This window comes from Pleurodeles waltl, chromosome 1_2 (genome assembly GCF_031143425.1).
Source record: "Pleurodeles waltl isolate 20211129_DDA chromosome 1_2, aPleWal1.hap1.20221129, whole genome shotgun sequence".
Classification (NCBI taxonomy): domain Eukaryota; kingdom Metazoa; phylum Chordata; class Amphibia; order Caudata; family Salamandridae; genus Pleurodeles; species Pleurodeles waltl.
In genome coordinates this window covers 101,707,584-101,779,672 of record NC_090437.1, presented here as the reverse complement: position 1 = coordinate 101,779,672, position 72,089 = coordinate 101,707,584, and positions in this window count along the sequence as shown.

Here is a 72,089-nt window from a genome sequence, read left to right as displayed (position 1 = left end):
CGTTGTTCTGCTTTTCTTAGTGTGCTATCCATATCTCACACATATTTGGTAGTTTTCATGTGCAGTGCCTGGGATTTTGGTGCTTTATCAGGATCTTTTTGCCGGCTGTGGACGGAGCTCACTTTAGAGCGTTCTTTCACGGCGCCATCTTGACCACGCCCCCCTACAGCATGCATTTAAACGTAAATAAATGTGCTGCACTTTTATTTCTTTTAACAGATGATATGTGTATGTATATTAGATACATATAACAAACTGGGGAGTTTCCAGATAGCCATGAAGTAAGATAGCTGCATTTCAAAAGAGTCTCTTGAGCCTGGCTATAGTTCTAAAGTAATAACAAGTGTCTTTTTGCAACAAGAAGATGATATTTGAGACCACTTTATCAAAGGAACATTTCAAAACAATCTACAGCGTCCACATGAAATCTTTGCTCTTATTAGATGTCCAGAAGTAATCTTTTCCTAAACTAATTTCAGATGCATTTATACTCAGTGGTGGACAATCTATGTAGTAGACAATGAATATTGTTTTAAGTTAGCGTCATTGTTAAAAGGTACAAACTAACACAGAAAGCCATCTAATGTCCTACCGTTATTTCTATTTTTGGGTGATAGTCAATCCTGCCAGCCATATCTTCAAGGCCAATAGCTCTGAAGAATGATATAGAAGTTAAAAAAATGTCCAGGTTTCCTAAATAAGTAGAAGCATCTGCAGAGTGCGCATTTGGATTATACTCCTCATGCTAATCCTGGTGTAGTTTAAAAGGTCAGGTGACCGTTGCATTGTCAAGCCATATTTGAAAATCCATGTAGGTTAATGACTGCCCTCCTTCCGGCGCCAAGTGCATGGGCAGTGAAGGGCCCCCAAACGGCACCCTGTCTCCGCCAGCCTTTGCATGGCGGTGGGACCACCATGCAAATGCCGGCAGAGAGGGGACTGTGCGGTCGGACCGTGGCCACAGTCGTAATATGGAGGCCGGACTGCTACTTTGGCAGCCGTCCAACCTCTCCCACGAGTCTGGCATGGGAATAGCAAATGGCCCCCTTTTAGTCTCCAACACTTACGCCAAATTGGTTAAAATGAAGTGGGCATACAGTAAAAGTCACCACTTTAGTTTCCAACACTTTCCTCCAATTGGTATAGACACACAACTAACTTAGTGAGTGGGACCAGACCTCACCAAATGCAGCGAAACAGTGCCTGAAGATGCTGCATTGTCACCAGAGGGGGTAGGCCAGCCAGGACTAACGCGATTGAAGTGGTAACTGGATCTCCTGCACCATGTGCCGTACATTTTAAGGTACTGTTTTCTCTACTGCACCCCAGTCTTTTAATTGTTGGCTGTGGTCCTTCTACTCAGTGCTAAACAGCTATTTGTCCACACTCTTTAGCTTTGTTCTTCAAGGGCATCTGGGTTGTCATTGCTTCTGGTTTTATTATTATTGCAAGGTTTCATGCGGTTTTATTTGATTGCCAAACTAGGCTTAGTTTATGTGCATTGTATAGGCTCCTCTTATTTTCTTTCTTTATTGGTCTTCACCCTCATTGGCTTTTTTCTTTCCTTTCTCGCTCTTTTTCTCTTCTTCCCCCCCTGCGTCAAGCGTAGCAGCCAGCGTCAGACAGGCTACTGGCAAGGGCAAAGCAACTGAGGCTGCTGTTGGCTTGCAGACCCACCACACAGCGACAAAAAAGCCCCAAAATTGAGTAAGATTGGCCTTCTAATAGAAGAAGTCGACTCCATTATTATCAACAACGACACCGCCCCCACCCCCCAAGGGGGCCACAGGGAAAGTGCTATGACAGGAAAAATCAAAACATGTTCCACATTCACATAACTGACATGTTTCAAAATAGAAATTCCAGACCATAATTGCCCAGACAAAGAAAATCCAATCTCTAAGGACACTTTATCGATTCCCAATACCGATTTACCTTCTCAATCAAGGACCAGGCATAATATCCCCTTAGAGCCTGCCATACTTTGAATGGACCGTTTCCAGCTTTTGCAAGCTCTTCCTTCTGGGTTGGGAAGTGCCGTCAACCCTGGGACCCCCTCTGAACCTACTACTGAGGAGGTGGCCACAGGGCTGGCAGAAGTAACCCGTTCCCTTTGCCAAGAACTTTCTAGGGTAGTGAGAGGAGGTGTGTGAACTCAAGGTCATTCATACACATTATGACTAGGATGAAGCACCTGTCAGAGGTGGTAATGGACCTGAAAAAGGGAGGGGTGTGTACTTGCGAGAGGAGAACCCAGAATGATGCAAAAATGTCCAGTCCTTCGCTAGTAGGACGGGACCCCAAAACAGAACAAGTTGTTAGCAGCCGCACAGGAAATAGGACCATATCACCAATGGATCAGGATTTTCCGCCCCTCCATCTTCTCTCCTGTCCAAAGTTACACAACCCAAATATATCAAAAGAAGATTTCCAAGGAGGTGTTGATCATCCACATTGTAGTAAAAATCCCTGTCTGTGTAAAAATTGTAGGGGCTTTTTTGACAATCCATTGGCTGTCATACCTGAGCATGCGCCCCAGGCAAACAGGAATTATGTTACCAATAAGCCTGTATTCAACACAGCAAGACTAAATCAGATCCATCTGATTAATGCCCCAAACTCTCTCCCTCATCCAGCTATGAAGGCAAGGACTCCCTAATTAATAAATCAATCTATTGAATTCGCCATGTTGAGCGGGTGCAAATCTGTAATACGAGAAGACATTATCCATGCCAGAAGATACAATGCACAAGCCATAGGCCTTAAGTTTATTGAATTGACATTTGCTGATAGGAACATAGCAGATATTTTGGTGTCCTAGGACACTAGGACATGCCCTCCAAATGGGCTCATCCATCCAATTTAAATACCCCCCAATGGGGTCCATCACAGGGGGCACTGTATTTAGCTTCCTTTCAACTCAGACATTTTTAAAAAGATACAAGCCTGCCCATGGGAAGTACAAAACTCAAAGGCAGTGCCAACCATGACTTGACCTGGCTGACTTGGATTGACTAGGGAGAGCTGACATTTCACCTCTCTCATCCAACTATGCAGAGTCCCCACAATCCCCCGTTACTAGCCTAGTCATTCCTGAAATGATTTGTATGGCACCAGGCACACTGAAAATTGAAGCAAAATCTCACCTAACAGTAGTCTTCTGTAATGTGGGAGGCATAAAATGAAAGTTACAACTACTTGATTGGATTCATTTTTTAGAAGAGCACAACATCTGTCTATTCCAAGAAACCTGGAGCTTAGAGCCCGTTTTTAAGACCGTCTGTGCTAACTACTGGACCCTGGATGAGACAAAGCATTGTGCTTATGGAGGTCTGCTCATATTGTTAAGATCCACTTTAGATTGTTCCCTACAAGAGCTATCAATTAATTCCCTGTATATTCTGGGAAGTCACATTTCTTTCAGGGGGAGATGCACATTTGATGAATATAATGTCTATGCTAGAGGGGTGAGAGGTGTTAAAAGGTCTGAAAGACCTGACATCCTGGAAAGTAATTGGGAAAACATTCCAAATGCCCATAAGGTTGTAATAGCAGGGAATCTCAATTCCACATTTGAGCCTTTAAATTGCAATGATATTGAAATATCTTTGGAGGAGGACAAGGTCTGGGGTAACCCACAACTTGAAGAACCACCCTATAGGAAGGTGGACACAAGCCGCTCTTCAGTTGAAGTCACTGACTTTGGAATATGGTCTTAGGGCCACTAATGGGTGAACAAAATCAGATAATAGAGGGGCTTTTACTTATAATAAGTCAAACCACGAGAGTCCCATTAATATTATGATAATTGATTTAAGATTGTGGGGTGAGGTGATCGACATGGAATTCCCCCGAAGATTTGAGAGTGATCACTACTCGCTTAGTCTTTATTTCTCCCCTTTGTGGGATAAGTCACTATTGGTCCTTCTGTCCTTCCGCTTTCCAGAAGGGCATCTTCTTCAAACCAATAACAAGCGAAACCTTAAACAGCACAAGGTTGTGGCCTGGCACAACATCCAGTCCCTTATCACTTCTGACCTCCCAAAAGCCATCTTAAATTTTGATTTTACACTGTTAAATAACAAACGGTGAGGAGGCAACTAACATTAGCACATGCCTCTCCAATAGACTTGCAAGTTAAACAAAAATGTTGTCCCCTCCCCCCGAATCCACAAGAACCCTAAAAAGAGCAACTAAGCTTTAAGTTGCTTCAACAAGCAGTTAGGGACAGCTATCAAATCTAAAAACCTGGAGCTCATAAAAGTGACATGGAAAGCTTATAAGGACACCCCGCACAAGGGAAAAAGGTACTGGGATGACTCCAGATGTTAGGACATGCTCAAATCATGTGATGGCAGAGACTGTTCTATGGTTTGGGGACTGGGGAAGGCGGGGAACAAACCAACAACTGCATAATCACGTACTTCAGACCGCCTGGTCTGAACATGTCCAAAGCTTATACTCTTCTACCCCATTGGACTCAGGCAACAGTTTAGAACATAACTACCAAGATATCTTACTATTTGATCTAAGAGGTGTTAAACTGGCCCTTGACACCATCACACAGGAAAATCTCAGGGGTCAGATGGCATTCCTGGTGACACCTTTCTTAGCGATAGGCCAAATTAGGCTATGTATATCATAGTGTTTTCAACTGCAGTCACAAAGGGTGCACCAATTCCTGACTCCTGGAAGGGGGGCGAGGTTGTCCCTATATTAAACAAGCATTTGCAATGCAACGGGTCTCGCATTTCTCTGAGTTAGAGCTATTAGCGGTTGTAAACTCCCAACCGGTCTTTTCTTGCCTCATTAAATGAAGAAAAAAAAAGAGCGCGATCGCGCTGCTACAGTTCACTCGTAGTGAAACCTATAGGCAAAAATGCAATTATCTATGTAACCGGCAAAATGTAACAGGGTCAATGTCATGCAAAGCGTTCGACTTCTGCCAAGCGAGATCGCGATGTGAAAAAAGAAGTCCACAAACCGGATGAAAAACAGCGAGCCTCGTATGTTTTCAGTACTTGGTCGCTGCACTCGAGGAGGGCTAACCACTGGAAAAGTCATGACGTATGCATGCCTTCCACTAATGAAAGCAAGCAGGTTTTAAAAGGCCTGCCCACGAATGCATGAAAGACACAGATGTGACATGGATGGGGCTCAGAACCCTTTTCTAACTACTACAGCATCTTGCAAGCGATACGCATGCGCAAGCGCATGCTAGCACATGTTCGACCCTAAAAAAGGAGATAAAATCTTGCCTGTTAGCTATAGGCCCCTAAGCCTAATACACTGTCCAAAAAGTGTTCTGCTGGATTCTTTTGGGATCTGTCCATGACTGGATTGACGAGAATAACATACTCTCGACGATGCAAGCAGGCTTCTTAAAGAAAACAAGCACCATAGACCAGGTCTTTCGATTTCTGTTGATGTGCTGACCGGCGGAGGTCATCTTTATGTGACATTCATCGATCTAAAATACGCCATTGATTTAGTTTATCGAAACAAGCTGTGGACGGTCCTAAAGTACATGGGCATGCCAGTGAACATCTTAAACGTTATAGTTTGGCTGCATGAGGAAAGTCACGCCCAAGTCTGTTGGGGGGGGGGGGAGGATGTGAAGGGGACTATGGCCAGCTCACAGACCCGGTTCCGATTAAGAAGGGAGTTAGGTAGAGGTGTGTCTTGGCCCTGACCTTGTTTTTGTTGTATTTAAACAGTGTTGTGCAGCTGCTGTCATCTTGCCAACACAATACTAGCATTGCAGGCCTGAGGACACCTATCCTACTCTTTGCCAATGACACCCTGCATGTCTCACAGACCCCGAGTGGCCTTCAGCACTTCCTACATGGGTTCAATGAATTCTGCTCATCATAAGCACTGGCAGTAAAAACTCTGAAACAAAGTTTCTGACCATCAATCATCTCAAATCTTTAAAAAGGGAAGAGGTTTCTAGGATGTTGTGAAATCGAGGGAGTAGAGGCCTTCAACTATTAAGCATTCGGTTCACACCCAAACGTTTGTGGAAACCACACATATACAGCAGCACTCGAACACAAGCAAGCTGTAGTCGCTATCGTAAAATAGCATTCTGTTTTTTTTTGTTTGTTTTTCTCCGTCTTTAACATGACGCCAAACTGCTCCTCAACAACAACAAGTACATTTGAGTTTGGGTTGCCTTCATTCAGTTGTAGCAATCATATGATATTGCTTCATTAAATCATGGCAGTCAAACAGGTATAGGGCGTTATCCTGTGCTAGGCAATCTTTTGTTCTGTCATAATGAGATGGTATCGGGAAGCTCTCCTTCTGTAGTTTCCCTCATATCTATATCTTAATATTACCTTCATGGCCCCCATACCTGATGGAACTTCTTTGGGCAACCTCTGGCCTTGTATTTGACCTATTCAGCTGCCATTTATAGATCCATTCCTATTTTCCATTCCACCAATTGTGGGTGATTCAGGGGCTCCTCAGTACGTAGCCATATCCCTTTTGGCCACCATGAGGTCAATGTTACTAAAAAGGAGTTTAGGGCATGGTATGTCCAATTCAGTTGGTATTCCCAGGATAACATATCTGGGCGCTAAAGGGATATCCACCCCCAACACAGTCCTTACTTCGTCTAGGATTCTAGCCCAGTACGATTTGAATGACTGAACATTTCCAGAGTGTGTGGAGAAAAGATTCCCCCACTCTCTACATTGCAGGAAGTTGGGAGACGCTGCTCTCCCAAAGTTGTTCAGGCAAACCCTCTCATAGTGCACTCTATATAGAATCTTGAATTGTACCAGCCTTAACTTGGTTTAATCGCCACTTACCTCAGGTGCATTAAAGATGCGGCACAGTCTGTGCTGTCGGCTTCTCATAAAAGTTTTATATAAGAGTTTTGTTGGTTAATTGCTATTTTACATTTTTAAGTTAATTTATGAGTAAGCTTTAGTTTTACTATAAGTTTTACTTACTTGTTTAGGTAGTTGTCGAGATGTATAATCCTTAAGGGCGTTGGTAGAGAATCCAGCAGAGTTTCCTCATCTTGCAGTGTTGGTCATTTTAGAAGTATTTTGTTGGTAAAATTAGTGTGCCTTCTATATTGTTAATTTAGTTGTTTGTTTTGTTTGTATTGGTTAAGGTGTTTGTAGTTTGATTTTATTGATTTAATTTGCTTTTAGTTTAAATTTGTTTTACCAGTTATGTCCTTCTATGGCAAATGCTAATTTATGTTTTATTTATACAATTTGATATATAGCCCGATAGCTTTGAATATAATTTTATTTATTTATGAATAATTAAGTTGCTGTATAAATGTTTGTACTTAATGGCAATATTTTTCATTATATTGTTTTGAATCTAGTTATATATTTTTTCTGGGGTGCGTTGTAAATATTTTGGTGATGTAATATGTTCATTTTTAATTTAAACAAGTATGGAATTGTTCCTGTTTATTTTAAATAATTGTTTTATATAAAAGTGTTTTATTTAATATTTATTAATGATATTGTAATTTTTTGACAATATTATTGTACCCCAGTATTCTGGGAATCGATATTTTTGGCATATATGTTCTTCATCATCTTCGATTATTGAAGAATAATTGTAAAAGAACTTAAAGCACAGTAAAATATAGTACATCAGATATAAATATCCTAAAATGAAATTTGGTGAAAGATTATTTGAATTGTGCCATCACAAAGCATTTTTTAAGAAAGCTCACACAAAAAACTCACAGCAACATCAGGCAACATAAAAAGAAAGATATAGGCTGGTCTATCTTGTCAAACCCTGAGATTTTAAAATAAGCAATAGATACCTCCATCTAAAAGGTCAAAATGTTTACAAAAAAGGGTAAAGTGCACCAGTGTCTGAGAGGAGATTACATCACATGGGCACACCAACATAGAGTTTGTGTCATACTGTCCTAAAGGGAAACAGATTGCATCTGATGAAGACCATTTGGAATCTAGTTAAGAGTGATCTTTCCCAGGACTTTTTTAACTTGGGAGCGATAGGTTTCTATACACACTGTCAGTTTCCCCAATTCCTTCACCTCTAGCAGCAGATGCAAACCTCAAGTTCTCCCCTTTATCCAGCAGATGTTGGGTCAAATATAGCTCTGGTCTTCCCAGTGTTTCAGCAGTACGTCCGATGTAACTAAACCAAGACATCTTGTGCCACAAATCACAAGCTAAACAATCCGTAATGATTTTAAGGTTAAATTCAGTATGTTTATGCCCTTAGACCGAAATCCAGAAGAGAAGTGGCACAAGCTTTATGCGGTCTTCCACAAAACATAAGCCCAGTTCCTCCTGTAGAAATAAATAGTGACTACCTGGTTCTAAACAGAGCAATTTCCTACAGAAACTATTCTCCTCTTGTTGTAAACTTGAGCAGTACCGATTGCCTCCCAAACTCCCCCCCCCCCCCCCCAACCCTCCCCCATCCACCTATATGGATATGGAAAAATTCATGATTGGTAAACATTTATGTTTATACAATTTCAATAAAGGCAGAATCCATTGACTACCAACTCTGGTTCCCAACTCAAATAGGGCTCCCACAAAGTGATTAAAATGGTAACATCATTTGTAGATTCAGGGTAACCAACTACCATAAGAATCAAAAGTTACATCTGGGTAAAATAAGTCACTATCTTGCTTAATATTTTGCCCCTTAATCAACATTGGTCCAATTTTGGTGTTGTTGCTTTCCGCACACCATATAATGGATATGTTCTAGATTTACTTCTGGGTTTAAATAATCCTTGAATTTGACAAAAGAGTCTATAAGACCTTGAAGATCATTCGGTGTGCGTGAAAGCAAGACCACAGCATTGGCATAAAGTACAGCTGGCACATATTTTGCCCTTAACTTCAGTAAGTCCTTCCCCTCTGTAGTTAAAAAAAAGAATGCAACCTATTATTAATATATATCAAAGAAAAAAAAATGGGGGCTAACACACATCTCTGACGGACAACCTGGGACAAATTAAAAAATTTATAGCATTCACCCTCTATACCACATCAAACTAAGGCACTGACCCCATCATGCAAAGTTTGGAGACAATCAACTAGTGAAAGGGGCATGCCTAACTTAGACAGAATGCATCACATTATAGAGCGATTTACCCAATCGAAGATGTTACTAAGATCCATAAAAGCAAGGAATGATGGGCCTTTTTTTAACAATTGTTTATCTCCCTATCAAAAGGTGTAAATTCAAGCACTCTTTGCTTCGCAAGGCCTTCCCTAAACCCATAATGCACAAAACTAAGTATGTTTTTTGATGGAGCCAATCCTCAGTCTTATGTAAAATAATGCATCTCACGATCTTAACCATTGACTCAAGCAGAAAAATTGGTCTGTAACATCAGGGATCCTACATATAACTTGCTTTTTTAATTTATTTTTTATTATGCCTTTACATTCTAAAACAATATATCCCCAACATACAACCACTGCCACACTTTGGTTCCCCCCCCCCCAATGGTAAAATATTTCCTCAGTTGCAGTTTTCTGTAACAGGAGTGGTCTGCAGCATTCCAGATACCAGGCAGTGCCGATTGAGGTGTCAGATCCAGAGGCAGTCCTGTCGCTGCCTCTAATGATTTCCCCACCTTTTCCCAGAGCTGTCATATAAAGTGGCAGCTCCACAGTATGTGGGCAAAGGACCTTCCAAACCACAGCCCCGAAGGCAGCACGCATCCTTCATCCAGTCAATTTTAAGTATCGGCGTTTGCGTGTAATATACCCAATGTAATACCCTCAGCTGGATCAGTCAAAAACTTGCTTTTATAGCCACCTTTTATAGGGAAATCCAGCACTTCTCTCCAGTCTTCCTCATCTAACTTCCTTAGGACCTGCGCCCATCTATCTTGTATCTTCAACAGAGGGGTCTGTGTATGTCTCATCACTGTACTAGAAGTCAGTGAAAACAATTTCTTCTCTACCCGCTCATCTAGTAGCCAGGTTCCCAGTGGATATTCATCCTGAGTTTCTTCTTCTAATGATACTTTCCCTGAGTGCATGAGACAGTGGACCATATTTAGCCAGTGTGCATCTGGCATCCGATATTCTTGTTGTAAATAGGAAAAGGGGACCACCCCATTGGCATCCCATACATTTGCCAGTGCAGACAGACCAATGGCATCCTAGCCTCTAAATCCCTTCAATGCCACTAATGCTTACAATTTGGTGCCCGTCTAAAGCTGTGTTTTAGGGGTTAGTCTGTGACCCCATCCCATTTCCCTTGTCAGTCTATTCCAGGTGTCTGCTACCGTCCTCGTTGCCGGACATGTTTTAGGGGGCCTATTACTTGTTTTGAGAACAAGTACTATACAGACCATTTGCCGTGAGGCATTTTCTGCAAGACTGCAGCATATGGCTGGGTCTAAACTAGGGTGGCATGGTAAGCAAAAAAAAATAATGATGGATTTAACTCAGATCTGTGACTAGGGGTTTAATGTTTGAAAAGTTTCAGCACTCTGTGCATCATCTTTTTTGTGTTGCTATCCCAAGAGGCCATGGTATGCCAAGACATGGGTCCCTTGTTTGCTGTACCACTCAATTCAAGCTAGCCTGTCTGAGCAGTGATACTCCAGACTGGTCCCAGAATGTTTGTTTCTGGTCCAGGGAGGACCTGACCTGGCCTGACCTGGCAGTTCAGGCTGGACTGTTCCTATGAGTAGCATTGTCAAGACTGATTTGCATATGGCTGTGTCCAAACTGGGGTGGCATGGTGAGCAAAAAACAATTGATTTAACCCAGATCTGTGAATGGGGGTGAGTGTTTGAAAGTTTCAGCACTCCGTCCATTATTTTATTGTGTTGCTGTATACAGGACGTTTGCCTTGAGGCAAGACATTTCTGGGAGACTGCAGCATTAAGGACATTGGTAGTAATAGGTGCCCACAGAAGAATATTCTCTTTGTAGATGTCCATTGATACCCCATCGGTGCCTTTTTAGATGGACTATCAATGATGGCCGCCTTAATCTCCTCACAGTCAAATCTAATCTCCAAGGGAACCATCCTAAACTTCTCAGAATTTTTCCCAAAGGAGTAGATCTACCTGAAGTGGTCCAGCCAGCATTCCAGACTAATTTTGGACTCTAGCCAGTCTGTCATAGTAGTACTAATGTTCCTTATACTTGCAGTGTTCCACAATCTTGTGATATTTTTATCCTTGCAGGTTTGAAGTGTTTCCCACATTTCTTTCCTGATTCCAAGTTTCCTGTTTCTGATGGACTGTTTATAGTCTGGCTGCTGCTACCAATTCCTTGTTCCTAGGCATAGTGTTAAGAGCTAAGCCAGCCTTCTGTTAGCAGCTCTACATATGCTATCAAACTAACCTGGCTAGGGACTCCATGCAAGTCTACGGCTACCCTTAATAAGGTTTCTAATCAAAATAATAAATTTTTCAAAAGCTGATAAAATCTCTTTTGGTAGGAGGTTATCTTCTAATAAGCAGTCAATAATTAAATTCCTGTTGGATTAATCAGAGTGATCAACAAGGAGGGGATATGGGCCGTTTGCCTGCTTATCTTAAGTCTGTTATTCTTTATCCAAGATCTGCCTCCCCTAAGAGCTTGTTAGGTCGGGTACTAACAGGTAGTCTGACTACTAGTTCTACAGGATTATGGTCACTATGCTTATTTTCACCTACCCCTCCAGAGACATCAGTACCTTTCGGCCCATAAGACCAGGCGATCATTGTTAAATAGAATATAACAAGAATCATTAAGCCCCTAACTCAAAGGCAATAAAGGTATCCTGTGTTGTGTTACGGAAAGACATTTTAGACAAATCCAACAATCTGAGACATTTCATTTCTTGTGATGGGGTTCATCATTTGTATGGCAATGTTTTCATGGTACTCTTTAGAATGTTGGCCATACAGATCTTCAGTAAGCATGGTGTTTTTTGGTAATTATAGATCATATAAGTAGATGACAGCTGTTAGGGTAGTGAGGATGATCAGGGCAAATGGTACACACAATTCCTTTCTTTTTTCCTTTAGCATGGTTCCTTTCCATCCTGATTGTTCCTCTTGAGCAGTTGGGCCCCTTTGTTCCCTAGTTTTCATCATCACGAGGTTGAGAGAGTTTGCCAGTATTTCGTGGCAGTGGACCCGATAGCAGACCATCATTGGTTGAGTCAAGAAGATGGAATTACTATAACGGGTGGACATAGGTTGTATCGAGTTTCAGAATCCTTGATGGACTGAGTGTTTGTCGGGTAGCATGAATTGATAACCATGTTGATCCAACAGCCGTTCACTAGAGTACTGTATTGTTACCATTTATGTATCTATTCCTTTAGTTGCTTGTTTTGGAAATCTGCTATTGGAGTAGAGTGGGGTGGATTGGAGTAAAGTGGGATGGAGTGGATGGGGCAGAGTGGGATGGAGTGGATGGGGCAGAGTGGATTGGAGTGGGGTTGATTGAATTGGGGTGGGTGTACTGGATAGGGTGAATTGGGGTGGAATGCAATAAGGTCGGGTGGATTGGAGTGGGATGAGATGGATTGAATGGGGTGAATTGGATTATAGTTGGGTGGAGAGGAATGGAGTGAGGTGGATTGGACTGGCTTGGAGTGGGGGATTGGACTAGAGTGGGATAAACTTGATTGGAATGGAGTGGGGTGGATTAGATTGGTGTGGAGTGTGGTGGATTGGAATGTGGGGTGGATTGGAGTGGGGTGGATTAAGGTGGTGTGGCTTGGGGTGGAGTGGGGTGGATTAAGGTGAACTAGATTGGACTGTGGTGGATTGGAGTGGGTTGATCAGGTTAGATTGGAGTGGGGTGGGTTTAATTGGAGTGGGGTGGGTTAGATAGGAATGTCGTGGTTTGGAGTGGGATGGGTTGGATTTGGGTGGGATGGGTTGGACTGGAGTAGGGTGGGTTGGATTGTGGTGAACTGGAGTGAAGTAAATTGGATCGAGTTAGTCTGTATTTGGGTGGATCAAATTGGTGTGGGGTGAAGTGGACTGAATTGGAGAGGAGCAGTCTGGAGTGGGCCAGATTGTTTTGCATTGTAGTGGGCCAGATTGGAGCAGGGCAGACTAATTTAGAATGGAGTGGGGAAGACAGTTTTGGATTGGAGTGGGAGAAATTGTTTTGGATTGGAGTGGGAGAAATTGTTTTGGATTGGAGTGGGAGAAATTGTTTTGGATTGGAGTGGGAGAAATTGTTTTGGATTGGAGTGGGAGAAATTGTTTTGGATTGGAGTGGGAGAAATTGTTTTGGATTGGAGTGGGAGAAATTGTTTTGGATTGGAGTGGGAGAAATTGTTTTGGATTGGATGGGAGAAATTGTTTTGGATTGGAGTGGGAGAAATTGTTTTGGATTGGTGTGGGAGAAATTGTTTTGGATTGGTGTGGGAGAAATTGTTTTGGATTGGTGTGGGAGAAATTGTTTTGGATTGGTGTGGGAGAAATTATTTTGGATTGGTGTGGGAGAAATTTTTGCATTGGTGTGGGAGAAATTTTTGCAGTGGTGTGGGAGAAATTTTTGCATTGGAGTGGGAGAAATTTTTGCATTGGAGTGGGGCAGATTGTTTTTGACTGTAATGGGGCAGAATGTTTTTGACTGTAATGGGGCAGAATGTTTTTGACTGTAATGGGGCAGAATGTTTTTGACTGTAATGGGGCAGAATGTTTTTGACGGTAATGGGGCAGAATGTTTTTGACGGTAATGGGGCAGAATGTTTTGGATCCGAGTGGGGTGGATTGGAGTGGGGCAGATTGTTTTGCATTGGAGTGGGGCAGATTGTTTTGCATTGGAGTGGGGCAGATTGTTTTGCATTGGAGTGGGGCAGATTGTTTTGCATTGGAGTGGGGCAGATTGTTTTGCATTGGAGTGGGGCAGATTGTTTTGCATTGGAGTGGAGCAGATTGTTTTGCAATGGAGTGGGGCAGAATGTTTTTGATTGTGATGGGGCAGAATGTTTTGGATCCTAGTGGGGCGGATTGTAGTGGGGTGATTATGGTTGATTGTAGTGGGGCAGATTGTTTTGGATTGAGGTGGGGCAGATTGTTTTGGATTGAGGTGGGGCAGATTGTTTTGGATTGAGGTGGGGCAGACTGTTTTGGATTGAGGTGGGGGTGTAGACTGTTTTGGAATGGAGTAGGCAGATTGGAGTGGGGTAGATAGGGGTGGAGTGGAGTGGGGTGGGGTGGATTGGAGTAGGGCAGGTTGTTTTAGATCTGGGTGGTGCAGATTTGAATGGGACGGATTGTTTTCGATTGGCGTGGGGCTGGTTGCAGTGGGGCAGATTGTTCTGGATTCAAGTGGGGCAGATTTGGGTGGGTTTGGGAGTATTGGAGTGTGGGGGACTAGAGTTTGGCTGATTGTAGTGGGGCAGATTGTTTTGGATTGGGTTAGGACAGATTTTTTAAGGTTGTTTTGGATTGGAGTGGGGCAGATTGTTTTGGATTGGAGAGGGGTGGATTGGAAAGATTAGAGTGTGGTGGACTGGAGTGGATTGGGGTGAGTGGTTTGGATTGGAGTGGGGCAGATTGGGGTGTACTGCACCACTATATGTTAAAGTATCATTTTGAAAATGAAACTTAAGAAAGAAGTAATGTTGCTTTACAATATTTAAAACAAGATAATCATCTTTTGAGAGTTGCGCCCACGAGTAAAAACAAAGCATGAGTGCAAAGTGAAAAAAGAAGACTTGGCAAAATAAAATAGGTTAACTATAGAAAATACAACTTTGCAATTTTGTTTGTCCTGGTGGGCATGTTTTTTCGAGTCACGCGCCTTCTGTTTGCAAGGCAGTAGAAGTTAAAATAAGAAAATAGTACCTCAATCATGTCAGGATCAGCACGCGGCCCTTAGTAGATTGACTCAATCAGTGTTTGGTTCCTGCTGTACACAGAGGAACGGAAATGATTCCAGGCATGCAGTGATGAATTACGAGGCTGTAAGGAAGAGTGCCACACAAGCCAACAAATGGTAAACCATGGGTTGGCTCCAAGCACTTTCCTAACTATGACAGCATCTTGCAAGCAATGCGCAGTCGCTAGCGCATGCTATCACAGGCTGAACCCCCTGTTTCTAAAATGTATTTTTGATTCTGTCTTTTCAAAATACAATATTCAGAAAAAAATGCAAATAGGCAAATTGTTTTGCTAAATCACTGTGAAATTTTAAGTACACTTTCTTTGAAGCACCATTTAGTAAAATGTATTGATGCACGCTAGTATTTTCCAAAAATATGCACAATAAAAATCAGTGTGACCAGTTTCAACAAGATTATGGGAAGCATGAAAATAAACAAGCATTGGAGGTCTGACATAGGTGGTCAGTCTTTTGGTTTTGTCAATGCGTGTCTTGTTTGACATGGCTTATGTAAAACTTTATTGTTGTTGTAACTGCTGGGCCCTCATAAGTGTGTAAAAAAAAATAAAACACATTGGCAAAAATAGTTTTGGTCTCAAAAAGCACACAAAACCACAGTAGTTCTTAGCACTCAACAAAACTAGTTAGTGTTCCCATATGCCCCTTGGGAAAGAGCAGATGGCTGTCACTCACAGTAAAGCCAGCTGACAAATGGATGGAGGGAGAGAAAATGTTAATAAAAACAAAAGGCCTTTGTTAAAGCACCCAACCTAATTATGGGCCCAATTCTGAAAGAAAGTCACAAAAGTGCACCCAGGGTAGATGTTTTTGCATTAGTGCAAATATACATATTTAATGAACTCACTAAAATTTACACAAGTAGATCAGGAAATTGTACTCCTAGAAAATATTTGTGAATTGTATTTTAGCATGAGCAAATATGCATGTTTAGATTTGCTCATGCGAAAATCTGTTGAGCATTTTACAAGTTCACTTTCCCTCAAACCACTTATTTTCAATCCCTGATGAATATATTAAGACATTTTAGTAGATGCTTCAGAGAAATGGTACATAAAATTTCACAGCAGTTTAGCAAAACATTTGTTTCCTAGTTGCATTTTATTGTGAACCTTTAACTTGAAAGCAAAAACTTAGCAATTTTGCTTTCAAGCTTCTGCAGATATTTGTATCTCAACAGAATGAATTCTGGGAGCTTTACATATAGCCTTATATTAATAAACTCTGCAAACGTTTACATGCTTTTATACTAGGACCACTGTCAGCAGTGAAGTCCGAGTTTACAACATTTCCTTATAGAGCTTTGCCTTATAATAAAGGCTTTGGAGTAATGAACCATAAATACAAGTTCGAGCTACATTAATGTATGGACACAAATATTCCATTAACTGCAGGGTGGTTGGACCTATTTGTCCCATGGACAAAATAATCATGAAAACTTGTTGCCTTTGACCCCAAACAATATGTCCTGTGAGTCTACGTATAGGAATTCCACATCCCTAAGCAAAACATTTCCACACATGTGAAAACAAAACAAATCTGGTCACCCAGATAATTCTGGATGCCAATGGTTTTACATATGTGGCAATCAAAGAAGATGACACTGTGCTTATTGCATATAAATCACATTATATTCCAATGCAGAAATGAGTTTTCCATCCACTGAAAAAATACTGGACTGTGGTTTCAGATGGCTGTCATTAAGAATGGCTGTCATTAAGAAAAGACCACAGGCTCAGGGAAAACGCATCATTGTTGTAAACCCAATTCTAGCCTTAACCCCTACGATGCCTTGGACGAGGTGATCTCGTCCAAGGCACCGGTTCCCCTTCCCCTTCCACCCCTGACCCCCCCCCACCTACCCACCCACCCCTGTGACGTCAGAGCGCATCGCGTGTTGACCATCACAGAGGGCCTCCTTCCATCACGCTGGAAGCTCAGCTTCCAGCGCGATCGAAAGAGAAATGCAAAGCATTTCTCTTTCGATCACGTGGGGGAAGCCCAGAGAGGCTTCAAAGGGAAGGAAAGGAATGTCCTTCCCTTTGAAGTCTCTCTGAGCGTTTCAAAAGCAGGATTGCCCTAGGGGGCAAATTATTTTAGGCCATTTCTGCCCCCCTTGGGGGCAGATTGGCCTATTTTTATGAGACCAATCTGCCCCCAAGGGGGACAGAAACCACTAGACACCAGGGAGGTTTTTTTTTTTTTACGTGAATTTCACGTAAGGGGAGCGATTCCTTAGGCAAGGGTCGCTCCCCTGGGGGAAAATTTATTTTAGGCCATTTCTGCCCCCCTTGGGGGCAAATCAGCCTATTTTGATTAGGCCGATCTGTCCCCAAGGGGGGCAGAAACCACTTGGCACCGGGGATATTATTATTAATATTATTATTATTTTTTTTTTTTTTTTACAGGTGGGGAGCGACCCATTAAGCAAGGGTCGCCCCCCTGGGGGCAAATTGTATTTAGACCATTTCTTCCCAAGGGGGCAGAAACCACTAGGCACAGGGGATTTTTTTGTTTGCGCCAATGTCATGCAAGGGGAGCGACCCCGTAGGCAAGGGTCGCTCCCGGGGGGTGGGGATGGAATTTATTTTAGGCCATTTCTGCCCCCCTGGGGCCGGTTGAGCTAGAGGCCAAAATCTACAGGTAGGCACTTTGCAAAAAACACCTCTGTTTTCTTTAAAAAATTTGATGTGTCCACATTGTGTTTTGGGGCATTTCCTGTCACAAGCGCTAGGCCTACCCACACAAGTGAGGTATCATTTTTATCGGGAGACTTGGGGGAAAGCTGGGAGGCTCCTCTCAGATTCCAGAACTTTGTCACTGAAATGTGAGGGAAAATGTTTTTTTTTTTTTTTAGCCAAATTTTGAGGTTTGCAAAGGATTCTGGGTAACAGAACCTGGTGAGAGCCCCACAAGTCACCCCATCTTGGATTCCCCTAGGTCTCTAGTTTTAAAAAATGCACAGGTTTGGTAGGTTTACCTAGGTGCCGGCTGAGCTAGACGCCAAAATCTACAGGTAGGCACTTTGCAAAAAACACCGCTGTTTTCTGTCAAAAAATGTGATGTGTTGACGTTGTGTTTTGGGGCATTTCCTGCAGCGGGCGCTAGGCCTACCCACACAAGTGAGGTATCATTTTTATCGGGAGACTTGGGGGAACATAGAATAGCAAAACAAGTGTTAGTGCCGCTTGTCTTTCGCTAAATTTTTTTCCTTCCAAATATAAGAGAGTGTGTAAAAAAGACGTCTATTTGAGAAATGCCCTGTAATTCACATGCTAGTATGGTCACCCTGGAATTCAGAGATGTGCAAATAACCACTGCTCCTCAACACCTTATCTTGTGCCCATTTTGGAAATACAAAGGTTTTCTTGATAGCTATTTTTTACTTTTTATATTTCAGCAAATGAATTGCTGTTTACCCGGTATAGAATGAAAACCCACTGCAGGGTGCAGGTCATTTATTGGCTCTGGGTACCTAGGGTTCTTGATGAACCTACAAGCCCTTTATATCCCCGCAACCAGAAGAGTCCAGCAGACGTAACGGTATATTGCTTTAAAAAATCTGACATTGCAGGAAAAAGTTAGAGTAAAACGTAGAGAAAAATTGCTGGTTTTTTTACCTCAATTTCAATATTTTTCTTTTTCAGTTGTTATTTTCTGTAGGAAACCCTTGTAGGATCTACACAAATTACCCCTTGCTGAATTCAGAATTTTGTCTACTTTTCGGAAACGTTTAGTTTCTGGGATCCAGCATTGGTTTCACACCCATTTCTGTCACTGACTGGAAGGAGGCTGAAAGCACAACAAATCGTAAAAATGGGGTATGTCGCAGTAAAATGCCAAATTTGTGTTGAAAAATTGGGTTTTCTGATTTAAGTCTGCCTGTTCCTGAAAGCTGGGAAGCTGGTGATTTTAGCACCGCAAACCCTTTGTTGATGCAATTTTCAGGGAAAACCACAAGCCTTCTTCTGTAGCCACTTTTTCCCATTTTTTTAAAAAAAATATGAAATTTTCACTGTATTTTGGCTAATTTCTTGGCCTCCTTCAGGGGAACCCACAAAGTCTGGGTAACTCTAGAATCCCTAGGATGTTGGGAAAACAAGTACGCAAATTTGGCATGGCTAGCTTATGTGGACAAAAAGTTATGAGGGCCTAAGTGCGAACTGCCCCAAATAGCCAAAAAAAGGCCTGGCACAGGAGGGGGAAAAGGCCTGGCAGCGAAGGGGTTAAAGGCTGTCACAAAGGCTAGTGTTCCAAATGCAAAATTCTTGCATTGCAGATGGATACAATGGGCCACTTCCTTGACTGCCACTGATGTAGATGTATTTTACCCTAAATTGCAAACTCAAAAGTTTATCCAGTACCAACTGGAGTACCCCATGCCCACTGCTGCTCTTTATCAATATAAATATATTATTTACACTGATGGTTCAGTTCAGCCTCTTGTAGCTACCAAACATCAGTACCCTGTGGCCTGCCCAGCTAATCATGGAGTATTGAAGGATGGTTTTTACGCAGTCCCTTGGAGATTGAATTGCACAACTAGCTGAACTAAACTGTGTCCAGCCTTTCAAGGAAAATCTGCATTACTAGATTCCAGGACTCTAAAGAAAACACTATCAAGCATGAAGTGCTTTGGGGAAAGATGGCAGAACTCAAAGACAAACTGCCACGGACTCATGTAATATATACATTGGCCCATCAGCGTTTTTAGAATATCATGTTTTAGGGAATTCAGGTGCTGATGAAGTAGCCAAATCAGCAGTTGTAACTTCTCAGAAATTTAGGTTTCTGGTTGGCTAGGGTATGCACCTATGCCAAGCCGAACCCACCACTCTAGTCAGGGCAAGTAAGTTACACACCAGAGATAAGCTGTGCTCACCCTCTGGTATCTGGCACAGAGCAGTCAGGCTTATATCCAAAGGGCATGTGTAAAGCGTTTGGCCAACACATTCACACCAGTGACACCACAAAAGAGGCTCCACACAGGGTTACATATACAAAGTATAGTATCTATATTATGCATATATATCTTAGACCCTCACTGACCTAAATCATAAGTACTGTGCATGCCATAGAAATACTGAAGTATTACTCATTACCTAGATCTTAGAGAACCCAGAACAACGTATGTCCCAATATAATGTTAGTGAACACTTATGTCATGAAATTGTAGTATTTTGTGCAAATTCATGAATTATCATCTTTGTGTGAATAATGCAACTTGGCTTAGAGACACAAAACACATGAAGTACCATAAATCACCATAACAACATAATTGCAAGTATCCCCTACAATAGCAAAGGGGTGCAGCACACCTACTCTCTCTTCTTAAAGGTCATAGGGTGATGCAGGGTTTCTTGTAGGGCAGAAAAACATGGTTCGCACAATCTATGCACGTAATGTCCAGAATATCGATCACATCCATGTACTTAAGGCACAGCGGCCCTGCACTCCTATTAGGCGTGGTACCGTAATCTTGTGCAAGCATTCACAGAGGCAACCCCTCATCTCTCTTTAGGGAAGTTGTTGTGGCGAATCACTATCTCGACAAGGAATACCCCCCTCCCTGGCCCAAGGTGAGGAGATGCGGGATGGGGGAAGGGCACACCATAGAATGTGGGCAGGAAGACCTCTCCTGATCTCCATGCATGTAGGATCAACAGGGTAGCTTTCCAAGTCTGTGCTGAGCAGCTGAGATTAGCGCAGCCAGGCCCGCTTCACCTTGGCTAGGCAGCCCAAGTAGGAAGGTGAACAAGCAGGCGGTGCCGGCTCGTCAGACACAAAGCACCTGGTTGTAGGCAGTCTCTGTGACCCTCCCGGTTCAGTGGTGGCGTCTCCTGTACGTCCTGGCCCATGGGGCTGATATGGGCAATGGAGCCGGCCAATGAGTCGGTTTTCTGCCTTGTGCCGACCCTCTCTTCAGTAGCGATGCGGCCTTCAGTCTGCTACTCTAAGGGCGGGGCCAGCTATCACTACGGCAATCCGTGCCGCTGCTGTTGAGAGGTAGGCGACCTGAGCACTTTTGCGGAGGCAGCATGAAGCGCTGTCTAAATGATAGGCAACGTTCTTTGCCCAAGGCTGCTTTGTAGGCTAACATTGGTGGGAGGAAGGGGAAGCGCTCCACATGCACCGAAAGCATATGTGACACTCCTCGCGCACCAGAGAGAATGCAAAGTGCTCATCCTGCGCTATGGCCCAGATAGGGAAAGTAAGGTGCTCTCCCTTCACCAGGTGTCCCGACCTGGTGGAAAGTAAAGCGCTCCCCTGGCACTAAGTTCTGAGAGTGCCATGGCAATGTATAGCAGTTAGCATGTGCTCCTCATGCACTATGGGTAAAAGAAGTGCCCACCGCCACATGCTAAGGGCACAGACAGGGAGCTTAAAGCAGCAGTCCCTAGAAAACACTTCGGGAACAGTAGGTAGCAGGACAACAACAGAAGAGAAGTCGAGATTAATCCTGTGGTGCAGCTCAGCAGTCCTTCTTACAGAGGTTCAGTCCCAGTTCCAAATGTGCTCTAAAGTCATGGGGTTGAGAGCCCCTGTACTTAAACTCCAAACTGCCTTTTTCGGGGGGTGGGGAGGGGAGGCTTCAAATGAACCCTTTCAAGTGAAGCACAACACTTTCAACCTAACCTTGTCTCCAGACATCAGTAGGGCGTAATCAGCTTATTATGTAAGGGCAGGACACAGCCTATTGACATGCAAGGTGTGAACGACCCTCCTCTCCCTAGCCCAGTATGACTATCAGTATGCAGATGTTTCTCTTGTGTTATGGCTACCTTGAAAGTTTTCACCAAGGGTAGCTGCCATTCTGCCCTAGACATGGATTGGAGTCCGGCTGCAAAGTACTAGAGTTAGGACAGAGAAATGCCCACTTTGTAAAAGTGGCATTTCTAAAATAGTAATGTAAAATCCAATGACGCCAGTAAACAGGATTTCTCACCACCATTCCAAACATAAAAAACATACCCACGCTACTCCTCACAGATCAGAAATGACCACTTAGACATATAGAAGAGAATTCCCAATGGAAAGCTATAAGGAGCAGCACTCACAGTAGTGAAAAATGAAATAGGCTGTCACTACAAGGACAGGTAACACATGGAAGTATATATCCTACCTCTTACATACACAGCATCCTCCCCATAGGGCTATCTAAGGCCTACCTTGGGGATGACTTGGGTGTAGTAAAAGGGGAATTTAGGCCTTGTCAAGTAGTTTGAATTAGCAAGTCAGTGTGGCAGTAAACTGCACATGCAGGCACTGCAGTAGCAGGCCTGATACAAGTTCGAAAGCCTACTTCTGTGGGTGGCGCAAGCAGCGCTGCAGGCCCTCTAGTAGCATTTAATTTCCAGGCCCAGGGTATATGGTATACCACTTTACAATGGACTTACAGTTAAATTAAATAAGCCAAACATGTGTAAGCTAATGAAACCAAGTTTTAGGGGGAGAGAACGCATGCACTTTAGCACCGATTAGCAGTAGTAAAGTGCCCAGATTCCTAAAGCCAACAAAAAGAGAATCAGAAAAATAGGAGAACAAAGATAACCCTGCAGAAAGGGCAACGTAACTGTAGCTGTGATTACTTGTTCCCATACAAGGGTGGATGAAGAAATACTGGTTGCTGTGAACACCTCGGCTGACAGCACCCCTTTACAAAAAGCATATCCAGCAAAACATTCCTACCATGAAAGCGCCCAAAATATTCGTTTTCTATCGTTTCCAAAGGTGGGTGATTTTGTGATCCCCAACCAAGCTCGCAGGCTAGAACTGATTGAAGCAGGTCATGAGGGTGTTGCTTCTGGCCATGCTGATGTGGTGGCTACAATTTCCTTATTACAAAAACGCTGTTGGTGGCATGGTCTGTATAAACAAACGAAACAGTATGTCCTTAGTTGTGACATTTGCCAGCAAATTAAAGGCTCCACCATTAAGCGCCTACCAGACACCCCTCTTAGTCTCAAATAAACCTATGCAGTGTGTGTACCTGGACCACAGTGGTTCCTTAAATTCTGATGGTGTATACAAATATATTTTAATTTCTGTAGACTCTTGCTCCAAGTTCCTTTGGGTGTGGCCACAACGATCTACTGACGCTTGCACTGTTACTAAAGATGTACAAGTCTTTATCGGGACATATGCAGCAGATGCATTCCACTTGAACCAAGGCCTTCCCCTTTGCTCCAAAGCATACAGGAATACCATGGGAGCTCAGGGTGTAGCATTGCATTTTCCTTTCCCATATCATCCTGAGGGAAGTTCCATAGTGGAAAGAAGGAACCAAGACTTAATGTAATCCTTAACAGCTAGAGTATTAGGTTCAGGTAGCAATTGGATTCTTCACCTTTATGGGATCCAAAGAGCAATGAATAATCTGCCTAGAAGATATTTGGGTGGCAGAAATATTAAGTCCTGTTTAACACCCCAATGTATGTCCCAGATCTTGATGGTCCTGACACTCTTTTTGACATCGGTGAATATCTCACTGTCTCACAGTAACTTCAAGACTTCCAAAATGAGTGTTCCACTACACATTTCACTGCTTTGAGAATGAGGGATAAACTAGGATCTACAGGTTGGATTAGAAAAGCTGGGAATCTATCCTGAGAAAAGATTGCGTGAATAAACAAATTGGACCATCATACCATGCACCAGTGCCAGTTCTTGCAATTCAGGGCACAAGAACTGTGATCTTGCCACCACTTGCTGGTTCTAAAGAAAAATGCTTTTTCTCCATTGATCAAGCCAAAATGCATCATGTGGTCTATCAAACGCAGCAGGCCTCAAGGGCTCCTGGGTAGTTCCTTATCCCCTCTCACTACCATACAGGAGATAAGTCTTCAAGCATGAAAGGCTGCTGAAATTATTTCCCCTAGGCTGGGGAGGGTGGAGAATTAACTTTTGTTGAATCCAATCACCGTTGCAAGCACCAGAAATGCACCCTACGTAAATCTACAGTCTTCAAGTACTTCTCAAAACAATGGAGCTGTTTATGATGAACCAGAGGTGTCTACCAGTTTCCTCCTGTCTTCACAAAGACTGCTTTTGGGTACATTGTCGACATTGACAACTTCTCTTCAGACTCTACAGAAGCTTCTCTTCATGGTATACGTACCCTTTCTCATTGGTTTAAATGCCATCATCTGATCCGTCCATGGTCCTATTTGTGGATTATGCTCACCTTGCTTGGTCTCTTCTTGTACATTGGGTTTGTGATTGTCTTCTTGCTTATAAATAGGCATTATCTTCGCGAATGCTCTGCTGTCGAACTTGTATAATATGTACTGAAGCCTCATTTGTCTTCCCACAAAATGAGAAGAGACTTGTCCCTAGTGAACTTTTCCACTGTCCCAGTTATTGATTGAATTGTTTGGGAAAAGGTTAGATATGATATATTTGGTCCCACAGAAACTATTCAGATGCCTATTTAAAAAAAACGTTTCTGTGGACGATATCATAACACCCGGTGTTGTGCCTGATGACTGGGATGTGAAAACAATGACCCAGATAATTATACTGTATTTAAAAGTGAAGACATGTATATGAGCGCTGCAATTTACCTACATGGAGCTAGATCCCCACGTACACTTTTTAATTACACACAATGGAAACATTGTCCAATTCCACAAATGGGGACTTCTAAAATATATTTAGATAAATTCACATATCTCTCTGGGCATGATATTACTGATCAAGGCCCATATTATTTGAAATTATCAGCTACAAAAGCAAGAAAAAACATGCTGACCGCTACTACATTAATTTATTTAAATTCATTAATTTCTGGACTAGCCATTACAGGTTATGAATATTAGAAAAACACAATTGATTTGAAATCATTTTGGGGAACAAAAGATTGGCAAGCACAGGACATTAATGCATTATTTAAAGCATGCCTGATTCTATTAGAGATTATTTTTCTTAATGACACTATTCAGCAGACAACCTGTGTTGGTTTGGCAAAAATTAAAGACGCAAATGTGCCCAGTATACCTTCAGATGCAAAGTTTGACAATTGGGAAAGTCTGGTCAATTACACAGAAGAAGAGCTCAATGGTATGGTTAGCAATGGTACATTTAATTTAACACTTTAAGATCCCAGACGGGTGGTTATTGTGGCCAGTGTACACATGGTTGTCATGCATGTTGTGTTAACTCTACACAGGGTTTTAAAGTAAGCAGACTGAACCCTCATTATTTTGAGGCACAACATGCAGAGATTGTCACTACGTACAGCGTATTAGTTATGTCAGCAGTGGTTGCAGCATCCCACTTTGACAGCGGTAAACAAGCACCTCTGTCTCCTCTCTGATGAAATGGATTGGCAAGGATTCTTGTTAGGCCCTAGAACGCCACGCTCTAAAAGATTCTTGTATCCAATATACAATGATATATGAAGGCCTTCTCAAATGGAAGCTGCCGCTTGTTTAAGGAAATAATCTAGGCACATTTAGAGAAAGCATTAGCTGTTGTATACAATGGAATGAATACATTTTCCACTTGTATTTATTCACTTAACAAAATTGTCATCTGCAATTTTTATCATAACAGATTACATATCACGTAATCAAGGGTTTGTAAAGTTTGGCAAATCACCTGTGAGGGTCTTAAAGTGCTGGAGTTGCTAATTGCTACGTGATGACCGGCTCATTCGAACAGCAAGGTCTTGAGCTCTTGAAATGCTTGCGTGATGAGGTGGTCCCGAGGTGCCAAGCGAGGTTGTTCCAAGCTTTGGCTAGCAGATACAAGAAGGAGCGTCCTCCACTGTTTACTCGGCCGATCGCTGGGGGGGGGGGCAAAGTCTGCAGGGAAAAGGGAGGCAGATCGTAAGTATCTGGTTGGTAACTGGAAGGTCATGCATTCGTGGATGTATGCTGGTCCTATGTTATGGAGGGCTTTGTATGCGTGCATCAGATCCATAATGCAGTTGAGTTGGCCATTGTAGGTTCTGAAATTGAACCCCATGCCTTGGAAGCACATGAACTTGAAAGAGTTATTTATGCCCTTCAATCTAATACGCAAAAAACAGATAATGACAAAGAAGGATGCAGCATACACAATGCTTAACTTAGAAAAGTTGCCCTTCACAATGGCTGAGACTCCAATGTGGGTAAAACATAGGGTAATCTTCCTGCCAATCTCCACGTTTCAATTCACATCATGTTTGAAACATTTTCTGGTAGGCAGATTTGAAGTTTATGGGGAGAGTTTTATACGTGAGGTGTGAGAATTGCCTTTTGATTTACAAATGTATGAGCATTGAAAAGGACGTTTTTCTCAGTGGTAGTGATTGTGAAACTTCTGTAAGCCACTCGATTTGTAAACCAGTGACACTGCACAACGTATGTAATACGTCAGTGGCTTACTTAACTCGTTACTTAAGGGGAGTCCTTGTCCCCTTGATTTGCCCAGTGTTGCAGTTTCTTTCAGATGTAAGTTACCTAATATTGAGTAATCAAGTTTGTTGTGGGATGAGAGCAAGTGTGCTGTATGTGATTTCTGTTGCTCAGATGAGGACTGTGGTAATGTGTTATTTTCCTCCACGCTTGTGATTAAGGTAGCAAGTTTGTGGCATTCCATTCCAACCTTTAATGTTAACTTTGACAAGCTGAGCCGACTAAAAGGACTATTGTTTAAACTTGGCACTTACATCTGCCTGTGAAACATTTGGATTTCAAGTGATGAGGTCTCCTGCCGAGATACATTTGCTTTTAAATACCAACTTTCCAAGACACCTAAGTGAAATTGTGATGCACATTTTCAATGCTTCCAACACTGGGTGTTGTGCCCTTTTTTAAAGCAATTGGGTCTGGTTTTGTCAGCACTTTCTAGACTGTCTTTGGAGTAATTCCAACCATTGCACACTCCATGTTTTCGAGTTTTTCTGGAGGTGTAGAAGCCTAATTATTCAGCACCCATTCAGGATACAAACAACCGTTAGCCAGCTCTTTCTAGATAAACATTTAATAATTCATTAGGGATAGAATAGAAAGACATGTACATGGAGGATGCTCTGTACTAGTGTACACGAACAGCCTAATACAAGGAAGTAATACATGATCTTTTATAGTATTAAACCACAAACATAATTCAAAGTCTTATTGGTTCTTTGGCTTTGACGTATGATTGACGTATGACTACTTCTCCATTATGGCTGAGGTAGTTTTTCCTATCATACCATATATAGTAACAAAAAGCATAGAAAAGGATTTTACACAAGGGGGCCTACGTGCCTAATATCACATGGTCCATCTTGTGACAGAACTTGAGAACATCACGTACTCAGACTGGTACTTTCCAGAAGGGAGATTTCTTCAGCTAGCATGCAATGACGATGATATTTCATGATGGCTGTTCAGAGAGCAAGCCTTGCAACATAATGCGTTCCTAGCAGTAGCAAATTACATTTGTAGGCCTCTTTACTTAATGATAGGCCTGTGCAGAGATTGTCATTGTGTATCACAGGGGCCACTAGGCATAGCATACCTAAGAACTGTAAAATGCGATTCCACAGAGGCATACAGCTTGTATTGGCATTAATAGACAGTATTTTCCTATTATTATTTTTGCTCCCCAATGGATGTCCCATTTAAAAGCTGAATTGGGATGGAACTACCACACATGCATCTGTGTCGTGAACACATGATAAAAGCACTTTGGAGTACCTTTATTGCTGAAACTAAACAACAAGTGGTCTTTGTCTTTTTGACCAATATGGTTTTACTGTTTGCAGCCTATGCTTACCTGTCTGCACCCTTTTAAGTGTGCACTGGATGTGTGTCTTGTACAGCAGTTGGTACTATCTACAGACATGGATCTTGTGATCTTCCAGTTGAGGGTTAATTTCTGGAGCTGACTTATGAGTCTAAGGTTCCTTCAAGATGTTTTTTATGAGCAATCCTATGTGGATATGGACACTATAGCTCCAATTATGTTATCATCTGGGTCAGCAACTGCAGGCATTGCACAGGATGCTACTCCCTTGGTTGGGACTGGGGCTTTGGATCATGTATGTTCCTTTGATTTGGTCATTGAGGCTTTGATGGTTCTGTCATCTCTGAATGTGGGATCCTCTTTGGACTCCCTTCCCACTGATGTGTTGGATGACATCATGGCTGCCTCTGATGACTTTTAAATTTGACTTGCTTGTAAACAAATATATTTTTAATTAGCTAATTTTGGCTGTTTGCTTTGCCTGCAGGTATTAAAATGTTATTGCCTTTAGGATTTTAGACACTTTATTGTTTTAATATTTTAGATAGGTTAGTAGAATCTGTCTTCTCCAGCTGGCAAGCTGGCAAAGTGAGGGTGTTGTGAGGACCTCTAGGACCCGAGTTGGTCACCCGAGTGTTAGCTTCGTTTTACAGTTTACATTTTATTAATTTTAGCAATGCTGCTTTTAGTGATGATTTATACATTTATCAGCTCGCTTTATTCTAAAAATAACAGGAACAAGCTGCTTGTTTAGTTAGTCTTTGCACAACATGTAGTCAGTACCTTCTGTCCAAGGCTAAAGGACACTGTAGACGATATGCTAGTTTTGTGTTACCTGTTCGGTAGACCGCTTATAACATCTAGACACAGCATTGCACTGGAACTGTACTTCCAAATGAGTATGGTTTATTATATAAACAGTGCACGGACCCAGAGGGGGCAGAGAGAATTTTGGACGTGACTATTCTAGAACACATGCTGTGTGACATGCAGCTTGGCTGGCGCTGATCTACCAGCCTCCTGAGAGGATTGCGATCTACATCACCGACTAACTCCTGACTCTATTTCCAGGTATGGGGCTTGGGCTAACCTCTTAGATGGGGCAAAGCAGAAGGATACACCTGCTGTGCTTTCATCATAGACATAGTGCTAGTTAGGAACCCCAGGAATCTATAGAACATTTAGAACTACACACACAATGGTTGGATTGTTTATCTTCCTTACCATGTTCTTAATGCTGATTAAGAAAGCAAGGTAATCCGCTTAATTCTCACAGATCACTCTTTTTATGCCAGATTGCGATTGTTTCAATAAATGTATTAAAAACTTATCTTGCTTCTCTGTGTTTCGGCTTGGCATGCATGAGTAATAATAGGAAAGGGGTAATATCTGTTTCCATGGCTTCCCTGGGGAGTCAGAGTGTCATGTTCAGGATGCCATAATCCCCTTCCACCCAAGTTGGTTTGGGGTTCGGGTGAGGCATTGTGAGCTAACCAGGAGTTAGGCCGACAGTTACTAATGGTATGGATAGATTGAGTCTGCCATTTTGCAGTCCTAAACACAGAGTCCTATTATCTGAGTAGGAACCGCATAACATGTGGCTGCTAGTCTCTATTACTCAATTGTGAGGAATATAAGTGTTACAGGAGGATATTTACAGTAAGGTAATAGTATAAATGTACTGTTTCTACCTATTTGAACAAATAGGGAGAAATTAAACTTGTGTTGCTTTAGTTAGGAAAGTGCTATGTTTCTTTATAATTACTGCATTTTCCCAAATAGCAGAACATGGAATGGTGAGCACTTAATTGAAGACCATTGAACAGCAGCCAGCTATAAATGCTGTTTTAGGCCCAATGTCCTTAACATTTTTTGCCATAATGCATAGCCTCTATATTTCTCTTTCCTCAGGATGTGGTGTTTTTTTTCCAAAGGAATGGGCAAGAGGAAAGAGCTAAAGCTTTCCACCTTCCTCCTACTGTGGCCCACATTTTCATACGTATGCAGATGCAGTAATAGGCATAGCTGAAGAAGTGAGGAGGAGGAATCCTCCACTGCCACTTACCCTCCCTCTGCCTAACCAAATGAAAGAAAGCATTTTGGAAGAAGGAGAGCTTGTAATGGTTTCTCTCTTCTTTCAGTTATTTATGTTGGTCAGTTACTGTTGGAGCTGGGGACACATCAGTAGCCGATAAACTTGGACAGTCAGAGCTGTGAAAGAGGGGACGGAGAAGCTCTTGTGAGGTGCAGAACATGTTAATAGGGCCAGTAAGTAAAAAGAATAAATATAGTTCTCTTATCCAGTTTTCCATCTCCAACCATCACTTATAATAGGGGTTTCTGAATGTTCCTTTCTTTGATGTTGGTTGTTTTGAATTGTGAACTTTGGCCACAGCTTTCACTTGTAAATTAATCCTCACTTTTTTGGCATTTTGCGTTCAGCTTGGAGCACTAACACAAAAAAAGGCTAGGTAGTCTGCTGCAACTAAGTCTATATTAAAACACTGCAATGATGCAAAGTCAGTTGAAAACAGTGTCAGAGGCCAACAATGGTGTTTTGTTCCATTATCACAATGTTACTTTCTGTTTCTCCCAATTTAATTTAGAATATTATACCTTTTGGGTGGAATTTACTAATTGCTTTAAGGCCTTCTAGCATTGGTTATGCTGGTTCATTAAAGGCCTTCATCCTTGCTATAGATGCTTGACGTGATTCAAACCGATAATTCTTGGTAAAGAGCCTTTAATGAGTGGAACATTTCTCAGCAGTGGGTAATAATGCTATTTTGATGCATTCTCTACTGGCGCATTTCAATCTGAATTTTAGAGTTCAGTGTGCTCTAAACTCATGGCCTCTTTTAACGGTTTAGAAGACCCACTGAAATAAAATCCCCGTGGTGGCTACATCCTATTTATTCATGGTTCTTTTATTTAAAGAAACTTTAATGAAAAGCAGGGTAGAAAATGCAAATTTTTTAAGAGGGCTTGTGTTAGACCTGGCAAACTTGGTATGACTTCCCCTAAACATTTAGCCTTCTGACCTACTGTTTGCTGTGCATGTGCGCTTTTCTGAAAGCATGATAGCAGTGGCTTATTCACAATTGGCATACTTAATTTACTTATAATTCACTAGTAAAGTGCACTACATATGCCCAGGACCTGTAAATTAAATAATACTGGTGGACCCGCAGCACTGATTGTGTTACCCACTTCAGTAGCCCAGTAAACTTGCCATGTTGAACTGGCAAGTTAACCCTCTTACCAGGCCCTAACATTTCTTTTTAACGCATATATATCACCCCTAAGCTGGGCCATTAACAGCACAGGGGCAGGATGTGGTGTATTTAAAAAAGCTGAGCGTGTACCTTTTAGTTTTAAATGTCCAGGTAGTGAAACACTCCTAAATTTGTGTTTCTCTACTGCAAGACCTGTCTCTCCTATATGTTAGCATGGAGATTGCCTTATTACACTTTATAAGTGTAATTCCCAGTTGGGAAGGGATGAGATCAACACGTTTGTCTCTTGAATCACTATTTAAAATTGCAACTTAGGATGAAGTCTGATTTTTAAATTGAAATTTTGGAAAGTTGGCATTTTCTTACTTTAAATCTTCTGCTTGTCTCTGAATACACGTATGTGTGGGTGACAGCTGGACTTCTGTGCATTCCCTTCGGACCGCCACACACAAAGGGAACTTAGGTGTGACTGAGTGGTCATCTGCATACTGATAACCCATCATGGGCAGGCTGGAAGAGAGGCGCTGACACACCTGAACGGGCTATGTCCTGAGCTCTCACAGATGGCTGCATAACCCCCTGTTGTGTGTGTGTGTGGAGCCAGGGTACGAATGTCGGAGACTTTGAGCACTTCAAAGGCCTCTCTTTGAAGTCGCCCCCACTTTAGTAGCACCACTGAGTATACGAACTGTACTTCTGACACTACCAAATCAGTACATTTCTGGAACTGAGGACATTCTGCCAGGAAGACGGACTGCTATGCTGCTGAAAGGACTATCACTCTGCTGGACTTTGCTATACTGCTGCTTTGCTGTGCTTGTCCTGCTGCCCTCCTTGCCTGGGAGTGAGAAAAACTGGACCTGCCTCTCTACATCCCCAAAACCAAAATGACTCAGAGGGCGTGCTGGCTTGCCTCCTGTTCTGAAGTTCCTGGGGCATCTAAGACTTCACTCAATTCTGATACATCTTCTGGACTCTGCTCACTGAGAGTCCTACTCTGCCAAGTGGTGCCACTCCAGTCCTGGGCACATGGAAGTGGGTTCTACAGCTGCTTCCACAGTAATCTATGCATTGCTGTCGCCTTCTGTATCTCTCCTTCACGCATAGTCACTGAGGACGAGGACATTGCAGTACCAACTACGTGGCTTGGAACCAACGCATGCCCTCAACCCTGATGTATTGCCTTTGCATCGCCAGCTCAGCGGGCAACCGCGATTTATCCCCTTCATGGCAAAGGGTTCGACTCCGCACCTCTGCTCGAGGACATTTGCCCAGACGACTGACCGGGTTACAGATGATGCATCCCTGATTGCGAGGATCAGAACCAACACATCACCTTTGTATCGTCCCCTCTGCTCCTCTCATTTGATCTTCGTTGACACAACCCTCCACACAAGGTAGTTTTTAAGTGGGATAAGGTTGGTTCCTGTATCCAGCCTACGTTCCATTGCGGTCGGCCTGAGCTTTTGGATGTACCCCGGTGTAGCATGACCAGATAGCCCCCGTTGGTGCTTTAAGCTTCTAAGCACTACAGTTTCAGATATTCTTTAAAAATTCATATCAACCTTTACTTGTTAGATTTCTGTTGTTTAGGTCTTATTTTGTTCAATAAATTAAGCTTAGTTTTTCTAATCTTTTGCATATCATCTTATTCTAATATTCAAATGAAGCTTGGAGGTCCATTATCATCAGTGATTTATTTATGTAGTAGGGTCAGTAACCGGTTCGGTCAGGTGAGGTAACGTTGCTTCTTTTGCTCGTGTCTTTCCCCCAGCGGACAATACTATTGGACTGGTGCCTGTCTGTACCCTCAGTAAAACAAGAGAAAATGGCAGGTAAGTTGTTTGTTCCGGTGATTGATTCACTCAGTCTTATCGCTGCCAGTGCACATTTATCAGGGTGCTATGGAGGTAGAGAAAGTGCTCTCCAGTATACTTCATACAGGACTTCAATTTCCTCCACAAAGAGGGTCTGTGTGCGCCCCTGTGAATAGCACGATTATCCTGTTGATGAGCATGACTGCTTGCTCAAGTCCTAGACTGAACAATCACCCGTACAGTAAAAAATCATAAGAGTGGGATAAGAGAAGAGAAAAAACACCCCAGAAAACCTTAAATGATAGAATAACGACTGAATGCGGCAGTCACCCCTTTACCTCTACAGCGGTTCAGTGCGAAGCTTGATTCCTTTTCGCCCAAGACCGCACCCTTGCACACACCTGCGGGGTGGCTGGCATTGGCCTCCAACTGGCAGGTTTCTTTGTGTAGATGGTGGTTTGGGACAGCTTCCTTCTCTACGTCCTTGCCCATCTGAAGTGGCTTCTCAGCCCTCGACTGCAAGCGGCTCGGGAATCTCTCCTCTGGTATGTATCTCAGGCGTGTCTCCACCTAACCAGTGGGTTACTCCTGTCACTCCTCTTCATGCCCTGTGATTCTCTGGGAACTTCATTTTCCGCTCTCTGGTCACACCCCCTCTCACATGGGAGACTCCTGTTTAAAGTGACAGTCTGTCATCAAGGACACCCTTAGCAATCCCCATTATTGTTTCTGTATTGTTCGGGGCACCCAGGGCAATGTCCCAGGCAAGTTTTCATCCATGTGGATTATTTTTGTATGTTTTTTTTAACTGTTACCGTTTGAGGCGTTGCACTAATGCTTTACACATTACCTATTAGGTTAAGCCTGCCTTCTCTACGCTAAGTTACCAGAGGGTGAGGACAGGTTAATCACTTACCCTGACTAGGACTGTGGCCCCTACTTGGACAGGGTGCACACTCCTGCCAACCAGAAATCCAAATTTTAACTGCTGGGTACCACTGCTGCTTGCACAATCTTTTGTGTCCCCTAGGTTTTCAACAGATCATCCTAAAAGAAACACTCACTCAAGAGTGAGACTTACAACCTATAAATTCCTCAGAAGAGCATTTCAGACTGCTTGCAGATGACTTGAGGGCTCAGAAATAAAATGGCGCACATGCCAACACACCCAATTTAGTCAGGAAACTACTGATTTTTAAAGGAACGAAGCCGCTAAATAGCTTTATTTTAAGTTTCTGTTGTTTAAAGTTGCTTCAACCACAATGTAAGTCAGGATAGAAAATAAAGACCTGCAATTTATCTTTCAAAATCTCCCTCTTCTTCCAGATGTTGACCCATATGCAGTGGTAACTAAGTTGTGTAATAGCTATGGTTTGCTGCCTATTGTAGGAACTTCAGTCTTTTTTGGCATGGTTACCCCCACTTTCTGCTTGTTTATCAGTGTGTCTAGACTTTCTTCACTTAGAGCCTGCTAACAAGGACCCCCATGATTGTGCTTTCTCCTCTAAATTTAGTTGCTTTGGTGCCCTTTACACCCCACAATTGGCATACAGGTGTCCCCTACAAGTCCCTAGTATATGGTACTTAAGTACCCAGGCCATTGGTACACCATGGGTCCCCAATGGGCTGCAACATGTATTATGCCACCCTTGGTAGCCCATGCAAACTGTGTCTGCAGGCCTGCCATTGCAGCCTGCGTGATAAGGTGCATGCACCCTTTCACTGCTGGTCCCTGCACCAGGTCACTAAGTCACCCCGATGGTAGGCAGAGGTGCCCATACGAACTCCAGTTCCAATGCACTGGACTTCATAAGTGTAGGGAAGCCACTGTACCCGCATACTGACCACGGGTCACGGTCCAGCTACATAATGGTAACTGCGAACCTAGACATGTTTAGTTTCAAACATGTCCGAATCATACCCCAATACTAATACCAGTATTGGTGGCATGATTCCATACACTCTTGGGGCTCCTTAGAGTACCCCCCAGTATTGCTCCAACAGGCCTTCCCGAGTTTGTGGGTAGCTCATGCTGCTGCAGCCCCTCAGACAGGTTTCTGCCCTCCTGCCACTTGCCCAGCTCGAGCAGGGGAAGGCAGAACAAAGGATTTTCTGTGGGAGAGGGGAGCAACACTCTCATTTGGGAATAGGTGTTATAGGGCTGGGGAGTGGTAGCTTCCCCACGCCACCTGCTTGCTTTAAAGATCACATTTGCTGCCCTCCTTGCATAATCCGGTTTGCACCAGTCCAGGGACCCCAGGTCCCTGCTCTGGTGCAAAACCACACAAAGGAAAGAGGAGTGACCACTCCCCCATCCATCACAACCCCAGGGGTGGTGCCCAGAGCTCCTCTAGGTGGCCACTTTATTCTGCCATCTTGGAAACAAGATATACAGAGGGCCCTGGGAGCATCTGGTTGGTCAGGACAGGTGACTGCCGTCAGTGACCCCCTCTGATAGGTGGTCACCCCACAGAGTGACCAAGCTCCCTGTTAGAGCTATTTAGGGACTCCCTTGCAGGTGGGTCCCCAGATTCGGCGTGCAAGACTCAACCAAGACTCCTCTGCAATTGCCTCTTCTGCATCGACCTCTTCTGCTCCTGGCCACTGGAACTGCTGCTGGACCTCACAGGAACCAAACAAGCCTGCAACTCCCGAAATGACCTCACCTTGGAACATTGTTTCTCCGGCTCCTTCTAGTAATTGCATCATTTCCACGGCTGTGCATCCTCTGGGGTCGGCAAGACTTCAGCTGCACCAAAGAAGCAAGGAGGAATCTTCCTTGGAGTGAAGTAGTCAGTCCCCTGCATCCGCAGGCACCTTAGACAATGATGTCCGGCTGATGGGATCTGCTCTCAACAGAAACTGCATGGATCCTCCAATACAGGTGGTGATTCTGAGTGGTCCCCTTGGTCCTCTCTACCTGCTGTCCAACTTGGGAGACAGTGAGCCCTTGTCTCCTCCTTCAGCACAGTACCCCTGTGCACCACGACTCTTGCAGCAACCAAGGCCTGTTGACTCCTGCTCTGAGGGATCTTTAGGCTCCAAGAAGCCCTGGCCTCCAGCACTTCATCCTTGCAAGGACAGTCTCTCCTCTGCTGCTCCAGTGATGTGGGACTACCTTCAGGTGTGCTGATTGGGCCTCACCCCAAATTACTGTGCCAGCTGCCAGTGAGTTGCCTGTGGGGGCTGCGACTGCTTCTGCTGGTTCTGGCCGGACGCCCCTCCAATGGTCGGGTCCCCTGGACCTTGCTGGTCCTTCTGCAAATTCTCTTCTGCTCAGATTTGCATTTGTGAAGGCTTGTTGGTGGTCCTCCTGACCACTAACCATCAACGACCCGGCAACCTGCGTGGGACATCATCTGCATGACTCCAGGGACCTCTCTGCAGCTCCTGGGCTCCACAGCTGATCTTCATCTTCCCTCGTCGAACCGGATCTTCATTCACAGAAGGGTGGGTAGTGGCTCCTGCCCCACTTGGACATTCCCGAGTGGACTGGACTCTGCCCCTTTCTTTTTCAGGTCATTATCTCCTGGAATCCAGCGTGGGGTTCCATGGACCGGTCCTGGTCTTGCAATTTTCCTTTTCCAAGACTCCTTGCTAGTCCTTGGGAAGACCAGGTAATTACCTCTACTCTCCTGGTCGCTAGGGTCACCTAGGTACCCACCTCTTGGGGTTCTGACTTCTCCCATCTCCCTTCTAACTATCCCACACCCTTGTTGGGGGTGGGGAGGTTGGCAGGAGATCCTGACATCACATGCCACTATTGTAGTACCCCCCATAAGGCCCTAACTAAGCTAATTTCTGATAGTTACTGTATAAATATATATATATATATATATATATATATATATATATATATATATATATATATATATATAAAATATAATAATAATGTACTTATCTCCAGTTGAGGGACTGCTTATAAGTGATCTAGTTCAGTGCTACTGTAAAAAAGTACCTTTATTTTTGGAACACTGTGTGGTTCCTCTTTTCTATGTGTGATAAGTTACTGTGTGACTGCTGTGGTATTGCAAGTGCTTTACACTCCTCCTAGATATGTCTTGGCTGCTCACCAAAGCTACCACTAGAGAACCCTGGCTTCCTAGACACTGTCTCACTAACTAATTGGGGTTTCCGGGACCTGATATAAGGTGTAAATACCATAGGTGTCCACCACACACCGGTCACCTTTCTACACCTATCATAAAGGTACATTTCAGTTCCAAGATACCTCAGGAATATTCTTTTTGTTTGTTCTGACCACTTGAACATCGAACCTTTACGTCGTCCTCAAAATTCAAAAGCCCACGTTTGTGCCAACAAAGCTTAATTAGAAGCTACCCATCAGAATTAAAGCCCAAAACACTCTCCTGCCAAGTTGTGGACAATCAGTTTAAGCAATGAACGTGTGCTTTCATCTGTCTTTGTTGGCCTCTCAGTGTTAGCTGTTCACTTTTATTCTTTTACAGTTCTACTCAGACTGCCTGGGAAGAAATTTAGAAGGTCACTGGTCTGCATTCACGATTTTCTATAATATTCGGGTCGTAAGTGAAGTTCCGTTTCCTTGTGATGTGAACTTGTGAAGACTATGGATGCCAAACGATATTCAGAAATTGTTCAGTTTCTAAAGAAAAGGATATATCCTTCTGGATTTACCAAGTCCAAGAAACAGTCTTTAAGAAGGCTATGCGTGAAATTTAGATTAGAAAGTAAGTACTTGTAGTTCAAGGCTTTTCTTACTTTAGACAGGAGCTTTTTTACTTCTTTGCGTTCTCTTACATAATATTTTTAATATCTGTATGAGATTAACACTTTATGGCATCTTGTTCAGTTCAGTTTAAATTCAATAATAGCATTTCCTATGTACATTTTTCAGTGTATCTGCCTATAATTCACCCCCCCCCCCATTTCACAGTGTTGTACTTGTAATTGTATAGTAATTTACTTCAATGAAGCTGCTTTCCTCCTTTTAAGTAAGTCTCAAGTATATAAATTTTTCTTGCATGCAAGACTGTTAATTTACAGAGCTTGGAGCTCAGTTGCTAGAAAATCCACATATTTACATTTGTTAAATTCACAGGTGAAAAGTTGTTCTACATTGGAAAAGGGAAAAAAAGTTTTGTTGTCAAGAGTTCGGAGAGCGCAAAAGACATTTTTCGTACATTTCATTACATGCCAATTTGTGGTCACTCTGGAATAAATAAAACCATCTCAGCCATTAGAAGTCAATATTATTGGCCATACATGACAGTTGATATTGCAAAATGGGTAAGATAGTAGACAAAATGTTAAATAATAGTATGTTCTGTTTGTATTTCCATTGTAACTGCTCAGAATGAAAATTGCAGGTGCATGTTAATTGTATTGACTGCTCCATCCTTGATGTAGTATAGTGCTACCTACACAAACATTGCATTGAGAAAAATCATGACCTTCAGCAAGTGCACTTTTCTTGTTTCCCTTGTCTTTAGAGAAAGGACAAAGAATTAGACATTTGTTTATTAAGTATTATCAGTACCTAACAGATGAACGTGGGGAATCCTGTTTATTAAACAGTTGGTATCAACTATAAGAGGAATTTCTTGCCCACCGTTGAGATAATTGATGAACGAGACTGCTATCTTCCTTTCTGCTGCCTCGCCACGCCAATTAAACATTCTGAAAGAGCATGTAACATGACAGTTTCAAAATGTAGTGTAAGCAACAGAAAATCATTCTTCTGGAATGATGAACATTATTTAGTACTTGATAACCTTGAATTGCTTAGAAACGTTCACAGAGTACCCTAAATATATGCCTGATGTTGGTACTGTTGGACCTGGCCCTGTCAGCAGGGTCATCCTCAAACTTTTTGCCTTCCTCCTCCTCTTTTTTCTGATCTTGTTTTTGTGTTGGTTCTGGGATTCTGTGCTCTTTATCACTGCCAACTAGTGCTAAAGTGCAGGTGTTCTGTTCTCTAAACACGGTAACATTGACTTATCCACAATAGGCATATTTAATTTACTTGTAAGTCCCTAGTAAAGTAAAATATGTGCCAGGGGCCTGTAAATTAAATGCTACTATTGTGCTTGGAGCAACGATTATGTTACCCACTACAGTAGCACTTTGAACATGTCTTAGGCCTGCTACTGCAGAGCCTGTGTGTGCAGTTTTAAACTGCTGTTTCATCCTGGCCAGTGTTCTTACTTGCCAGGCCCAAATCTTCCTTTTTATTACATATCAGTCACCCCTACAGAAGCCCCTATCTAGCCACAAGTACAGGGTGCAGTGTATTTAAAAGGATGGACATGTACTTATAAATTTAACCTGTCAGGGTAGTGAAAAACTATTGGATTCGTTTTCACTAATACAAGGCATATCTCCCCGATAGGTAAACATTGGGGTTACCTTAAAGCAGCCTTTAAGTGTAACTTCCAATTGGGAAAATATAGAAATTTGGAGTTTGATGTCTCAGGGCTCACAATTTAAAATCGCAACTTATGGTGAAGTCAGACTTTAAATTGTAAGTCTGAAAATGCCACTTTTAGAAAGTTGCAAAAAGAACAGATGACGGACTGGCTAATGAGGGGCACTACCCCGAAACCGGTCCCAGGATGCTTGATTCCATTTCAGGGAGGACCTGGCCTGGCAGTTGGGCTAGACTGTTCCCATGGGGAGCCTGGAAAAGACTGATGTGATTGCAAAAAAACCAATGGATTGAGATGCGGCCTGAACGATTGACATTGGCTGATATTAATTCATGCATTCCATTCATCACCTTGCTGTTTATGCACTTTAAGAAAGTTGGCATTTTCTTACTTTAACCATCCTTTGCCTCTTCCTGTCTCGGAATACACAAGGGTGATGGGTCTTCCTGGGCTAGATGGTAGAGAGGAGCTGATACACCTGAATGGGACTGTGCCTGTCCCCACACAAAGAGATGCTTAACCCCCTGTCGAGTTTCTGGAACCAGGGAAGGAAGGGTAGGGACTTTGTGCACTTTTAAGGTCCTCTCTTTGAAGTCTCCCCCACTTTGGAGATTCAGCTGGGTATAAATACTGGACCCCAGACGCCACCAAATCAGTACACTTTTGGATTTGAGGACCTTATGCCAGGAACATCTGTTGTGCCAGGAGGGACTGGCACTCTGCTTAATTGCTTTGCTGTGGTGTGGTGGCCTGCTGCCTCTTGTCTGGGAGTAGGAAGAACTGATCTTAACCCTCTACATCCTCACAAGGGCTTGCTGTTGTGCCTCCCGTTCTGATGTCTCCGGGCCATCAAAGACTGTCTTGCCAAGAGATGCCAATCCAGTCCTGGGCCTTGGGACTCTGCAGCTGCTTTTCTGCAAAGACCGATGCATTAACGCTGATCGTAACCACCACATCCTTCCTCCATGCTTATGGTTAGCCGCTGAGGTCGAGAACTCCGCATCGATGACTTTGTGGCTCATGATTGACACATCTTTATCAGCTCTGGGACATCGACTTTGCTGCACGGTTCGACACATCAACACCATTGCGGAGAGTCCAGTGGTGCACTTCAAGGACACCTCTTCGATGACTGCATGGCTGGATGACGACGCACGCCCCAGACTGCGCAGATCGGAAACAACACATCACCTTTGCGTCACCTCCTCGACATCTACGCAGCCCTCCATCCAAGGTACTATTCACCGGGTGCTGCATAGGCTCTGTTGCTGGCCTGCCCTCCATCGCGTAGGCCTGAACTTTGGATTTACCCCGGTCTAGCGCAACCTCAATTAACCTTTTAGCACTATTAATTGCAAAGGACTACATTGCAGTTTATTTTCTTTAACTTAATATCTTATTGGATTTTTGTTGTTTTTGGTCTTGTTTTGCTCAGATAACTATTTTCTTTTTTCCTAAACTGGTGTGGAGTCTTATTGTTTTTTTTTCACTGTGTTACTGTAATTTAAGTACTTCACAAATACTTTACATATTGCCTCTTAAGTTAAGCCTGATTGCTCTGTGCCAAGCTACTAGAGGTTGAGCACAGGTTAATTTAGGGTACATATCTAACTTACTCTGAATAGGTTGTGGTCCCTACTTGGACAAGGTGCATACCTCTGCCAACTGAAGACCCAATTTCTAACATGTATCCTTTGCTTTCACAGCATTTGTATGTATAAATAAATCAATTTTCTTTGTTATGTATAACTTGTAGTACAGCCCAGACTAAGGGCCTCATCACAACTTTGGCGGTCTTAAATGTGGACCGCCGAAGCCGCAGGGAGGACGCCACCATCATACCAGTGCTTAGGTCGGGATATGATACTGAACACTAGTAGAATCCTTCTCTACATAAAGCCTTATCTGGTTCTCCATACGTCACTGAATCATTTGTCTCTAGGCTGCAATGATCTCTTGCATACCCTTGGGACTAAGCAACCGTGTTGTAATTTAAGCAATTCAATTAATGGATGGCTTCAGTATTTCCTAATGGGGCTCTTCAGAACCTCTTTCTGCCCACTAATAAGTGTAGTACCTCTTTACTTCCAACCCCCTCTCTGATAGCTACATGACTTTTGGACACCTGTTTTTCAACTGTTCTAGCTATTAGCTCAGCATTGTCATCATGGCTGATACTGCATCCCACCACCTTGTCTGTCAGCATACTGGCCAGCCCGCTGTCACTATCCATCACACTGCAGGAGTTGGAGCTGGGAGAGAGCTGGATTTTGGGGAGAGGGAGCAACACTACTCCTATGGCTACCTCCACACCGACTCTGACTTGTTAAAGTCTGAGGCAGAAGTCGAGAGAGATAGGCAGATGAAGTCAGAAAAAATAATGCAGAACGGCAATCAATTTCAGGTAAAGCATTAAGTCTAATGCCACGGACAACATGGCTGCAGATAGTTTGCCAAGAGCCAGATGTACAACGCAATTTTGCAGTTGCAAAAGGCAAAAATTGACATTTGCGACCGCAGAATGGCCTTGTGCAATATATCATCCCTATTTTGCGAGTCTGTATACAGTTACCAACTCGCAAAATAGGGATTGCTACTCGCAATTAGGAAGGAGCATCCCGAGGATGTCCCTTCCTAATTGCAACTCGCAGGGGTATATATTATTGTTTTGTGACCGTGAATGCGGTTCCAAAACAATCGCAGTTAACAGCAATTTCAAATTGGTGTTAATCCATTTGTAACCGGAATGGGTCCCCACAGAACCCCTTACCCTTTGTGACCTGTAGCAACAAAAAAAAATTCAGAGCAGGCAGTGGTCCCAAGGACCACTGCATACTCTGGAAAAAATGAATAGAAAACTTTTCATTTTAATTTGTGAAATGCATGCCTTTCAACTAAAAAACTGCTTTTTTTGAAAAAGCAATCACAGACATGGTGGTCTGCAGACCCAATAAGGCCACCATCCCTGGGAGTGCAGCCATTCCCAAATGGGTCGCAAATTGCGACCTGCCTCATGAATATTAATTTGGTAGGTCCCTTGCGACATCCTGCCCTCCCCCCCCCCTTTCTACTCTCAACTGCCTCAAAACCTTTGTAACTGACAATTCCCCACTAGGGACCAGTCCGAAGCAGAATCCCCCATCACCTGCTTTGCTGGCAGTCCATCACGTCAGACAAGTGGGTTTTGCAGATAGTCCAAAGGGGCTACTCCCTCCTCTTCAAGACTACCCCTCCATCAATGGCACCATCCTGCGATCGAATGACGGAGGAACACTTTGTACTTCTCCAAGAGGACGTTATGGCACTCTTGACCAAGGGAGCCATAGAGAGGGTCCCTGTACTAGAAGTAGGTTGTGGTTGTTATTCCAGCTACTTTCTGGTACCCAAAGAAGCCAAGGCCCTTTGCCCTATCCTAAGACCTTTGGTCCCTCAATCTCTTCCTTAAAAAGGAGAAGTTCAAAATGCTCTCTGTAGCTCAGGTTCTATCTGTAGCTAAAGGCAGGTATGCAGTTCCTACAAAAACCAAAAGCACTGTGTGCAAGTCAGAACCCCACACAGGGGTAGCTCCTTTCAGGAGCAAGAGCCCTCACACACTCCAAGGGATGTCATGCTTCATCGGGCAGCTCCACGTTGGGCTGGCGCTATAATGCCTAGTGGGCCCCACTGGGAGGGCTCTTTGTCTGAGATTTTCTCTGGTTGCCGATGTGAATGGTGCAGTGCAGTAGAGTTGTAGTGTTATGAGAGTGAGTAGATTGTTTCAGGAAAGGAAAATTCAAAATTACTAGGGAAGATCCAAAATCATTTTATTGTGTAGGAGCCCCTGTCATGATTAAAAACAACAAAGCAAGTCAGAATGGTCCTTCTGACACAAGGTGTATAAATGGAATAAGGTTGACATGTGTCTTGCCTATTTCATGTCCCACATGGATCATGGTAATTCTCAAGGACCAGAAACTTAACCTACTCTCAGGGGGGTTGTGTTTGATGGCTATCCCTTTGTAATCCACTCCTTGAAAAATAAATGTTTAGTGACTACCTGTTCTGTAAATAGCTGACCTGCAAAGAAGCACTGAAACAATCAAATGAGGAAATTCTCTCATAGAACGCACAAAAACACAGTAGTGACATACCTCATAAACTGCAGTCATGAAAACAACAGCAGCCAGTATATTAACACGGCTAAATCTAGCTTACTAACCTGATCACTTAAAAAGTTAAATTGAGTGACAGAGGGGACGCCCTTTGTGTGTCTCGCCTAAAAAGTTTGAAAGGGAAGGTAATGAGAGTGAAACAAAATAAACTATGCCGAAGGTTTAAACAATCTATAAAGGCAGTAATTCTCACTGCCTGTCCCACAAGTGCAGATACTCACTTGAGTCCTGTAGAGTGTCTTGCCAGAGACCTACCCCATCCTCTGCCCCTGCTGAAGTAAAGGCAGAAACTCGCAGTGGGCTTTTAAAGCTTTTTCCCATTGCCTAAACTGGAACAGCTGAGAATCGTGAACACTCGGGCTCTTAAAGAGACTAGACTGGAGCTTGTTTCAAAGTATGGCTACCATCTTGAGACTAGCGTCGGCTGTGAGCCTTTCTTTGTTTCTAAAAGGCACGTCTGAACAGTATCAAGCTAGCGGGGCAATCTTGCAGTCATCATGGAAAGGAGGTTCAATATCCACCAATGGTACACATGTCATGAGCCAATACGAATCTGATAATCAGACATGGAAACAATACAGTTATCCTTACCTTTAGTTATAGTTACGTGGGGGCATGTATAATGGACCTTTAACGGCCCTCTGTTCCTTTTTGTTTTCTTGTTCTATCTGACCTGGACCCAGGAGGGTTGATGGTAGCGTTGGACTTGCAGGACGCGTATTTCCATATCCCCGTCCTGTCTGCCCAATGCTTGTGGTTCACAGTAGGCCACAAGCACTTTCAGTTCGCAGTGCTTCCTTTTGGCCTTATCAATGCCCCTTGGGTGTTCACCAAGGTGATGGTGGTGGTCACAGCTCATCTGCGTAGATCGGGGGTTTCAGCCTTACCCTATCTCGATGACTGGCTGTTGAAGGTGGGCTCACCCCAGGCTGTCGTTTCCCACCTCCAGACTACTGCGGACCTCCTGCATTCGCTGGGGTTCACTATAAACGTGCCGAAGTCACATCTGACTCCCTCTCCGACGCTCGGTCATCGGAGCTGTTCTGGACACTGCAGTTTCAGGCTTATCCTCCTGAGCGACGATTCCAGGATATTCGGACTATGATACCGATGTTTAAGCCTCTATCCTGGATTTCAGTGAGAATGACTGACCCTCCTGGGCCTCATTGCCTCCTGCATCCTGCTGGTGACACATGCCTCCGGGCTCTGCAGTGGGACCTGAAGTTCCAGTGAGTGCAGCATTAGGGCAATCTCTCCGATATGGTCGAGATCTCGGAGGGAACTGCACAAGGCCTGCAGTGGTGGCTAACAAACCACAACTGGGTCAGAGGCAGTCCCTCTCCCTTCCCCAAACAGATCTGACAGTAGTGACAGATGCATCACTCCTGGGATAGGGAAGTAACCTGGGATGGGGTGGAGATCAGAGGCATCTGGTCTCTGGTGGAGTCCGGACCCCACATCAACCTTTCGGAGCTCCGGGCGATCAGACTGGCGTTGAAAGCATTTCTTCCTTCTCTCAAAGGGACAGTAGTGCACGTGGTCATGGACAACAACACCACCACCACAATGTAATACTACAACAAGGAGGGCAGAGTGGGGTTGTGGACCCTGTGTCAAGAGGCTCTCTGCCTCTGGACATGGCTGGAACATCAGGGCATTTCCCTGGTGGTTCAGCATTTGGCGGGCTCTCTGAACACCAGAGCGGACAAACCCTGCTGATAATGCTTAGTTGATCATGAATAGCGTCTCCATCTGGAGGTGGCGCAAGGTCTCTTTCAGCAGTGGGAGAGCCTTGGTTAGATTTGTTTGCCTCTGCAGAGAACGTGCTATGTCAGCAGGATTGCGCGTTGGAGTTTTCAAGGCAGCAATTGCTTGGCAACGCTTTTGATCTCAATTGGGACTCCAGCCTCCTGTACGCCTTTCTGCCGTACTGCTTCTGCCCAGAGTTCTCTAGAAGGTCAAGAACGACCCGGCCCAAGTAATCATTGTGGTTCCGGACTGGGCATGAAGCCTATGGTATCCTGAGCTATTGAGAATGGCCATTAATGCTCTGATCAGACTGCCCCTTCGGGAGGATCTTTTGTCGCAGCAGCAGAGGAGGGTTCTCCACTCGAACCTGTTCAGTCTCTGCCATCTTGCATGCAGATTGAGTGGTGGCATTTGACAGCTTTTGACCTTCCACCCGAAGTCTCTAATGTAATCTTGGTAGTCAGGCGTCCCTCCGCCAAAACTGTGTACACCTGTTGTTAGAAGAAATTTGTGCCATGGCACACAGACAAGTCTGACACACTTGCTCCTCTTTCTGAAGTTTTGTTGTTTGTTTCTTTGGCCCAGCAGGGCTCTGCTATGGGTACTCTCAAAGGTTATCTGTCTGCCATTTCCACTTTTTTACTGTTGCCTGATCAACCTTCCATGTTTAAGTCTCCAATTGTAAATAGGTTCCTTAAAGGCCTTACTCATATGTTTCCTCCATCTCCATTCATTATGTCCCCGCAGGATTTGAACTTACTTTTGACATTTCTGATGTGTGCTCCTTTAGAGCCCCTCAACAATTGTACTCTGAGGCTTCTCACTTCGAAAACAGCCTTCCCTGTGGCCATTACATCTGCCCGCGGGTTGAGTGAGCTGCAGGCATTGTCATCTAAGCCGCCCTACCTTTCCATCTATCCTGACAAAGTGGTGATTCACACTCTCTACTCCCAAAATTGGTTATGCCCTTTCACGTAGGCCAAACCATCACCTTGCTTACTTTTTACGCACCCTCACATCCTTCTAAAGTAGAGGAGAGACTCCACCGCCTGGACCCAAAAAGATTGTTGATGTTCTACCTTGATCATACCAAAAAGTTCTGGGTGGATGACCAACTATTTGTTGGTTAATTGGGTGCCCATAACGTTCGGGCAGTGCAGAAGAGAACAATCTCCATATGGGTTGTGCTCTGCATTTAAATATGCGACGCACTGGCTCAGAAGAAACCCCCCTGAGGGCTTGCATGCTCATTCTACCAGAGCTAAAGCTGCGACCACTGTTAGCACGTGGAGTTCCAGGCCTTGACATCTGTCAGGCGGCAACGTGGACATCTCTGCATACGTTTACCAAACACTGCTGCCTGGACAGTCAAGTCCATAGGGACGTAAACTTTGCCTTTCCGTCCTGCAGGACTTTCTAGTATGATCTTATTTCACAGACCTACCTCCGAGGATGGTATTGCTTGGGTATCTATCCTAAAGTAAGGAATCTGCAACTAGATGTCTCCATCAGATGGACAAGTTACTTACCTTTGGTGATGCCTTATTTGATAGAAACAATATCTAGTTGTAGATTCCTTACCGACCCATCCATCCTTCTTGCTCTGTGAACTGACTACTAGGAACAGGGGCTCCCTTTGAAGCCCTAGTTTTGATGCACCAGTGATCAGTGTCCATCATGGCTCTGCGCTTCAGGTGGGGAAAATTATGCAAACAAACTGACGTCAGCACACCGGGGTGGTACCTATATACGACCGGTGATGTCCTATCCAGCACGGACAGAGAGCTGATCGATGCCACCTAACGGTTCTGGGGTACTGCTCGAGAAAAATCTCTGAATCCAGACTGATTCCCAGGAAAATTCTAAGGTAAGGAATCTGCAACTAAATATTGTCTCTACCAGATAAGGCATTGCTGAAGGTAAGCAACTTGTCCATCACCCATGTATAGGCCTTGCCACCCACAAGGCAGATTGTATGGTATTTAAAAATAGGACATGTAGAAATGTAATGTTAACATTTCCTTACAGTGACCAGCACCCAAAAGCTATTTTCACTGTGGCAGGCATAGCTATCCTATGTTGAGTACGGATTAAAAATCCTAATACTGTATCTCCAGAATAGGACCACCTAGAAAGATAAACTATTTTTAAAAGTTTTTCAAATATAATTCAATAATGGAGTCAGATTTGTAATGAATATTACAGAAAAGTAACTTTGAGAAAGATACCTTTTCCCTGCCTTAAGTTCTTGGATGCTAATTTGCGTTGTCTCTCAAACGTCTCCCAGCCGCTGATTAGCATTTGAATTGGTGTGAGAAGGGGTGAAATACCTCCTAGGAACAATAAGTGGGCTAGCCTGCCTGGGCGACATGACCCCTGTGGACTTCCCAGAATAGGGAGGTTAGTGGCTGTGAGCATCCTTTTTGACATTAGTGTAAAATCCTGCTTCACAGGTCTGCACTTTAAGGCACTCCTGAAATAAAGGGCAATAGGATCCAACAGTATATTGTGTATCTCCTATCAGGTTGCTAGAAAACTTTACTTTTGTTCTACCAAACATCTGTCTCAGAGTTTTACATCAAATATTGGGGGCATACTTGAAAGGAAGATAAATGAGATGCCAAAACAATTCTTGGGTATCTACAGTCTGGTAACTGGGACAGTCCCCAGAAACATTTACCATATTGCGTAGGGCGTGCCTAAGAGTCATTCACACCATCTAGCTCTTGCCATGCATAAATGTTGCATCTCCAGACACCCTCTGCAGAAAACCTTTGGACCTGAGGAAGAACAGAAGAGGACCTTCTGTCTGTGACCTGAGAGGAGCCCGGATATGACTGAAACCTGGTCCCTCTTGTACTCAGTACAAAGAAGCGGACTTCAAAGGTCATAAGAATGGCCTCCTGTTAAAGCTACAGGGTGACAACAAGCTACAAAAGGACTTTTCCTGCAACTGACAAGTGGCAACAGGACCGGGACTGGACTGTGTGGTTGGCCTGCGCTTGACACCCTGTGAGTCTTGAAGTGTCTCCTGTGAGGTCCTGGTGACCTTTAGAAGTGTACTCCTGTGGTGGCTGTGGACTTAAAGGTCTGCAGTTAAAAGTTAAAATCCTTGACCAGGACAAACCTGGCTGGTGTTTCCAACTCACACTCTGTCGTGATCAGGGTCAAATTGCGTCTAGATCCTGTTCTACCACAACCTATAACTAACATTGGCACTTTGTGCTTTATGGAGCTATTCTTCCTTAAAACATTAAAAAGTTGTATCTTTGATTCCCCGTATTGGAGTTTTGTCTTTTTGGTTTTCATTATATTTTACATTTGTCTTATAATTCCTTTTGGGGTTGTTAGTTTTATGCATTCAACTTTATTACTATGTTAGTACTGCATGAATACTTTACAGATTTCAACTTTATTACTATTTCAGTAATGCATGAATATACATTGTCTCTATGTTAAGTCGGTATGCTTTGTGCCATTGCTACCAGGTGTTTTGAGCTCAGGTTTATTTAGTGACTTTAGTGGTTCAAGGGTTGTGAATATTAATTCAGGTGGATAGCCTCACACCCAAAGTAACAATCCAATTTCTTGCATACCGGTTTGAAATTTTGACCTGAGGTCCCGGATGTAACACAGTTTACACAAAATAAATTACTATTGTACATGTACAGTAGCAGGAAAAAATACAAATAGGCAGTAGTTTCTTACAAAATCCTAAAATACGTTTGTGGTGATTTCATGTTGACTGTATTTCTGGGGCTTCTTGTTTCCACTAGAGTTCTGTATAATTTGCTTCTTAGAATGTCAGCTCCATAATCCTTTCGGTCACACTGTGTGTTGCCTTTCTTATATATTTGTTACATGCCTCATAAATCAGGAAATTAATCCACATAGTTCCATTATATCGGGGAATCTCAAATGAATAGCAGCCGTTAATTCTGTAATTTCTGAGCTTTTGATTTGCTTGTATTTAATAGATGTAGGGAAGTAATGAAAACTTCTATGTATTTTTGATAACCATTAGATGTTAATACTTGTTTAGTTGAGTCACTGTTTCTCATGCTTAAGGGCCCAACTAGTTAAGGGCCAGACTGACCTTATTCTCCATTTGGCATTTCCCCGGTGGGCTGGAGGGATTGGAGGCCGGCTCTAAAAGCCCAAGGCCGCTCCTAGTGCCACAGTCACTTCCCCTAGCTCCCCGAGGTTGAGTTCAGTAGATATAGGGAGCTTCAGAAACAGAGAGCGGGAAGGAGGAAACTGGTGACTAAGATCATATTAGACCAAGAAAGAGAAGAGTTGGAAAAAGAAACATACTGCGTTGAGAGGAAGGAGCTAGGCTGGTTTGAGCATTTCTGCAAGGGTTGCTTTTGGTTCCCCAGTCCGGCCATGAGATAGTTACTAATATTCCACCATTATATCTTGTGGTAGTGTAGCCTTGTAATAATTATGAATTATAGAGCATTAAGGAAGTGTCCTTGTAAATTAATGAATAATGAATATTTTTGTAAAGTTCAGCAGCTCCTCAAAACTGAGTTACCTGGCACAGACACCTGTGAGCTAGCAGTCTAATGACAGCTCCTAATGTGGGAAGTTGACTTTAAAGAGGGCTCTGAATAAGTGATGCGACTATGTAGTAGAGGAATGTCCCAGTGCTTAAAAGCCCTGTGCCTGAAGGAACGACCATCTGTCTGGGGATCTTTGAGACCTTGGCACATAGAAAAGTCTTTGATAGGAGACTTAAGAGAGGTATGGAAGTATACTGGGGTAACAGTTTTTCAGGCATTTAAGCCATCTGCACGCAGCTGCTTTGTACGTGAGAGAAAGAGTATAACATTGATTTCACTTACATACTGGCAACCAATGTAAAGTTTCCAGAGGATGCTGTTTTACGGTTGTCCAGTAGAATTTAAACAGATATTTTTCAGAGTGCTTTAGTGTGAAGTACGCGGCTCAAATGGCACTGATCTGTGTCACGAAAGAATGTTTGGAGTCAAGTTTTATTCCCAGATTTCTAACTGCCGAGGTAAGCTTGAGTTCCTCACCTAGGTCCCCCAGCTACCAGGATGGAGACTAGAACAGGTTGGCCCTGCTAAAGAGATTACGTTCAGTTTTGTCAAAGTTCAGGCAACTTTGGGTCATCCATTTGGCTACCTCGATGAGGCAGTCTTCTAAATGTAAGTTTCATTGTTTGATTGGACCATTGCTGCAATCCCATAATTCCAAATTAAAACACCAAATATTTTCTCAGGAGGATGCGTTTTTTTCATGGCATAACCTGAAATGCGTGTAACACAATTTTGCTCTTGACTGACATTAACGTCATGGACATTTATTGCTCATATTGCTATATTTCAAATGGAGTGATCTGCACAAACAAGTTTTAATCGGCTTGCTGATGGAAAGATAAAACTCTATGGTTCTGATTATTTCAAACTGGGAAGCCCATAAGCCACCAGCATGAATTGCGAAGGATATGTTTCCAGCTTGTATCAATCTAGGTGTAGGATTTACCAATACATTTCCCCACAAGAGTAAACAAATGTATATGGGAATGCACATGACTATTTCAAATGTGTTTAAAGTTTATAATTCAAACAGGGCCTTGTGGGTCAGTCAAAATACTTTAATTGTTTGGCATGGTTTGGATTACATAGAGCAATTGCTAATGTGTTTAGGAGAAAACAAACCTGCTGTAATAACAGAATTCTGTCATGCTTCAAGTTTTTGAAATGGTTTCTCGGTCCTCGCAATGACTATAATTGCCATTGGAGCCAATAATTGCTCTGGCTATCATAGCTCTATTCATCTCTTCCAAGAATGGATTGTCCAGAAATGTAATGAAGTAATTACGTGAAACCACCGCAGACAAGTGCAGCTACTGGTGGACTGATTGGAATTTAAAATGTCATCAAATGTTAATGTCTTCCTGGCGTATGATTATTGTATCATCAATTCTTATATGCACATGCCTGTGCTTTATTGTTTCTAATTATATTGAGGAAGAAATGTACATGAATTGTATTCTTCTCTTTAATTGAGACTCGTGCAATTGTTCTGCATCCATTTTGCATCATGGCAAAGGCGGTGTGAATACAATTTAAATCTTTCACAAGACAGTGAAAGAACTTAAACATAACATAGATGTCATTTGCATAGTTACATTATGCATTTTAGTTGAAGTTGAGTTAATGGCTGCACATAGGATTTAGTAAAAACATTTGAGAGGCATTTAGTCCTGTTGGACTTCATTAGTGACCTGTACTTGGATGAGTTATTTTTCTAGGCTGTCTTTGGACCGTCTTCTACCAAGGAAGGAAGCAAACCAGTTTCTGCCTGTGAGCAATACCTGCGTCACCTCTTCAGCAAAGCAGTGGAGCCTCCATCAGATATGTCCGGTCTAGATGACTGAACGTCAAATAGAGCCAGTTTGTGGCCTAAATCCTTAGTACCTGTGCCACAAAACATTATAAAATTTAAGACAAGTGTGAAGTGGACCAGTGATAATCTTTTACGTTGTCTTAGGGAGCAGAGACACTGGATGCTCTGTTCTTTTGCAAGACCTCCCATTGAAGCCTGGAGGATGCATACACCCAAACAACTGTCAGAGCCAAATAATGCCACTTTCCACACACCAAAGCAAAGCATTAATTCTGATTGATCCACTTTTCTTGCCACTGTTATTTGGAAACAAGGGCTGCAGGAGCCTATATTACGCCCCTGATGAGAATAAGAAATATGTAAAACACAACGCTGAACTGGTTTCTTTTTATTAATCTTTTATTGTCTATATGCAGTGTATATATGCATCTCGAGTGCAGAAAGGGTTGTACTTGGCCTAGTTTGCATAGCAATAGTACGGTAGGACCCAAAATGACAGTGATAAAAGGCCTCAACCTTCACGATTTTGTTTGAAATAGCTCTGTATTGATTTTAAAATTATCCAACAGCATGTTATATACATATCAAAACCAACAGCGGGAAACCTTTAATTCTATCCGGTTCCCCCCCCTTCTGATCAGTTACTATGTGTTACAGGTAGCCACAAGTCATAGACTTATACCATCAAAGTTACTTTAAACATTTACAGAGCTGATCAGCAAGGGGAGAGTGGTGCACCTTGGAAAACGTAGAAGACTAAACATGAATAACTTTTGACCTGCCCATTGTATCTCAGTGTCTGCTTACCCTCTCAGGCAGGTCTGCACTGGCTTGTCTCTCAAACACTCCTCTATAAACACCTCCCCCCACCTGACCCTACTCTCCAATATTCTTGATTTGAAGCCAGCTCCCATGTGCTTTACATGGTAGATCTAGTGAGCCCCGCAAGGATGACAGACATGTACCATCCACCATTTGCTACAGCCCCAGGGTCCTGCCCACTGCAGCGCCCGTGACATTCACTCAAAGTCCCCCCACCCTATGTGAAAGTGGATTTTGCTACGAAGGAAGGCTGTTGTCTATGCTCGTCTCCAGCTTGACAATATAGGTATCCTAGATCGTTATACCTGTTAGTGTCCTGTCTACTTACTGATATGTTAATGATAGTTTGCTCTGCATTCACCCATTTTTTCAATGCTCCGCACCAGAACAACACTGAAGCGGACTCTGTCTCCTAAGGGGTCATTGCAGTGCAGTGTTTGTACATTGTGAATGCCAAGTCTACCATCCTACACTCCAATCTATGTGCTTTTGGTCGAGGTATCCATAACAGGAGGTAGAGTTCGGGCTGAGGGATCAGGTCCCTGTTTACTGGATCTGCTAGCTGACATTACTATTCGCCTTGCTATTGCTATCTTGGGGCATTCCCACACCATATAGTAGAAGTGTGCATCGGGCGGGCCACACATGGGAGTACTGGGAGCTCGAACGTGGGAATATGCAATCTATTTTGTTCAGGAATAGGTCTGTTTGGTGTAGGTGGTTAAACTGCAGGAGCTTAAATATTTTATCCCGTGATACCTATTAAGTGTATGTCATTTTTAAAGCCTATTGCTTGCCTAAGATTTTACTGTAAAGGCATTGTGACCATTTAACCCTGCCAGGGCACGATAATTGCACATTCGGAGCGCGATAAAGGACTGATATAGCTCTGCGTCCGCCGCCATGTTGGTCGACATTGTAGCACAGCATCGCAGGGTGGTTCAGAATGGCCCCACAGGAAGCTCAGTTTGTTTCAGTGTGCCTTGCATTACAAAATGACCAGGGCCTAATTCATATTTATCTATGAGGGTCTAGTTTATTGTGTCCCATGTTTTTGATCCTGGCCTGTGTCTACTATCTGCAATGAACCTGTGCTAGAACCTCTATCGTCTCTGGGAGCGACCATACTGGGAGCTGTGTGGCATTTGGACCAACCCTCCTGTGTAAATATTTGGCCCAGAAAATCTTTTAAGCTCTGTAGGGCTATAGGTGGTTCCGCATGACGCAGGGCAGAAGAGAACAGCCATTCCACAATCTTCCTATGTCCTAATACGTGCACCAATGCCATTTTCTCTGGTTTGCATCGCCCCTTGAGCCATTTTATTGGCCAATGCAACTGTGCTGCCACAGAACAACAGTATGAATTAGGGCTCCGAGGCCTCCCTCTGCAAGTGGGAGCTGCGTCTTGTGAAGCACCACCCTCTTTCTTATGCCGCATCAATTCAGGTCCGACAGCATAGCATGCAGGTCTGAGGAAAATGAGTGCTTCAGTATCACAGGGATTGAGGAAAAAGATAAAGAAGGCTCAGGTGAACTATAATTTTGGCTTTACCTACGCAGCCCTCTGGGGACAAGTTGAAAATACACCAGAATGTGAGTGAGCCCTTTGTTGCCGGCATCACCCTCCCTAGAGTCCACTAACCAGTTGTTCTCCTCGGGGTAGATTTTCATACCGAGGTATTTAAAGGTTTATGCTTTCCCTGCAAGCCTGGTGGGAGGGATTACTATGCCGCCTGTTGGCATTCTCTCGGTCCTCAGGAAGAGGCAGGACTTAGCCCAACTAACCCTGAGAACCAAGTGCTTGACAAAACGGTCCAGTTACACTATTAGCTCTCAAGCGAGTCTTGAGGGTCGCAAAGATAAACTAAGGAATTGTCGACATAGAATGAGATTACATTTCACTCTCCTTTATATGGGATTTCACATGTTGGGGTCCTGCTGCGCAATAAGCAAAGCAGCGGTTCCATGGTCAGAAAGACAATAATAGGGCACAAGAGACAACCCTGCTGAGTGTTGCACACCACCTGAAAACCCTCTATGATCACCCTGACTGTGTGCATCCTGGTCAGTGGCCTTGTGTACAGAAGTTGCACTCATCTCCTAAATCTGGGCTGAACCCCATTAACTCCAGTGCCATCTGAAGGTGTGGACAGTTTCTTAATGTCCAAGGACACCGCTACCTCTGCTCCTTCCCCCATCTCTGCCCCGTCCGTCAGGGTGAACAGTCTCTACATGTTTAGGAAGGTGTTATGGGTTGGTATGAACCTGTTTTGATCGGAGTGTACCTGAGTGGGCAGGAGTGGCAAAAATCTGTTTACCAGTATACAACTCAATATTTAATAGTCCCGGACTTACTAGTGTAAAGCATTGGGGTGTTCTGCCCCCACACACCCTGATTATGTCTGGGGACTCTATTCCCCCATCATCACACGTGCCAGGAGGAGCAGCTGCAGACCATTGCTAAAGGGGATGAGGCCTCCTTCCATCACGCTGTAAAGTGCATTTGCAAACCCACAGCACAGGATGCACCCGGGCCATGGGCGGGCCTGTCCTGCAGCCATCAGCATCAGGATGACACAGGACAGGACTACCCCCCTTGGTTCTCCTTAGGAGATTGGTTGGCCTTTTGACTGGTAAGCTCAATCTCTGTGGCTCTGTCTCCCTACGCAGGATTTGCATTTACTTTCCATGGCCTTAATTCACCTGACTGGCTGATTGTCTGTTTGACTATGTGTGACTTGACTTTACCCTGGTTCATTATCTGTGTTTTTTCTAAGCGCCATGGGCAAACAGAAAGCGTCTAATACTCCTCTGGGTGCTAGGAAGGAGCCCAAATCTGCTAGGTGTCACGCAGCAGAAAACTATGCTCTTCAAGTAATTGATGATCTAATTGTTTAAGTTGAGCCATGTTTAGTAGCGAGAGACCCAGCCCTGCTACACCTGAATCCAGGAGAGCGAAAACTAAGATCACTCAGCTCTATAAGAAGAAGGACAATACTTTGGATGGCCGCAGATGCAGCAGATATTCTTCTGGTTCTGCCATCAACTTGGAGAAGGAGCCAGGTCCTTAGGGCACTATCATGGTGCCTATCTCCTCCTCACCTACCACTGCCATCGGCCCTTTTGTCAGACTTGGCATTAAAAGACCCAGACTCCCAGGCTACATCAATACCCGACTTTCCCATGCCTCTGTCCCCACTGGTAAAGGCAGCCCTAGAGCCCAGCAGAAAGCTGGATCGGACCGTATTCCTGTTGATACCGACTGTTTAAGTGATATTAAGAGCCTAGTTGTACATCTTAGAGCTAAACCTAAGATTGTTAAAGACGTTGTTCCTTCTCTAAACAAAAGAGGGTTGGATCTTATTGAAAGTAACAATGGTTTATTGGTAAAGCTTCAGGAAAGGGAGCCTTGTACCATCCACCACTATGATCATGCACCACCGGCTCTTCTGGTCCTGGGCCTTAGTGTTGGATGTCCATGCCAGTGAGGACAATCTGCTCCCTCTGACTAACATGGCTCTTAAGTCCACAGAGATGGCTGCCACAGGTCTTGCCCTCGTCTCTATGCCACAAGACAAGGCGGTCCCCAGCTGGGCAGGAACACCAGCTCTGTGGTAACAAATCTGGGCAATTCTAGTGTCCCCATTCCATCTCATCCTGTGACATTGAGACATGCCACCCACAGGGTCACCAAATCAGGGGCTCATACTTAAGTTCACCTGACACCCCCGAAGGAGATCAGCCCTGAGGGGTTTCCATGTAGAGGCAACTTTCTAGATCTTCTGCCTGACTGCACTCTCTATGTGGTGGTCCTGGTGTATGGCCTCTCAGTTAAATCAAATACCTACAAGGGGTTTTCACAGCTCAAGAATAAGGTGTCTCACTGGCTGTCCATGAAGGCAGGAGGGGACAATAGCATCCACACACAGATAAATATGGTCCGTAGAGTGAGGTGGGTTGGCCAAGGTTCCAAGTTGTTAAAGGGTGATTGCATTGTGGTGAATTTGAATAACCGGTGGGCTGTCACCAGAATTCTGGCTTCCTCCCTGGGCATAATGGTCTCAGGCATTGGGCTGTGCCCCCTGTTTTTTTTTTCTTTTTTTTTTTCTACAAGCCAGGGAATGGTTTTGAGTTTATTTGTCCCCACCACTCTCGGGTGCCTCATGCCCCCTCAAGCTACTCTCAGTAACTCGGTTTGGGAGCAGTCTGGCTGTTCTACTTCCTCTGGCCTAGGAGTGAGCAGTCTTCATCATTCTGGAGCTCCGCAAGGGAATCTAATGTCTTATCATGAGCCTCTTAGGGAGAATCTTGCCCCTTTCTCCTCTTCTAATGGATTCGAGATCCTGGGCTCTCTTGAAGGGGGTAGATTAACTACCTAGTATTGGGTCTGGGTTTAGGGAGTGGGTTGAGATGAGACCAGTGAATGAAGAGGGGGGCGGCCCCTTAGCACCTTACACTAGTGATCACCTGCGGTTCCTTTCCTGGAACATAGCTGGATTAGAAGCTAAGCTCAGGGATTCAAACTGGTTAGCTTTCATTAAATCTTTTCACATTCTAGCATTCCAAGAAACATGGTCCGTTAAAACCACGCTTTTTGTTTTTTTTAGACAATTCTGCCCATTTTTCTGGCAAGCGATACCTTCCCTCTCTGGGCGTGCCAAGGCTGGGCTGTGTATTTTAATCTCATTAGCATTAAATTGTGCAGCGACTGAGGTGGAGAGAAACTGTCAATATATAGGGCTGACTTTAAGAGTGATGTAGTTATTTGGGCGCCCTTGCTGACATATTTTAAACACTGCTGTATTAACTGACTCCTTAAGTTCCTGGTCTCTATCCATCATAGTGCCAATATTTAAAAAAGATGATCAGGCGGATCCAAAATGCTACAGGCACATTTTGCCCATTGATACTGCGGTCAAGGTTCTGGGTCAGGTGGTCCTAAAAAGTCTGTCTAGCTAGGCGGAAGAAAAGGAAAGTTTTGTTAACAGTCAAGTATGGTTTTAGGCCTGGTTTGGTTACATTGAACAATATTTAAAACTACATCTTCTGATTCAGAGGTACATGAATGCCAAAAAGGGCACTCCATTTTTAGAATTCATGGATCTCTCATTGGCCTTTGATTGGGTGAATCGCTCAAAGCTGTGGTCACTGTTGCTGTCCTTAGGTGTTGAGCAACCCCTGGTCTCTTTCCTGGCAGACATCCATATGGATAAGTCAGCCTCTGTTCGATTCAGGGAGGAAGACACTTGTAACAAAAGATTCCCACTAAAGGAGTTAGACAGGGGTGCATTCTGGCCCCCTTCATAGTCACCATCTATATCAATGGCCTGGAGGCTGCATTATTGTAGGTACAAGGTGACCCACCCCCCGCCCTTGGGTTGCCGGTCAGGCATTACCACTACTCCTGTATCCAGACAATGCCATCCGTAGGTCAAGGATGGCACTAGGCCTTCAACAGCTTCTTGATTCTTGCGTTGAGCTTATAGAGGGCCTGTACCTCTCCGTGAACACCTCAAAATCTTTTGTGATGGTTGCACGGGGTAAGCCCGCCAAACCTAAAAGCCATTTTTGCCTTAGCACCAAGATCACTTAAGTTCGTTTTTTTACCTATCTGGGTATTCTGTTGGATGACAAGATCTCTTGGGACCCCTCTACCGAAAAGGCTCACTCGAGCCAGATTATATGGCATGGTCCTGGACTTTATTTTAAGGGAGGGCAGGAAAGCCATAAAATAACTGATTTACATTTATAAAGCTAATTGTGTCTCTACAGTCTGTTACAGTAGTGACAGTTGCGGGTATCGTGATTGTGGCACTGACATTTGCCGGTATCGTGATTGTGGCCCCCCTAAGTCAGAGGAAAATGTATCAGGAGGTTGCTGGGGGAACACCAAAGGTCACCAACATTTGCTGTGCATGAGGAACTTGGCCTTAGATACATTTCAGACATTCTTAAACTTAAGCCCTTGTTATGCTAGCTATTGATTTGGGATCAGAGCAAGCCAATCCTCAATAGGCTGATAATCAGGGGCTGTCTTTCTGTGGACAATTCTAAAGCAGTTCCCTGGCTGAGCTACATCAAGTCTGAATTGACAACTTTGGGCCGCCCAAGCCTTCTTATGCACCCTAAAGAAATTAAGGCTGATTATTTGCGGGTCAAATAGATTTTTTTATTACACCTCTCTGTTCTCATGATGGTGTTCGAAATGCGGATATTAGTAGTTCGGGCTTATTGTTTGACAAAAACAGTAAATTCCATAGAACCGTACCTGACCTGGGTTAATAACGTTTACCACTGTCAGCATTTATCTAGGTTCAGGCTGAGTTCTTTTCTCCCAGTAATCAGTTTTCATAAAGGTTGAGCTGCTGGCAGCACTTTAGGCCCATGCTAGTGTGACAGACCCTCTGCTCAGTCTATCACACGTCGTAATGTTTTGTAGTTTGTATACTTTCCCTAGGAAAAAGTTTCTGGTTCCTATTTTAAGAACGGCTCATTTTCAGCAAAAAGGCCAGCAATGTTGTCCCTTCTTTTGCTGGGGGATATTTGTACTTGTGTAAGCTTGGCCGTTTTTAAAGTAGTATTGTTAAGATACGGGGGGCCTTGCCGTAACCTCTGGAATATTACTGTTAGCCTTGCCATTTCCTGCCCTTTGGATCCATTGTATAACTGTATATGTGGCGATTGATCATGATTTATGATTAGGGCTCACTTTTTTTTTTTTATTATTATTATTTTATTATTATTATATATATATTTTTTTTTTTTACATTTCCGTCTGTATTTATCCATATTTATTTTTGTCGCAAGCAAAAGACGCTGCAGCTAGTATTTGTTCACATTTATTTAAATAGACAGTGCACGCTTGCACTCTGTTATAGCTATTATATATACTTAAATATATGCCAAATTAAGTAAAAACAATACATTCACCTGAAAACGTTGCTGTTGTAGTACAAGCATGTGCATTTCAAGAGACTTTGCAGACATTGAAGCTCACACTTCTCCGCACCGCCTTGAAACTCAGCTTTTTATTGCCTCAATAGTGTGAGGCAATGGTGAGCAAATGGGCTTTTGTATTGTCACTTTTAAGCGGAGAGGTGAGCGATCCTTCACAGTGTGAATCAGAAGCGAAGGATCGCTCACCTCTCCACTTACAGTGACACTACCAAAGCAGTGCTTAATTTGTGAATAAAAATGTGCCGGTGCCCAAAGCCCTCCTCTTAAACAGGCGGCTGGTGCAATTAAATGTGCGAACACACAATGCTGAGGCAGGGTAATCCTAAAACCATCTCGGGCCTCCTCAATTCATTTAAAGCCACTCCCTGCCACTTCAGCTCTCTCTTGCAGCTTTCTGCTTTCTCCCTCTGTGACGCTTTTTTGTTTTTCTCTTCCTCAGTCTTTCCCATATGTGTCTTTTGCTCGCAGTAAATGCTTGAGGTAGAAACATAAGTGCTGACCAAAAAAAGTGTTGGTGTGCCACACCTGAAACGGCAAGCACAAATTAAGCGCTGTACAAAAGACCATTTGCTCACCATTTTTTTGTTTTTTGTTGCCTCAGTAGTGTTGTGGCAATGGTATTTTGTATTGTTACTGTAAGTGGAGAGGTGAGCGATCCTTCTCTCACCTCTCTGCTTAGTGTCAACAATACAGCAGGATTTTACCATCTGTATTTATGTGTAAAAATCCATTTAAACTGAAAACCGGGAGCCTTATTTATGATTCATGAATGGAATATCCTGTATTTAAATTCTAATGTGAATAGATTTGCATGTTTTATGTGTTTTTACTTGATTTCGTGGATCTTTTATGGTTATTTATGTTAACTGAATAAAGAGATTATCTATCTATGGTGTCTTGGTTTAAAAGTGAAAGTGGGCAACATCATGAGCGGACATCCAGTGGGTCTCTATTCTTTTTAGGGAGCACCACAACCAGTGCTTCTTCCACAGAGCGCAAGATTTCCCCAGCAAGTTCGGCAGCTTGATACGTGACTACTAAATTGTCATCTAAAGTGGCTCTTTAGGTCGCATAAAATTCCACTGGCAGTCCATCCAGGCCAGGTGTCTTGCTACGCGGCATCATAACAATCGCAGTGCGGACCTCCTTAATTCAAACATACTCATCTAGTTCCTGTCTGTGTAGTGGGTTTATTCTGGGGTTGAGGATCTTTTGCAAGTATTCACTCAAATGAGTGAGATCTGGGGTTCCCTGTACTGCGTATAATCCTCAATAGTATTCTGTGAATACTTGGTTGATGGCCTCCTGTGTATTAACCACTAAAGTGTCCTGGCCTCTTATGGCCCCAGTTAGGTGCCTATAGTCCTTCAATATTAGCAACCAGGCCAGAGGTCTGACCATCTTGTTCTCAGTGGCTGATCCCCTAATTTTCAGCAAAGTATTGCTGTATATGCATGCTTATTTGCTTATGGAAGGGGTTGTCCCTTCAGCTCTCAATCTCCACGTGGGGATTCTTGGGGGTGCCACTCCCCACACATTGTCAGCTTCAGGGAGTTGCTCATCCTTCAAGGTTGTGGTCCCGGTGACCCTGTCTGCCCCATGGCCTCCTGAATGGAATCTGACATGGGGTACCATGAGTTACTGCACGTACTGGAATTTAGAACTAGGATGCCGGTTTTACTGTTTTTCAGTTGTAGGCTGTTTCTACTAATACACATTTCCAAGCTTTTTGATGTGTTTAGCAAGTGTCTATGAACATCATAGATTTTAAGTATAACTGTGACTTATACATTAAGAGTAGAACTAAATGGTGGTTTTGAAGCAATTCTGTGAGGTTTTAACAAAGATGATAATGAGGAGAGAAGACTGTAGTGGCCCTGCTAGCACACTCAGCAGATCTTCACAGCTGTAGACATAAAGTTCCATAATATTGTTTTTTATTCAGTATGTTCAAAAATTACACTTATTGAAAGCCCATGGTACTGATTCTAACTGGCGCCAAACAATCATGTCTGTAGTTGCTTTATTCATTATTTCTAACACCTTGTAGTCAATATCTGATGAAGACTCCTAGCTGCAGATTCCTTACCTCTGAATTCTCCACAGGCATCAGGCTAGATACTGAAGATTTTTCATGAGCAGTACCACTGTGCAGCACTAGGTGGCATCGATCGGCTCCACATTCATGATCGGCATTATCTGGGCTGGAAATGACAACGTGGTTCCTATATAGGCGCTACCCGGGCACGTCGGTCTCAATCTGCAGCTTCTTACATACAAAAAACACAATGCTTTATTACAAAACAGCAAATATTGTATCACTACATAGTTATGCATTAGTTGTGGAAAACATCATCATACCTGTGACCCAATGACCCTAAACTTTAACCAAAATTACAACACATCCTTTATTGCCAAACAGCAAATAATAATTGACTTGTCAGTTACAGATTGAAGACATAAAAACATTACAACCCCTGTGACCCCGTAACCTTAAACTCTGACCTAATCCCCTACAGGTTCTTCATTTGTGGCTTTAACAATGCTTGGCAAACTAACCAATCTTTATTCTTAAATGCATGCATATTTGCAGTAAATACAGCTTTAATAATGTATGCTTTATCATTGTTAACCTAACACCTCTGTATATTCTGAACTGATTAAGTTCCCTGTATTCATTGGCTAATCAAGTTGCAATCTATTTGGAAATATGAAGTACCTGCCAGTGAGCCAGTGTATTAGAATTGTAAATTCCTTTATGCTTACTAAACACGAGTTGACTTGTAACTGCAACCGTTTTAAGTTACTTACTCCATTATGTCCTCAAGTGAATTCTTCACCTTATTCTGATCAGTATTAGTTTTGAGCCTACAATGCTGTTTTACTACATACAACGGTGTAGTACTTTTTGATGGTGTCTGTTGTTGAGTTATATTTTCACAGTAATATTCCACATTTTCTGTAACAATGGTGCACAAAAGTCTGTAGATCCGTTTCTGCCCCTCTTTCTGAGGTTCTACTGTTTGTTATTTTCCTTGAGCAGCAGGGCTGTGCTTTGGGCACTCCTAAGGGCTATTTCTGCCTTTTTGTGGTTGCCTGATTGTAGGAAAGCGCTCCTTTTTAACATGGTCACCCCACTTTATACCTGGGAATTGATGCAATTTTGATTGAAAATGCACAGGGTTCCTGCTGTTCATGTCCCCAGTGTCCTATATTTTCCCTAAAACTGTGTAGTAGTTTGCCTGTGGGCAATACCTATGGCACCCCTGGTACTTAGGTCATGAGTACCGAAGAGGATCTTCAAGGGCTGCAGTAGTGCCACCCTCAGGGACCCCTCACCTAGCCCATGCAGACTGCTATTGCAGACTGCGTGTCTTGGTGCAGCTAAGAGTAAAAACACAACATGGCACATAGCATGTGTGCCATTTCCCCTAACAATGCATGCAATATACCAAGGTCACCCCTACAGCAGGCTTTCCAGCCCTAAGGCGGAGTGCATTATATGACATGTGTGGTCATATCTGCAGGAGCACATATGCCCCTGCTAGATCTTTGTCGATTACATAGTAAGTGATCAGGTATGCCCTTTTAAATGAATGTGCTAAACACTGGTCAGTATGAGTTCCCCAGCTACATGATGGCTCCACTGAAAATAGGGATGTTTGGTATCACACATCTCACATTAATAAACCCTCCCTCATTCCAGTGATGGATGTATTAATACATGCACCCAGAAGGCCACCTTAGAGGTGTCCCCTGAAAATCCTACCACCTCCCAGTGGGCTGACTGTAGGAAGCTGGCTCTTTATATAGTGAACCAAAATGAGGGACACTGTGCAAAGAGTCTAGGCAAACTTCAAAGGGATCACAGAAGCACAAATGACATCCCGAATTCTCTCTCTTGTGGTAGTGTGGGCGAGCAGTTAGACATATCAGAGGGTAGTGCTAAGCATGTAAAGCACACACACAGGCAGTAAGTGAGACAAACACTGAATTAAGAAATCTGATAACAATTTATAAAAATAACATGTATTTTATGGAACTTTAGATACCAAGATCACCGAAATCAGGTGAGTTATTTTCGAGATACAGATTTTTACTGTTTTCAAAAGGTGACTGCAGGTTATGGGGGCAATAATGTTGTCCTGTAGGGGGAAACATGTACTGCATTCGAACACTTAGCAGCGACTTACAGGAGTATTCTCCAGGACTTAAAGTGAGTTTGGGGCAGGTTCCAGGGCCACACCAAAAGGACACCTCGGGAGGCTCTGAGGCATCCAGGTGCAGAGGTGTTACGGTGTTCAGTGTCCCATTCACTTCAGTGGGAAATGGTCTTGTATGGAAGTTGCTGCATGCTGGGACTGGAAGGCCAGTCCAGGGGCTCGCCCTTTTAGGCCCTCAGCATATGGGGACACCATTGATCTACTTCTCAGGCTTTGGGGCTCGGGTGCATTGGTGTCTTTTGGCGTTGTGTCCGGTGTTGGAATTGATTGTGGTTAGAGAGGGCCTTTAGAAAGAGGCTGCAGGTGGTGAGTAGAAGACTGGTGATGAGCCATCCCTGGGTTTGGCCAGAGGGTCTCCGGACCCCTTGGGCAACATTGACTTCCTCAGAACCCAGGCTGCAGGGCTGGGGTGAAAAGGTGCTTTGAGGCATTGGGTCATAGTGGTCAGGGAATTGCACTGGGTCTTGGTGACCTGGTGTAGAGGGGAAACAAGGCAGTGGTGCACTCTGCTAGATGATCTTGTGGATCCTGATGTCCTTCAGTGACACATCTGTTTTGGTGCTGAGTCCAGATTGGACCACCAAAAAGCCTTGGTTGCTGCAAGGGGGTCCAGTATGCCAGGTATAGGTGTATGGAGCCTTCAGGTGGGGTCAGCATCTCAAGACTTCAGTGAAGTGGCAGGGCTGACCTCCTGGGCTCCAAACAGTCTTCCCCTGGCTTGTTGATCCCTTGGAGGGCCCAATGGCCAATGGGGCAGAGTACCGGACGTTGCAAACAGTACCTCAAGCGGTAGGGAAGCAGCTCCTCTGCCCCAAGGGAGTTCTTCTTTGCGATTTGCAAAGCACTGGCAGCTCTCCTGGTTTCTTGGACACTGCACAGTGGCAGGACAGGTCAGTTTCTCCTCAAGCGTTGGGTGCAGCGGGCAGGCTGGCAGGGTTGGCGCCAACTCAGTTGTGCTCCTTGGTTCTCAGGTCAGTAGGCTTCTTCGTCCACTCTGTCTTTTGTGTCCAGTGAAGATTTGTTCTCCTGGGATCAGGGGGATCCCCTAAGTACTCAATTTAGGGGGTTTTAAAGGGAGTGTAGCCAATGGGCTACATACCCTTGGGGTCACTACGCCTCCTAGATGACCACTTCCTTCGGGGAATGGGTATCACCCTGTCCCAGAATTTCTCATTCCACCACACACAAGATGGCAGAATTCTTAAGACTGTGTTTATTTCTGGCTGGTCACCCCACAGGTGTGTCCAGCCTGCAAATGCAACATGCCTCCTGCATAGCTAATTTTCCCGCCTGTCCAGGTGCCAAATGGGATAAGGGGGGGAGAGAATGTGGTTGGTATCTCCCTTCTGAGGAAGGCCAAATCTGCATACCAAAGGCAGTGGTGCTTTTTTTAAGCCTCCTGCCTTGGAATGCAGATTTGCATATCATCCTGTTAGGAGGGGTATGCAACACCCCTGCCAGAGCAGTCTTTGTTCCTGACCTCCCAGGAGCAAAGGCTCTCACCCTTGGGGGTCAGAAACTTGCCTGTTGGCGGCAGGGTGGCTAAAACTAGTCAGTCAGCACACTGGTAGTTGGTAGGTTTTCAGGAGGCACCTCCAAGGTGCCCTCTGGGTGCATGTATTAATTAATCAATTCACCTTTATCAGTATGGGTATATTAATATGAGATGTTCGATATCAAACACCCATAGTTTCAGTGAAGCCATCCTGTAGCTGGGGAACTCGTATTGAACTATACCACAGGTGAGGGCATAGGTGCATGAGCACTATCCCCCTACAGTGTCTAAGCAAACCTTAGACATTGTAAGTGCAGGGTAGCCATAAGAGTATATGGTCTGGGAGTTTGTCAAACGCAAACTCTACAGTTCCATAGTGGCTACACTGAAATCTGGGAAGTTTGGTATCAAACTTCTCAGCACAATAAATGCGCACTGATGCCAGTGTGCAATTTATTGTAAAATACACCCAGAGGGCATCTTAGAGATGCCCCCTGAAAACATACTCGACTTCCAGTGTAGGCTGACTAGTTTTTGCCAACCTGCCACACACCAGACCTGTTGCTGGCCACATGGGGAGAGTGCCTTTGTCACTCTGTGGCCAGGAACAAAGCCTGTACTGGGTGGAGGTGCTTCTCACCTTCCCCTGCAGGAACTGTAACACCTGGTGGTGAGCCTCAAAGGCTCACCCCTCTTGTTACAGTGCCCCAGCTAGTGGAGATGCCCGCCCCTCCTGCCACTGCCCCCACTTTTGCCGGCAAGGCTGGAGGAGATAATGAGAAAAACAAGGAGGAGTCACCCACCAGTCAGGACAGCCCCTAAGGTGTCCTGAGCTGAGGTAAACCTTACTTTTAGAAATCATCCATCTTGTGGATGGAGGATGCCCCAATAGGATTAGGGATGTGCCCCTCCCCACAGGTAGGAGGCACAAAGAGGGTGTAGCCACCCTCAAGGACAGTAGCCATTGGCTACTGCCCTCCCAGACCTAAACACACCCCTAAATTCAGTAATTAAGGACTCCCCAGAACCTAGGAAACTAGATTCCAGCAAACCTTAACAAGGACTTCTGACCTGAAACCCTGCAGTGAAGACTGAGACAACTGCTTTGGCCCCAGCTCTACTGGTCCGTCTCCCAACTTCGAAGAAAACTGCAACAGCGACGCATCCAACAGGGACCAGCGACCTCTGAAGCATCAGAGGACTGCCCTGCAACCAAGGACCAAGAAACTCCTGTGAACAGCGGCCCTGTTCAATAACCTGCAACTTTCTTGCAACAAAGAAACCACTTTAAAGACTTCACGTTTCCCACCGGAAGCGTGAGACTTTCCACTCTGCACCCGACACCCCCGGGTCGACCTGCGGAAAACCAACACTTCAGGGAGGACTCCCTGACGACTGCGAGCCCGTGAGTAACCAGAGACGACCCCCCATAAGCCCCCACAGCGACGCCTGTAGAGGAAATCCGGTGGCTCCCCCTGACCACGACTGCCTGTAACAAGGGACCCGATGCCGGGAACCAACACTGCACCCGCAGCCCCCAGGACCTGAAGGAACCGAACTCCAGTGCAGGAGTGACCCCCAGGTGACCCTCTGCCTAGCCCATAGGGTGGCAACCCCAAGGAGCCCCCCGTGCCTGCCTGCACCGCTGAAGTGACCCCCAGGTCCCTCCATTACTTCCTATCTAAAACCCGACGCCTATTTGCACACTGCACCCGGCTGCCCCAGTGCCGCTGAGGGTGTACTTTCTGTGCCTGCTTGTGTCCCCCCGGTGCCCTACAAAACCCCCCTGGTCTGCCCCCGAGGACGTGGGTACTTACCTGCTGGCAGACTGGAACCGGGGCACCCCTGTTCTCCATTGAAGCCTATGTCTTTTGGGCACCTCTTTGACCTCTGCACCTGACCGGCCCTGAGCTGCTGGTGTGGTAACTTTCGGGTTTCCTTGAACCCCCAACGGTGGGCTACCTTGGACCCAACTTTGAGACTTGTAAGTGTTTTACTTACCTCCAAACTTAACCTTTACTTACCTCCCCCAGGAACTGTTGATTTTTGCACTGTGTCCACTTTTAAAATAGCTTATTGCCATTTTTACAAAGGCTGTTCATGATACTGTGATTATTCAAAGTTCCTAGAGTACCTAAGTGAAATACCTTTCATTTGAAGTATTACTTGTAAATCTTGAACCTGTGGTTCTTAAAATAAACTAAGAAAATCTATTTTTCAATATAAAAACCTATTGGCCTGGAGTAAGTCTTTGAGTGTGTGATCCTCATTCATTGACTGTGTGTATACAACAAATGCTTAACACTACCCTCTGATAAGCCTACTGCTCGACCACACTACCACAAAATAAAGCATTAGAATTCTCTTTTTCCCACTATCTTACCTCTAAGGGGAACCCTTGGACTCTGGGCACACTATTTCTTACTTTGAAATAGTATATACAAAGCCAACTTCCTACAACATCTGTCAGGTAGCATCGTGGGCATCCCTGCACACGTTTAGCAAACACTGCTGCCTGGATAGTCAGATCTGTAGGGACAGGCACTTTGCCCGTTTGGTCCTGCAGGGCCTTTTCATTTGAAATTGGTCTCCAAGGATGGCATTGCTTGGGTACCTATTCAAAGGTAAGGAGTCTGCAGCTAGAAGTCTGTATCAGATGGACAAGTTAATTACCTTTGGTAACACCTTATCTGGTAGATATTATATATGGCTGCAGATTCCTTACCAGCCCTCCCATCTTCCACGGTCTGCAAACGGATTTCCAAAGGCAAGGACTTCCCTTTCTGGGCCCTAGTTGTTACACAGCAGTGGTCAGTGTTCTTCGTAGAGCAGCGTTTCTGCCATGCAAAGTCATGTAAATAAACTGACATCAGCGTGCCTAGATGGCGCCTAGTAAGGAACTGCAATGTCCTTTCCGATGCCAACAATGCCTTTGACTGATGTGAGTGAAGCCAGTCAGCACCACCTACTGCCGCTTAGTGGTACTGCTCGCAAACAAAATTCCAGATCCAGTCTGATGCCTGGGGAGAATTCAAAGGCAAGGAATCTTCAGCTAGCTGTAGTCTCTACCAGAAAATGAGTTACCGAAAGTAAGTAACTTGTCCATCTGCCTTAAACCTAAGCACTGTCTTAAAAGTATTTCGCCGAAATACAAATGTTTGGCAGCCGAGCATCAGATTGTAAACCTTGAAGTTCACGACTATAATTTCACATTGCAACAAATACTTTGGCATTCTATAAGGTACTGAAATACAATCTGTCTTTTTTTTGTGCTTACCATTCCAATCATACCAAATACAGATTAGTGAATGTGATCAATGTCGACAACAAATCGTCCCGACTGAGCTCTGCAGAGAAATGCAGAAATTCAAGGTAAATTGCACACATTTCACTTCAAATATATAGTGATATTTGTACCTCAGTAGGGGCTGTTACATCTCTTGTCTGTTTTGTAACTGTTCTAGGTTTCAGAAGTATGGGAATTCCTTAGTATGGACGTAATAGGACCACTTCCAGCTACGATACATGGTCATATGTTTATTTTGATAGTGACTGACCTTTTCTCCAAGTGGGTAGAAGCTGTCCCACTTAAAACAAAGAGTGCACAAGAGGTTATCCAAAACCTAGTGAATATTTTCTTGAGGTGCGGATGCCCAAAACTAATACTTTCGGATCAGGGACAACATTTTGTTAAACAGGTATTACAATTTTATTATATATCAACATTACATTGATTTAAAACTAGATGTGGGGGGGTGTATATATATATATATATATATATATATAAATGCATTTTTGCATTTCAATTTTGGTCTAATTCCAGATTAACATGGAAGTATCCACACTATTTACAGTACCAAAACCTGTTACAGCTGTGTACCATCCACAGACCAACACTTTAGATGAAATGACAAATGCACTGATAAAAAGGTACACTTTTAAATTACTAATATATTTTAACAAATTAGACAAAGTTTTGTTCAAATACATTATAAACAGTGTGCATGTTCTCAGGTTAAAGTCAGGAAAACAATTATTTCTGTGCCTCACTACTTAAAAATAATTTTGCGTTATTTGAGATGTTCTTGTCAATATAGCATGTTTACTAAATTCTGGCTTATTTTATTACTTAACAGCACTTTGGCAGAATGTGTTTCTGAACACAAGGATGACTGGGATAACTATGTGACATCTGCAGTGTTTTCGATTGTTACAAAGCCGAACAACACCACTAAAGTGTCGCCCTTCTTCCTAATGTACAACCGCGAAGCACGATTTCCATCAGAGATCGCGACTGATCATCTGGTATGGTGCTGTTGTACAATTTTAATACAGCTTACTTTCAAACATGTTGATGTTGTATCCATATTGTATTAGAACATATATGTAACTTGTAGGAAGGCTACTGAGAAAATACATCTGTACCAGACTGTGTGATACTGACCAATTACCCATGTGGGGGCAAAAGGGTTGACTGGAGTTTCCTTTGGACAAGAAAATGGAAAGAATGGTTTGTTTAAAGGAAAAAGTGTGCGCTGAACAGGACATTCTTCATTTTTCCCTAAACTTGGAGACTCTGGGTAATGTAACTTCTTAGGGAGATAGTTCCATGGCGAAGGAGCAGCTCCAGTGAATGCTTTGGTTACTGCATGTTTATTTTTTTATTCCATTTGTAAGACATCTTTGCCTTTAATATTTTTATCTTAACCAGAACATTTAAGAGGGGAATTGGACAGAGGTGGGTCGTTAAAGTTGAAGCAATATTAAAATTAGGAAGGTAGGCCCAGATGTACGAAGCCTGTTTGCATTTCTTAATGGTCCTAATCGCTATTTCGGACTGTTAAGAAATGCAAACTGGGCTTTTTTATGTACAAAGCCCTTTTACGGAATCGTAAATTCTGTAGAAATTGCAATTCGTGATTCTCAGAACAGAAAATCATAAACGGGCATTTCCTATTTGTGATTCCTATTCTGATGTACCAGGGATTTTCTAAATGTGACTTGGGCATTTAGGAGATGTAGTTACCATTGACTTGAAGTCGATGGTAACCAGGTGCAATTTCAAAAAAACACTCCAAAGTGCTTTTTTTAAAATTGCAATAGAGCACACACCTGTCCCTTGGGTATATATGTGCTCTACAGGTGCATCCCTATTGTGGGGGTGCACCAAGGGAGGCCTTTTGCCCATTGCCATCCTTGGTTTTGCATTTCCTAAATAGTGATTTTCTAATAAGAAATCACTATTTAGGAAATGCAGAACCGGCCCATTGGCTCAAATGCAAAGGGATTTCTTAATAGCGATTTCCTAATAGCGATTCCTACTTTGTCATAATTGCGATTAGGACAATGGTAGCTTACTACATTGCTTTTTGCATTTCTTGAATGGCGATTTCTATGAATTCGCTGTTTAAGAAATGCTAAATTGCATTTTCGTACATCTGGCCCGTAGGCTTTAGCTTTATTCTGGGGTCAAGTCATAGTCAATGAAGAGGTCCTGAAACTGGGATATGTTAACACATCGTAAAGTCTCAAGTAGCTGAGTAGTGTAAAGTGTTTTGAGGTTCCAAGCATTGTTTGGGTGTTTCAATAAGCCAGGCATTCCCTCAGTCTGTTCTTGAAACTACAGTAACTTTGATTAGAGATTAAAGGGTTATTAATATTTGTTTGTCTTTTTGAAAAGCAGAACGTAACCCTGACTGACTTCACAATGTGATTGATGGGTATGTTCATGGAGTGGCAGGGGTCAGTTGGCAAGCAACTTGATGGCCAAAGGAGTTGACTAATCAACACCGACAAGCTGATAGATAAATTTAGTAATATTCGTTCCCTCTACTCTCCATGAAAGCTTTCGTTTTATAGTTCGTTCTATTTATATAATCACCTTAGATGTTTTTTGTGTTTTAGATCCGATAAGTGATTCATGCACAAAAAGAACTATTATCTATTTTATTTCCAGAGTAAAAGGATATTTCTGTTAAGTACAACAGACACCTAAAATAAGGTAAAATCCTAATCTAGATTCATAAGAGTTTCTGGTCTTGTTCAGAATGGATCATAGCAACCGTCTGCTGGATAACTGATTGTGTACTGATGTTCATCATATTATAACATTATTCTGTGGTGGGAAACCCACATCATGGACAAACATCTTTCCATTATAAACTTATCAACTTCCTCATTAAAGGGAAGTATGTGTTTAAACGTAAAGTTTTATAAATGTGTATCCAGTAGTAGCACAGTTCGATTTTTGTTATGTATGACTCATTGCAGTCTCATTCAGAAATGAGTATTAGGTTTGAAGAAACCTAACGCTAGAACGGGCTAAGAAACTGAGTAATTGTCAGACCCAATCAGGGGAACAAATGAAGTCAATGTTTGGTTAATATAGGCTATCAGCAAGGGGTAGGGAATAAGAACTGCTTGTATTCAGTGTGGCACGTCTTTTACTTGACAAAAGCAAACACCTTACGTAGCAAAACAGGTTTTATGATCTTAATGTGTTACAAGGCAGTTATGGCAGTTGGAAAGAGAAGCTCCAAGGCGGCACAAGCAAAAACAGTTGTATATATGAGTAACAATGGTAAAAAATAAAAAAGAATGCCCAACATAAATATTGTGGTCTAAATATGGTTTCGAAAAATGTCGCTCCATTGAGTGCATATTTTTTGTTATTGGGCCTTTCATTGGTAGGGTGTAACCACACCTCATGTTTTACCACTTGGGTCTCTTTTTGCACCCATACAAACTATATGGAATATTTTTGGTTCATTCAGGGCTATGTATTGGTGCACATTGTGCAGCAGTATCTCATTGCATTCTGATGGTACTTTGAAAAATGTGGAAATATATTAGTTTTTTAACAAATTTGCTCACTATTTTGTTTCTCAAATGGACACGCATAAATTCTGGATCGTTAACCAAGAAAATGTCCTCAATATCCGGAGTTATTGTTGCAGACTCATTGTTTGTGGTGCACTGTTCTTTTGACAGATATAATACACAAGTTGAGCACTGGTTCGAATCACCACATTAGTTGTTCTTTTCCAAAAGGTAGAGGTGTGATAGTCTCACTTTGGAGAGACATAACTGCAAACCCTATTTATGTATGGGAATACAGTGCTACCCTAGCTGGAAAGCAACGGAGCACAGTGGTAGTAAGGGGAATTAGTTACTCAGCGATCATGTCAGGCTAGCTAGTAGGTTAGGAGACATTCTTCATATCTGTCTGCTATGGCAAGAGGACAGTGAGGTTACTTCCAGATGAGGAGATGAACGAAGATAA